This window comes from Seriola dumerili, unplaced genomic scaffold (genome assembly GCF_002260705.1).
Source record: "Seriola dumerili isolate Sdu_G_001 unplaced genomic scaffold, Sdu_1.0 BDQW01000242.1, whole genome shotgun sequence".
NCBI lineage: Eukaryota > Metazoa > Chordata > Actinopteri > Carangiformes > Carangidae > Seriola > Seriola dumerili.
The window spans coordinates 2,340,037-2,411,427 of record NW_019174497.1 but is presented as its reverse complement, the minus strand read 5'-3'; the positions used below and the strand labels follow the sequence as shown (position 1 = coordinate 2,411,427).

General features: G+C 39.0%; 5 protein-coding genes across 7 annotated transcripts in view; 4 read left to right on the top strand and 1 right to left on the bottom strand.

Moving 5' to 3' along the window:
- The window catches only part of LOC111229722 (MICOS complex subunit Mic25-like), a 5,495-nt gene extending 2,633 nt beyond the window's left edge, over window positions 1-2,862 (top strand). For 2 of the 3 annotated variants that reach the window (XM_022756180.1, XM_022756179.1), the window contains exons 3-8: window positions 37-217; window positions 741-755; window positions 1,246-1,329; window positions 1,675-1,745; window positions 1,974-2,109; window positions 2,234-2,862. In XM_022756180.1, the coding sequence (XP_022611901.1) occupies window positions 37-217; window positions 741-755; window positions 1,246-1,329; window positions 1,675-1,745; window positions 1,974-2,109; window positions 2,234-2,257 (511 nt within the window). In that variant the 3' untranslated portion in view covers window positions 2,258-2,862. The remainder of the gene's footprint in view (window positions 1-36; window positions 218-740; window positions 756-1,245; window positions 1,330-1,674; window positions 1,746-1,973; window positions 2,110-2,233) is intronic. The other variant, XM_022756181.1, reaches the window with a different exon arrangement.
- A 14,879-nt stretch (window positions 2,863-17,741) lies between these two features.
- Window positions 17,742-25,657, top strand: LOC111229637 (neuroepithelial cell-transforming gene 1 protein-like). Its single transcript, XM_022756051.1, has 12 exons — window positions 17,742-18,018; window positions 19,669-19,735; window positions 19,996-20,055; window positions 20,744-20,851; window positions 20,956-21,123; window positions 21,221-21,283; window positions 21,368-21,464; window positions 21,542-21,618; window positions 22,386-22,643; window positions 22,888-23,058; window positions 23,178-23,364; window positions 24,576-25,657. The coding sequence occupies exons 1-12, from the start codon at window positions 17,873-17,875 to the stop codon at window positions 24,905-24,907; spliced, it is 1,734 nt and encodes a 577-aa protein (XP_022611772.1). The 5' UTR covers window positions 17,742-17,872; the 3' UTR covers window positions 24,908-25,657.
- Window positions 25,658-28,668: 3,011 nt separating this feature from the next.
- Window positions 28,669-34,135, bottom strand: LOC111229664 (ankyrin repeat and SOCS box protein 13-like). The gene is made up of 6 exons (XM_022756082.1): window positions 33,906-34,135; window positions 32,488-32,687; window positions 32,202-32,352; window positions 31,275-31,409; window positions 30,067-30,258; window positions 28,669-29,969 (listed from the first exon to the last, which is right to left on the bottom strand). Exons 1-6 carry the CDS (start codon window positions 33,946-33,948, stop codon window positions 29,821-29,823), a joined length of 870 nt encoding a protein of 289 aa, XP_022611803.1. The 5' UTR covers window positions 33,949-34,135; the 3' UTR covers window positions 28,669-29,820.
- A 3,415-nt stretch (window positions 34,136-37,550) lies between these two features.
- On the top strand, window positions 37,551-56,349 carry LOC111229767. Its single transcript, XM_022756237.1, has 20 exons — window positions 37,551-37,922; window positions 38,184-38,332; window positions 38,482-38,577; window positions 38,670-38,742; window positions 40,535-40,626; window positions 40,745-40,882; window positions 41,262-41,395; window positions 41,507-41,523; window positions 41,939-42,038; window positions 42,139-42,233; window positions 42,369-42,475; window positions 43,865-45,998; window positions 46,395-47,148; window positions 47,339-47,819; window positions 49,381-52,980; window positions 54,069-54,191; window positions 54,274-54,427; window positions 54,545-54,650; window positions 55,144-55,325; window positions 55,618-56,349. Exons 1-20 carry the CDS (start codon window positions 37,889-37,891, stop codon window positions 55,713-55,715), a joined length of 8,667 nt encoding a protein of 2,888 aa, XP_022611958.1. The 5' UTR covers window positions 37,551-37,888; the 3' UTR covers window positions 55,716-56,349.
- Window positions 56,350-61,086: 4,737 nt separating this feature from the next.
- Window positions 61,087-68,544, top strand: taf3 (TATA-box binding protein associated factor 3). The gene is made up of 7 exons (XM_022756435.1): window positions 61,087-61,422; window positions 61,903-62,145; window positions 62,767-64,589; window positions 64,671-64,753; window positions 65,508-65,778; window positions 66,084-66,190; window positions 67,636-68,544. Exons 1-7 carry the CDS (start codon window positions 61,257-61,259, stop codon window positions 67,748-67,750), a joined length of 2,808 nt encoding a protein of 935 aa, XP_022612156.1. The 5' UTR covers window positions 61,087-61,256; the 3' UTR covers window positions 67,751-68,544.
- The last annotated feature ends 2,847 nt before the right edge of the window (window positions 68,545-71,391 follow it).

Here is a 71,391-nt window from a genome sequence, read left to right as displayed (position 1 = left end):
TGTTTTAAAACGTGATGCGTGTGCACGTGTGTGAAGGCTGGAGGAGATGAGGGCTCAGGCTCAGGCAGAGGCCAAGGCGGCAGCCCAGGCTCAGGTGGACGAGCAGGTGAAGAAGACGCTGGAGGCGGAGAAAGCGGCGCACATGGAGAAGCTGACAGACGCCATCATGAAGGAGCGTATGAAGACAGAGGATGAGAAGCTCATGGTGCAGCTTTATGTAAGCAGAAACAGACATGTGAGACCTTTGTGGACAGTACTGTGCAAAAGGTTTAGTCACCAAAAGTAATGTGAGGATGATTTCAAAAGTAATACCATGTTTTTATTTGTCAGATAACTAAATCAAACCAGTTCTCCTCAGTACACGTGTGCACAGTTCTTCAAGCTATTTGACAGGTTGTTGTTCCAAGTATCTTGGAGGACTTGTGTCGGTCCTTCTGTCTCTTCATGCGATCCCGGACTGACTCGGTGATGTTGAGATCAGGGCTCTGTGGAGGCCAGACCATCTGCTGCAGGACCCCTTGTACTTCTCGTCCCTGAAGACAGTTCTAGCTTTATGTTTGGAATTGTTGATGTCATGCTGCAGAATGAATTTGGGACCAATCAGACGCCTCCCTGATTGATCTTCTAGACTTCCTAAAAGCCGTGCACAGTACTGTATGTGTCAGGATCTCTTGTAAACATGACAGCCTTTCCTCGTCTTACTGTTTCTTTCTCTTTGTTGCCCTGCTGTCTTGTTTCAGTGGATGGAGCTGAAGGTAAGACGGGAGAGAACTCCTACTTGCATGACTTAATCCTTCATTTTCATTCTGCTCTAACCAGCTGCTGCACCTCTGTTTGTCTGCTCGCTGTGTCTTCAGATAAGACAGAAAGTCATTGTGGAACTTGGGCATAACAGCCCACAGAATATTATTTTGTTTTTATTTTTATGTAACCTTTATTTAACCCATTGAGGTTTGAAACCTCTTTTTAAAGGGAGGCCTTTTTCAGACAGGACAACACAACATCACAAATAAAACATCGGTCAAAACCAGGTGATGCAATTGTTAGTATTAAGAAAACGAAAACAGAGACACTAAGTAAAGGAATCATGTGGCATAGAGTTTACAATAGCCTTGAATTCAGTCGGGGATACCCAACTTTAATTTCCCTCTGCAGACGCTTCTGTATTATGAAATGGTAAGATGTAGTATTTGCTTGGATACATTGTTCTTCTGATGATGTTATGATTATTGTGAACTCACACAGGCTTATCAGTTGGAGGAGAAGGAGAAAGAGTTAAAGAAACGAGAAGTTCTCTACAAGAAACATGTTGCAAAACTTGAAACAAAGGTACGTGAAGCTTTTGATGCTTTTCCTTGTTTATTATAAGCTGCATGAATCAATTTTTACCACTAAGGGGCACCATGACTAAACAAAGTCACAGTTATACACTGTTATTGGATTATCAAGCTGTTCAGGCAGGTTAGCAAAAACTGTTTACTCTGACATTTAACCGAAACAAAGGAAAACGAGCTGTAAATGTCTGTTACTCGCCTCATAACAACGTAGTAGTGCTTATGTGTACCGTGTACAAGACAGTAATGTCTTGAATTATCATGAAAGATTTCCCAAGTCTGTTTCAGCAGTGATATTGTATCTGGATGCTAATGTGTGGTGTGTTTACCTCTTTGACAGTGTACCGAGTTTTACAAAGGGACTGCTGAGAGCTTCCAGAAGGGCAAAGAGGAGACACACAACCGTTTTGCGTAGGTCATTTACGTAAACACCTGTACTGTATCTGCAGATTTACTGTGGGATCAATGCTTCACAAGCATTTTTGAAACTTTTGTGTTGTGCTTAGTGAGGTCACAGAGTTCACTGACAAGCGCGCGCACATTATACATGAGATCAGGTAGTTTGAATGTTTCACCAGTTTAGTTGGTGTGAACGTGACGTTTTGATATTTGCATGGCTGTGTTTTTGTGCTCTCTCAGGCGTGTCAGTATCCGGCCAGTGTGTGGAGACCTGCAGAGTCAGATTTTAAAATGCTACAAGGAGAACACAGGAAAGACTCTGTCCTGCTCCAGTATTGCCTCGGCCTACATGCAGTGTGTGGACAACGCCAAGAAAGTACGACTCAACCTATAAAACGTTTTTCCTGCCTCTCCCACTGTCACATTTACCTTTTTTTATTCACTTTCTATTTACTTTACTATTCATCCTTGATTTGAACTGAATTTCTCTTCGTCTACAGAATAAAGTGAGCACTGGAGGTTAATGTGGACCACTTGATGAGGATGTCCGTACATCTGGCAGATTTACTGCTGAAGGGAAGAAAACAAACAGATGAGTTACATAGGACGGAGTTCACATGTATCTAGAAGAAGTGCCATATATCCTCAGACTGACTTTTCTGATGCAGGCCAGTAATCTGCCTGGTACAGGTGTCACAAAAACACACAGTTTAGCTTTAAGTAACACTTCATGTCTGCAACCTCTCGGGATCATCCTGAAACCAAATGTGCCAATACCACAACAATAACAGGAAGATATTTTCAAGCATCTGTTTTTGTTAATTACGCACAACATAACAAAGGAGATATAAGATTCAAGTTTGTCACAGATGGTTTTCATTTTGTCACCAGTTTGAGTCCAAGGAAGGTGTTTGTATGAGATATAAGCTGAATGTGAGCCTGGTTAATTAATATGTACGTGTGCCTTGACGTTAGGAGAGCTGATTATGAGATTGCAGATGGATGAGAGAACTGCAGAGTGTCTTACTTGTTAAAGGTTATTGAACTGTACATAAATTATTTCAGGGAGTTTTCACCTTCAACATATCTTCCTCAAAGTTTGGTGCATGCACAAACGCACACGAATCAATGGGTGTCAATAAATTCTTTTGTTCAATCACATAACGCCTTTCTTATTTCAGTTTGAGAAAATGAATGTGAGTGGTTGTTACCCTCTGCTGCATTTATATTAAGTAAAGGAATCCACAATTTAGTAGAAAGTCACTTTAAGAGGCTGAAATTTTAACTTGTTTTTTAACTGAAGGTTTATTTTGATGCTTTTACTTTTGTACTTTCACAGGTATGATTTTTACTGCAGGAGTCACATTTCTACACTGTGATTTTTGCTACTTTTATCTTCCTTTTATTTTAGTACTTCCTCCACCACTATCTATTCAGTCTGGGGACCACTGTGCAAATTACATATTTTGTTTATTTTTGAAGTGAAGTAAACACCTTTTTATAAAAAACAAACAATTCTTCAACCCCCTCTGGGACTTATTAAGGATATGAATTGAAAAAAAAATCAAAAGACATTTAATTCAAATTGTATTTAGGCCTGAAATAAGTTTCCTGTGCCCACGCTCCCAAAATGACCTTGATGTGCCGTCATTTATAAATGACTACGTCCCATTGGGATATATATTTTTTAATGATTTCTCACTGTAAAAAAAAATAATAATTTGATTTGATTTTTATTTCGGTCTATTAAAATATGATTTAAAAACAAACATGCAAAAGAAAGAAACAGTACTAATGAACCTCTACTGCAAACATTAATGCACAAATGATGGTATACAATATTGACTGAAAAGGTGTAGTAACATCTGCCGTTATCACCAACAACTCAACAACGATCATTCATGTGATGAAACACAGACCGAGTCTTCTCAGCGGTCATGTTAGAAATGTCCGCTGCTGAGATGCATCAGTCTGTCACTCATGGAACTAAACCAGCAGGGTTTTTGGTGTGAAACACGTGTGTGCATCACATTTCCTGCACTTCACTCCCCTCATTCCCCTCATGCCCTTCCTCACTGCCATCACTCTCACCTGGCTCTGTCTTCCTGATGCTCATCATTCCCGTCTCCCACTCTTACCACAACCTTGTTCTCATCGCTGCTGCTCTCGCTGTCCTCAGGAACAGGCACAGCCTTTCACCTTGCCATAAAACTAACAAACATTAACCTAAACTGACCGGTCTTGCTTACATCAAAACAATAGAAAGATCGATGGAGTCAATATGGAAATTTATATCCCTTAGTAGGACCATGTCAGTTATACCTGACATTGGAGGGTTTTTTTTTTTTTAAGTTTTTAGAAAGTGTTAGAAAACAGTTTGGGCAATCTAGGAATATTTTTTGTAAATTATTTTTGTATGTTTTACTTAACATTGTGCTACTCATGCATGTGACTCAGCATGTGCTCTTGTCTCCCTCACTTCCTTTTAGCAACAAATGTTATAAACATATTAAATAACCTTTGATTTCATTGGTTAGAGGGGATGTCATCACATATTTTGAGGATAATGTCATTGGTTAAGAGTTTGTATGTTAATTTATAACAGTTCTCCTTATTTATAAATGACAAAGTCCCATAGAGTGTTAGTGCACTGTTACCTTTTATTTCAAAAATAGTAAAAAAGTAAAAAAAACCAAAAACAAACAAACAGTAATTGTGGCATGTGCAAGGGTTTAGGCACCCTACTAAGTGAAGCGTTACCACAATACTTTTCTACATTTTGGTTTTGAAAATGGTCAGGAGGAAAGAAAAAAACGTTTCTGAAAATTTCTGAAAATAAAAATACAAGTCTGTTGAAACAAACAGAATCTAATCTTGTCCATTCCTGCCCCTGAATTTTTTTTTTTTTTTGAAAACAGTGCAGTTAAATTTAGGACCCGTATGAGTGTTTGTCTCGTGTGATTTTAGGTACACCATGTCCTACTTCATCTGAAGAGGAAGTGAGTGTTTGCATGTGTATGTGGTTGTGTGTGGCCGCACATAAATAGAGAAATGTGAATGGGAAACTCAAATTTTGGCAGTTTACATGTAAGAGATTAAAGAGTTGCCTGCTAGGTTGAGAAAGGAATTGATTGAGTATTGTGCGGTTGTTGTTGCTGGTTCTGGTAGCTCATAAAGTTTTGACATTTTGGAGGTGAAGTTACATGTGTCTGTCTGAACATTTAGCCTTTTTACTTTCAGTCTTTCTGTATTAAGTTGAGTAGTCCTGTTGATTTTAACTCACAGCTCTTGAATTAGGTAGTTTGTCCAAGCGTAAATTTTACAGATTTTATTTATTTGAAACTACTTTGGTTTATATCCACACCTCATCCGCTCAGTGCAGATGCAAAGGAAAGTAAAACAGAAGTGAAGCTATTGTCTGCGAATCTGATGTGGAGTTCTTTCATTTGCCGCAGAGGAAGCAGTGGCCAAACTCCTCATCTGTGGCTTTTTGTGTTTATGCACAAGAGTGGTGTGTTAACTATTATGTAACTGCATTAGAGTGCACCCATGCCTTTTGAAAATAGCACTGATTCACAAGTATTTCTGCTTTTGTTTGATGGAAAAAACATGGAAAATGGTTCTTTGTTTCCTGTTTTCCCAACTTCTCAAGAAACGCAGTGTTTGCTGGTTGTTACGGGTTACAGCCAAGGCTACTGACTTTTCAGTCGTGATCATTGGCTGACTGATGAATTGATTCATTCTTTATTTCCGTTGCCCCCAAGTGGCCAAAAACAATTATTCCATGTTTAATAACAACTAAAATGCTCATATTTTGGCTCCTTTAGTAAATTCTCCTCCATGTCCTTCTCCTGCTCTTTTCTTGCTCCAGTGGCCCTCTCTCCTCTCTGCAGCATATTCTCATGTCTGTGGTCATGGAGCAGATCACAGGTAGGATCATCTGACCCTCCAGATTATAGCCAGACACTCTCCATTTGTTCTGACTCTCACAGATTTCCTCTCCTCAAACTCCATGATGTTGAAGCGGCTCTGGGTGTCAGCCAGGGGCCTGTATGTCAGTCTCCTCCGAGTGGACCGGTGTCACCAGCAATGACTGGCTGCTGTCTGTCTGAGGATGCCTCCACCCCCACCTCTGGGCTCTATCTGTAACTGCTAAGGGTGGAGTTAAGTTCATTTAGGAAGTTGTGCTGAGTCTGTCCTGGGCCTGCACTGGACTGAAGGTAAGCAGCCGCCAAGAATTTTATCTGGCAACAAGTTAGAACACATGACCTGAGGTCGGACGCCTCCACCTTGTCTTAATTTGTCTTACATTGAAAAATCGTAGCATCCTTACTCTATTTGTAGTGCAGAGTGAGCAGAGGATGACATATCTGCAGTTCGGTTAGAGTGGATTTCTGACCCGAAAACCAGCATCAAAAGATTTCCTCCTTCTCCTTCAGTAAGAAATTGTTCAGAAGCAAAATCTGTAATTCTGTTCAGACGAAACAGACTTCAGTAACACATTCGTTGCATCTGACTCAGCATAATTTTGAATCAATACAACTTGACATTCAGCAGTCTCACAGTCGTAACAGCATTAATGAACTCTTTCTTCTGCTCGCACTATACAAAGGTTACTGTATGCATCAAGCTGAACGTACTTCCAGTAAAGGTTGACGACTTTAAAGGAACTGGCCTTTAAAGTTTTTACTGGAGGCATTTATGAAAATGCGAAACACTATTTGGATAAAAAAAAACAAAAAAAACAACACATGTAATGTAAAATGAGATTAAATGAGTATACTAACAAGATTTACAAAACTGTCAAAGTAGTTGCCTCATACCAGAAAGAAACACAACAAGAATAAGAATAGAGAATAATATCAAGTCCCATAGGATAGACAACACAGTAATTAATTTAACTAATATTTAATGGACTGTTTGTATCAAAACAAAATAATAGTTATGCTTAGTATGATGCCTGAAATAATAACTAGAAAAGCCTGTATTTTATATACATATATATATATATATATATATATAAGTATATGTATGTATTGGATGGATATATCCACACTAGCAGGAAATCATCACATCTAATATTGATGTTTAAAAGTGGTTTTCTGTTATTAATCTTTGTAGTGCCCTTGAAGAAACTAACTATGTTTTATATGAAATGTACATTTTCTCAAATCGTCACTGTTTTGATGTGAGCAGATCTTCATACTAGATGTTTCTGTCTTTGAAATGTCTGCAGTTTTCTGTGAGAGCTCTGAGCCTATTGTGTGGGCAAAAATGAAAGAAAAAGTAGCATTTAGATTTCTCTGAAGGACACTGGCCTTTGGAATTGAACGGTGAGTTAATGAATGTAAGTTGAGAGAGTGTGTTATGAAGGACAGAATAAAATAAAAACAACGAGAGAAGGAGGCGGGCGGCTTGTGTTTGTGCCCAGTTTCTCATTCCACAGAGAAAAGCCCGTCACTGTAACCTCATCACCCACTCAGTGTACTCAGAAATACCACAGAATAACTCATATTACACTTACATAAAGACTGGCTGGCATATTGTCTACACCAGCATCACATCACAGCTTACCATCAGATACAGGTTATAAAATTAAGGACGCATTGCGCCTTTGAAGTGAAACTATTCATCTCTTTTGCTGTTGGCGTGGGAGGCATGCATATGGTTTTGTTGAAAAAACAAAACAACTATGTGAAGCAGCAGGGCTGCATCTACGTTTTATTAATCATAACTTTGGCTTGTGAAACGTACAGATCCAAGCATCAGATCCTTCACAGTATCACCTGAGCTGTTACTGTACAGTATGTGGGTTCATATCTGTTGCATTTATCTACTTCTGGAAGGGATTCAGTTTGTCGTTACGCAATCCTGTCCTTTCTTTGGTGGTGCTATAGTGATTGTTACCAAGGATGCGTCTGAAGCCTGCAGACTACTCGAGTAGGACTGTTATATAACGTTGCTTGTGGTTCTTTTCATGTGTGTGTTTGCGTGTGTTTTCTCTTGTCACCTTGTTGCCTGTTGAACCCAACAGAGAGTGTGATGTCGGATCGGATATTATCTTAACAATGCCACAGGGCACAGGTCATGTATACATGTATACAGCACAAAGACATACAGTAACCGTGCATCTGTGTCTGTTTCTGCAACTTTACGTTTATTGGGTAGTTTTTTTTAATATACATTCCAAATAATGCATCAATTTTCCTTCAAAACATATTGTTGAGGGAATGAAATAGCATGTTATTGACACCCTCCTTACGCCCCTTCTCTAACCCATTTTTCCTTCGCTAATTTACATCCTACATTGCTGTCTCTCCTGCGTATTCATAGTAATATCTGGCTAAAATGCCATCATGGTAATGCAGATAACTCTGATAAAACCTGAAAAGAAAAACAAGCATAAGTGCCTTTTAAACTTGTAAGCCAAATCTGCTTTAAACCTGCAATAACTGGCTTTTTGGTCATTTGATAGGAGAAACCTGTTAGCAACCAGTTACTTATTTAGTCATTAAGCAGGCACTGAATAAAAGTATTATTCATTTTGAGTTGTTTTTCTGGCACTTGATGAATTTAACTCCAATATTCACTCTCTTTTAGCTCTGTTTTTGGTCTCTACCATCTCCTGAGTGAAATATCTGGCTCTTGTGTGTGCGGTGGCCATAAACGACACTATGAAAGCAGTGAGAGTGAATCAAAACAGTAAATAATGAGCTGAAACTCGCTATAAATCTCTGTAAAGTCGAGGGGAACTGCAGATTTAGGTGATAACCCTCTGTATGAACATTGATGTTATAAAAATCCAGCATATAAAGACTGGAAATAGGGAGAAAAACATGTATTAAATTGTAAAACAAAGACAGAGCCAGGCTAGTTGTTTCCCCCCGCTTTACTTTTTATGCTGATCTAAGCTAACAGGCTGCTGGCTGTGGATTCATATTTGCCATACTACACATGAGAGCAGTTTCAGTCTTCTCATCTAACGCTTTGCATGAAAGCAAATAAATGTCAAACTATTTCTATTGTTTATTCCACTTGGAGTCTTCAACTTCTTCTTGTACCAGAGTACAGATATCAGACTGTCTTGATATAGCTGTTTCGTCAGTGCAGACTGTGAGCATTTGACAGTTCAGCAGGCTGGGTCATGACAGCAAGATCTGCACTCAAACAGTCTCGATATAGCTCGTGTCTGTATGCGGGTTGTCAGAGTTACACAAACACAGAGAGAGAGAGATGAAGAAGGAGGAGGAGAAACAGAGTGAGTGAAGAGAGGTAATGTGTTTTCTGAGTCTTAAGAGCAGAGTTGTCCTCCAGTGAGGCAGCTGGTGAGGACTAGGGATCGTGGTCGATACGCGGATGGTCAGGATGTGGAGGCCGGCAGCGGGACTGTGGACATCCAGAGAGGCATTCCTTACGATGCTGCGGCTGTGGACTCGCACACAGCTGGAAAGATGCAGGAAAGTGGAAGAGAGGAGGGTAAACGGTGGGAGGTTAAAAGAGGAGACAGCGGGAGCAGGTGCACACAAACACTGCAGGGGGATGCTCCACGACTGACAGATGGATCGAAGTGTGTGCGGTGTTGTTGTTGTGATGAGGGAGGAGGGGTTTTGTGGTGAGATCAGGGTGAGAGGTTGGTGTGACTCAGCCCTCACAGCCACTTCCTTTGGCATAATCAGGATGGAGAGATGAAAGGAGGAGAGGGAGCTTACTCATTTTATGGTCAGCTGACTCACCATATAGGAACGGATTCTGGGAAGGGAAGTATGTGCCCGTTGATGGGGGCTGGGCATATGTATCCATGTGTATGAGACGTACGAAGGCTTGAGTCTTTGACAGAGGCACAGTTACTCCATTCCCCGTCACACCCGAGGAATGCAGGGTGAGATTCCTGCTCTGTGAGTGGTCCTACCCTCTCACCTGCCATCACCATGTGGATACAATTTCACCCTTCCTTTTCCCGCTTTTGCCGGGGAATTCCCCAGTTTGTGTGGTTTTACTCATGAAGGAAGTGGAGTTTGTATGAGGCTTGTTTTTCTGGTAATAATTGAACCCGTCAAGTCATGGCTTGTTTAACAAAACTATGTTCCTGTTTTCTCCACACACTATTTATTTTGCTCATTTGAAAGAGGTCTGGAGTCGAATCCAGCTCTGTTTGCGGGAAACCGAGGCAAAATACTGCTGTGTGGTTTTTACACAGAATTGTAGAGTTAGTCATGTGAAAACATGGAGGAAATAAATCTAGAGGATTATGCGGCTGAAGTGTGTAAATGGAGTAATTGCTTGTTTGTGTTGGCGAGAGCAGGGATGCTTTGTCATGCTGGGAGTGTAGTGTCTGTGTGTTTGTGTTAGTGAGAAAGATTGAGCACTGATGCAGCTGCTACTGTAGATTTTCTGTCCTGTATGGTCGTTTATCTTGTGAGAACTGGTTTCTACAGCTTGTAAAACACACGTCTCCCCTGTTTACATCCTTATTACTTACTGTTGATATAGATTATATTATAGTGCAGTGTATCTGCATGTGTGTGTGTGTGTGTGTGTGTGTGTGTGTGTGTGTGTGTGTGTGTGAGCTTATGTTGACTCATAGTTACAATAAAGACTCTGGCAAAGCAGTGGATGAACAGCTCACAGCAGAGAGAGAGAGAGAGAGAGAGAGAGAGAGGCAAAGGGGCTGTGCTCTCTGTGGCATCTCCATCTTATAACTCCACTGCTGCTCAGAGCGTTCACACACACACACACATACACACATACACACACACTCTCATATAGAGGCTACAGTTCCTACAGAGCGGTATGATACTTCAGCACAGTATGGGTCGGGACTGGCTTTCAATCAGAGCAAGAGTGAAAACGACTCCAGGGAGGAAATAATGCATCGTGTGGTAGGTGATGGATAATTTGCAACAGGTTAGTGTTTGTGTTTACCCCTGTATTTGTTTGTATGTATCATTACTATTTGCTTATCCAGTGTTTTAAGACAAAGGTGTTGTTTTACTTACAGTCCTACTATGTCACCACTTGTTAAACTGAATAATGTCATGGGGTGTTACAGAAAGTGACGTAGCAGTTTCACTTTCAGTCTATTTTTGAACTGCAGTCAGTCACTTGTAGCCATGCTGACTGACTGTTCTCCATCACGTCTTCAAACACTGGTTGTCAAGGTGTGTTTGGTTTTAAATGTGGCACAAAAAAAAGTGAACAACTCTGCCATGAACAAGATAGGCAAGTTTGTGTTGATGGTGGGAGGAATTTAATTAACACTCTTTCCAAAAGGAGCTCCAACAAATCAGAGTCTTCTCTTAGTCACTATGTGGTGATTTTGTACGCAGTGACACAAGAATTTGATGTACTCCTTCTCAGAGAAAACACTTTCCGCCTCTCACTCCTGTCTGTTCTCACAGACTAAATGTGATGCCACTTGGAGTCTGAGAGATTGGTTTTCAAGGCTAAACTTCCTTTACACTAAATCATCTCAGGTCTATGTGTGTCCATATTGCACTTTCTGTCTCTATTCCACTCTCTTTGCTCTCATATCTAAATGTTGCTTATGTGAATGTCAGGTGACCACACCTGGATGTTGTCCTACATCACTGCGGGTATATATATATAGCTACAGAACGCACTCTCTACAAACCTCATTCTGTCATTTAAATCTGATGAAGTCTTCCTTTGTCTGCACAGTCACGGATCTCAGTCAAGGCAGTAAAGGTCCAGAGTAATTACCGGCAGACTAGCAAGTCTCTGAAATCCCCTGGTTACTCATCTTCCAACATCAAATACAGTAACATTTATTTTATGTCTTATGCATTCATCCTCATTCATAACTATCTCTGTGTCGAGGCAGATGTATGTTTTCATTGTTCACCCATGTTTGTGTTTGCTGCCACTTCAAAATGAAAAACCCAGGAAATGTTTTTGCATGACTCATCTATCACAAGGTTGAGTGCTTAAAGTCTCAGTATATGACACAAATACAAGTTTTAGTGTTAAGATCAAAGGCTGTTTATGGACAAGGAGGTGGACTGATAAATCCGCAGTTCAGTATTTTATAGCTTGAGAAAGATGAGGCTGAGTTACCTCCATCTGGCCAAATGCCAAAGTCTTATTGGGTTTCTCATCTCAGCAAGATCCTGTATTCAGTTTCCTTTCTCTCTTATTGCCTTAAAGCAATAGTTCAGTATTTTTGTGGGAAATACCTTTATTTATTGTCTTGATGACAAGATCAATACCAGACAGAAGACAGAACCAGGCCTGCTGTTTTCCTCTATTTCCAGTCTTTATGCTAAGCTAAGCTAACTGTGCTGGCTGAAGCTTCAAGAAAGCCCATGAGTGTATTTTTGCTGCTTTGTCGTTAAAGTCATTTCGAAGCGTTAATGCTTCAAGTAATTGGTTTTAGTCTCCTCATGTTGAGGAGACTAAAACCGGCTGACTCGTGTTCCTCGCACATGCAGAACTTCAAAGTGATCAGACTCATTGGTCAGTACTTCATGAACCTTAATGTTAGTTCTGCTTTGGTCTGGTTCAACAAGCCTCCTCGTTCATGTCATGATGAACAGGAACCCTTTCCACCACATTCACCCTCTCCTCATTTCTTTGCCTAGGCGAGCACATGATTGCGCACATTCATGGGGTTATACCTTCCACCATTAATGATAATTGCTCTGCCTGCCCTATGTGTGAACTCACTTAAGCATGCTGAGGAGCATTCACTCCGATACGAACATGAAACTGCAACTGGAGACAGACCAGCCTCAGGATGAGCTCAGCGGGAATGATACATTACAGCCATCGTATCCTCCTCATCCATGAGTCTCCACTGACTTCCTGCTCCTCATAGCTGAGTGATCGCTGACTGACTCACTCTCGCTCTCAATTCTCGGATGGTTGGTGACACCAGACAAAAATATTGTAGAGACGAGGGGCAAATTGATGACTACAGTTTCTCTGGATGCCTCCTTGGGTCACCACTCTCATTTAGCTGTGGCTCAGTCATCCTCCCAGTTTGGTGATGCAGAGCATTTACCAGCAAACCCAGAGTTTAATTTCCTTCTCTCTCTTAACCCATCCAGTGTTGTTAATGCGTGATATGGCAAGATTGCACGACGACAAATCTTTTCCTTGAATGAAAGCATGTATTAATCAGTATCTTTTTGTCTCTGCATGTTGGATTTATATTTACTCTGATGAGATTTGGCCCATGAACATGGTAGGAAGGAAGGGGAAGAGGAGGTGTTATGAGCAGTGTGTCATATGATAAACATTCACCTCTTTCAGCTCCTGTTCCAATGAAGCCATCTGGGAACAAACATGATTCATAGCTCCTATGGTAGAAGCATTATTATTAAACCTGGTAGACCTGTTACCTTTATGTGCCACATTTACTGTCAACAATTTCACTGTTGTCTATAGCTCAAAACTGATTATTCAACCATAATGCATGTTGTTTTTTATGCACTTCTGTCACCTGCCTGCTGCTGTTTCTTTGCAATTCCTGTTGTGTCTGTCACAGCTTTATTCTTTTCATATAAGAGCAGTAATGTATAGACAACGCCCTGAAGCTTTTCTGACCAGTGTTTCATCTTATAGACAACCCTGAATGGAGGATGTTTCCTTGTAAGATGATGACTAATGTTGCCATGACATCAGCAGGGCAGCGTCCGGGTGTTCAACCTGCCTCTGCATCAGTTCATATTCAGTTTGGTCTTTTCTTCATCACCTTTTACTTTTAAAGGAATCAAAGAAATAGATTGATATTTTGACAAATACACTTATTTGCTTTCTTACTGTGAGTTAGATGAGAAGATCAATACCAGTCTCATCCGTACTGTGAACATGAAGCTACAGTCAGATAGCTTATCTTAGCATTAAGACTTGGAGTTGGGGGAAACAGATAGCCTGTCTGTGTCCAAAGTCAAAAAAATATCACTTACCAGCAGCTGTGAAGCCTAATTAATACAGAAATCAAACTGTATGTGAGAAGTTGTGGTTTTGGGGGGGTTATGTGCTGGACTATTTCCCGCCCAGGCACACTAACTTCTAGCACAACTTGTCATTTTTAAACTGAAGATATATCAGGTTAATCAGTGAACTTTAGAGGTGCTCGTAGGTGGTTTCTTTTTATCTTCAGACAGAGGCCTAGCTGTCCCCCGCCTCCAGTCTTTATGCTAAGATTAGCTAAACAGCCTCTGGTCATTTTTAAAATACAGACATGAGAGTGATATCAATCATCTTATCTAACTCTGCTTAAAAGTGAATACAGTATTCAGTATTTCCCAAAATGTCAAACTGATTCAGAGGAATCCTGATGTCCAACACCATGTCAGTCTTAAACTTGATATGACTGTTTTACTGTAATGATGTTTGTGATGATTTTGGTATCTAGCAGAGGACTCTGATCCAGGTGGGTGACGGACCAGAAACACCTGGGAGTTTCCACCAAGTTTTGCTTTCATTTCTTTCTTCTTTTTTTTTTCATTTTCAAAAATATCTCTTTGAAAATCATGAGGTTAAATCTCTTCCACTGCTGGGTCACTGGTTTGGCCCCGGCTTTCAGCGTAACCACACCCTCTGCTGCTCATCTGTAGAACGAGCCAAACACAGGGGAGGAGAGGATCAAATACAGGACAGCTTCCCTCTTCAGTCAACAACAACTTCTGACCTACATCTGCATCCACTTATCAACACAAGACTTACCATCCCTTATTATACCATATCAAGAATCTCATTTTGTGTCTCCAACACATCTTTGTACTGCTTATTTGTAGCCTAATGCACTGTCTATAACAATCAGAGGACTTGTTGAGTAAAGGACTGCACTCAGAAACTGATTTCATTTGGTGACATAGATGTTTGTACCCAGTCTCTAGCACCATATGAAATCAGTGTTCTGGGAGGTGGGCTATCAGCATGTACAGACTCTGTACATGAATGAATTGAAATACAGCATGTTCTCGTGATGCCTTAAAGTAGGTCACATTTGTATAAATAACTGTACTTTCCTGCTTCATTCACTAACTGGTCACAGCTGCTGTTGTGCTTTCTTTTTCTCCCTGCCTGTGTCTCCCATCGACTCAGGCATGTGTATTATCATGAATCCGCCTTTATTCATCAGTTGCATTTCCGTTAGCTGTGTTGTTTCATACATTTTGTAAGATTAACTGACACTGTTTAATTTTTCCTGAACAGTGAACAGAAGTGACACTTAAGAAATAATGGCAAACATTGTGTAATCAGGAGTCATACAGTCTGAGTCAGTAATGTCAGTTACACAATAATATCTTTCTTATGTTTTTTTTGTCTTATTTCAAAAGTTACATGCCTTTAAACCAACCTTTAAAGGCCCATTCTGTGTCTGAAGTCTGGTCCCAGCTCATTGCATGCACTTCATCCCATTACAGGGTTTTCTATATTTGTTTTGACTGAATGTGAAATGTACCATTTAGATTACATCAAAGGTAGTGGGTGTCGCAGCTACTGTATGCGGTATTAAGGAACCCTGTCAATTAAAAACTGAAAGAAGCCTTTATTTTGTGGCGATAAAAGTTGTAAAATTATCTTTACTGTGCTTAATAAATATCAACATTACAATAAACTTTTTATCACAATAAAGCTTTTGTCTCATTTAACCTCATTCAGTTGTTGAAAACTAAAATGTCTCTTGATGTTTCTCTCTCTTTGATGTTTTGATGTAAACAGTATATAAGAAATGTCTACAAGTTACAACATCTGTTGGGTTTAATAGATATTTTGTAAAAATATATCCAAGTTGACAAACCAGTCTCACCATGAGGTTCATTTAGTAGCCGCTCTGGAGCTTTCTAACATATCAAAGGATCTTCTTCAGCAGTTGTCATGGAATTGCAGATGTTCAAATTTCCATGTTTGTGAGTATTTAAAAGTGGAAGTTGATTGTTTACAACTGAAAGCTCCAGAACAACTACTAAATTGACCTTGTGGTAACATTGTTTTGTCAAATACTGTTTTTGTCCAAGTTTAAGAATGAACTTTCAGGTTCAACTTCTAAAGCGAACATGGACGAGAAGTATTTACCTGCTGAGGAAAGCTACTAAATGCACTTTGTTGTGATATTGTTTTGTCAACTATAGCCATTTGTTTGTGGGATTGTTTTCATTTATAAACTCACAATACTACATATGTTTTATTTGACTGAGAGCCATATGTATGAAGGTATAGTTCATGTGTTTTTACCCATACCCAGGAGCCGTTTCAAAGCACCCCCTCCACCCTGAAGACGCTACAGCGGTGATGTCATGCACCATATATCATGACATCGACAGGTGTGGTGATGATGTGCTCATGAAGGACAGAGCTGTGGGGTTCAAGGAGCATATCATGCCCTGTTTGACTGATGTATGGGTCTTGCTACAGAGGAAAGTCAAACAGGCCAGAAGGGTCTGAATAAAATCTAATCTTGATCCTTATATGGGGGTAAAAAAGATGATTTATTGCACAGTATGAGACTTCCCTTGGATGATTTATTATTCATGAACCGCACTCTGAAGCAAAGAAATTCAAAGACAGTGAGACAAAATTTCTGACAACATTGTTTTTATCAAATTTGACATGTATTGCTTTCGCTGAAATGAAAATAAGGTTCTCAGTTGTAAAGTATATATCAAATGCAATATGCATGAGATGAAAGAAAGTTTCAAACAAGCATCCTGATGTAATATTTATATGGTTATATTTATTTTTATTTATATTTGCATTCCTGTCTCTAAGTACAAACAAGTCCATGTATTCAAATGAGACATTTTACATGCTGTTATTATATTTTCTCTGTAATGTCAGAAAAGGTTCATTGTCTTTCTTGCTTTAGTCCTCCAGTCTGGCTCATGCACCCTGACAGTAAAGGCAAATAAGGGACCTTGGGCAAAAATAAGATGCTGGGACCTACAGATACGCCCCGCTAACACCAACTCTCTTTGCATTGTATACTGTATGTACTCTGTCACCTTCAAAGGCCTATCAACAACTGTGCAGAGCAGATTGCACATGACAGCTGAATTATGAGTATCAAAATCAGAATCAACTTCATTGCCAAAGTTGCTGAAGCTTGCTGAAGCTGAAAAATGTAAGTAAGAAGAAGATGCACATTCAGACATTCAGTTATATAGATAAGGAAACATATAAACATATTACTATCATGTGCAGGCAAGTAGGAATGAAAATAGATATGTATAAATAATATCTGGTCAACATAGTATTGTTCCTATACACGTTAAATCGTTACTGTATATTGTCTATATGGGGTAGTGGTGTGGTTCTTACTATTCTAAAGAACAAGGTAGTAGTGAGTGTTTATCAATACAAAGCCCATTAGAATTAATATTGTATGGGTAATATTGTAAACAATCTATATTCAGAGGTGGTGGCCATATATTGATGGATTGAGTCTATATGTACACGCATTATGTTTCACCTTAAGTCCCAGAAACCAAGTAATGCGCCTGGAATACAACACAGCTACACATTTGCAACATGTCTGTAAGTTACAGTTAATTTTATGTTTGTGAGCTCCTTCAGCACCATTTAAACTCTATGAGATATAACTAAAAAATAAATAAATAAATCCCAATTGAGTCCGTATGCCTATTAATTGGTATTAATTGTTTATTGTTGGTGTTGGCACTGTGCCCTCCATAATCTGTATTGAGATAAATCTGTGATGTGTAGGCCTAGATATAGGGGAAGATACACGTCTCCGTATTATGTTATTCATTATTATTACAGTTTATGTGTTATGTCCAGGTACCTCCCTGTGAATATACTCATGCAGAAGCTTAATAAAGAAATAATCGTAACAAAAATAAATCTGAATGAGAAGTGGAGAATAAGCCTCGTTTCCATTATTCTCCGCCTCATTCAACATCATTTTATAGAATTCTGACTGGCCCCTCCCATCTCGTGGTATGCAAGCTCTGAGCGCTCTGCTGATTGGTCCATTTCCAAGATTCCGCCATATTCAAACTTCCGCCGTGGTGTGTGTTCTGTTGTCATCGATCTCCTGCTTTCTTTGTACACATTGGGATCAGTTTTTACACGGCTGGTCGTCGTCCTTTGCTCACTTAGCTACAACTACGCCTCGATATAAGTGATTTCAAAACGAAGCCTCTCGCAAAATGGAAGAAAATGAAGAGGTTTGTGGAGGAACGATGGAAAATAAAAGGCAAAAGCTTCGCAGGATGTCATCGAGGACGTCCAATGCCAGTGTCATCAACGATGCAGAGCCCTCTCCACAAACACTCCGGAGAAACAACTCCAAAAAGTACGTGGATCATGTCTTAAAATACAAAAATCCTCCTTTATTTCATAGCTCTGTTGCAATATAATGTGGCTATTGCACTCTTTATTGTGGCTAATGGTACCTGGTTAATCAACGGTGACGGGCAGGACTGGTATTGTAACTGGCAAAGGATGCCTTCAGGTGCACCTCGGAAAACATAACATTAAACTTTTAAACGACGTGGTGAAGTATTGCAAACATCTCTTTAGTAATTAATTACTTGTCATAACTAATTGCAAGTAAATTAAAGAATGAAGGCAGATTTCAAGTTAGAATTGTTTTTAATCATTTATCAGTTGAGCATTTTTCTTGGATTAATTGATTAATCATTTCGTAGTTTCATTTTAGAGGTTGGAACCACTAAACGATCTGCTTGATCAATAATCAAAATACTTAGCCTAATTTTCAGCTGATCAACTATTCGACTGATCATTTCTGAACTAGAATCAATGGTAGTGTAAGTTAGACGCAACAATAAATTATATCAGCACACTATTAGTAGGGTATGCTAAATGTGTTTCTGCTGCTTTTCTGTTTTGAATAGCCAAAGGCAATTAGATAAAGTTATAATTTATTTCATTCAATTCTATCAGCCAATGCCATCTTCATCAGGTCAGTACTGTTTATACCTCCAATACAGGGCAGTTCTGAAACTCACTGACTTGCCTTTAGATACATATACTGTATGTGCATGATTTGACTTGCATTGCACCTCTACTTGTTCTTACAGGCTAAAATGCTAAAATGTTAAATGCTATAAGTATTGATATCTGCAGATATATTTGGTAAAGAGATTTGTATTGGCTTCAAATTCATGATTGCACAGTGTCAAATGGTTAGCTTGCAGTCATTACTCTGTTTACATGTTGACGTGTTTCTGTGTCCCCTACAAATCATTTCCCAACAGCATCTATTTTGTAGATAAATGCAACTTTACCAGTTATTTTCATTACTTTCTTGTATCCTTCACTCTCCACTTATTTTCAGCATAGCTTAAAGGCATGAGCACAAGAACTGGGTTGTGTGTAGCGGGGTGTGCAGCTGACCTTGGACTTGACATCACCCTCTGGGAGTCACATCCTAAGAAGAAGACATTGTAACTCTCTGTAGCTTCATTGTTTTGTCACCATAACTGACTTTTTCCTGCAGCAGCAGTGAGCAGTCAGACTCCTTATATGGTTTTAAATATTAATATCCCTCCGTCTTCATCCACAACACTTGACATATTTGAAACAGTGACTGGAACAGAAATGGGACACAAACGGCATCTGTCATATTAACAGCTGTAATGCATTCTCCATTAAAATGATAACTTTCTATCTCCATCTACTTCTGGATACATTTGATTGACCATTTTCATAAACCAGCTACCTAGAATGAATGAATTGAAATTCAGGTGAAGTTGTTTTGTGAGGTGCTTCAGCTGCCAATGTCTGCATATTAGATTCTGTCCATCTTGTCTATCAATAGAAGACAAGGAAACATCCTTTCCCAAAGTTTTTGTTACCAGACAGCCAGCTAATGGGGAGCAAAATTTAAAAACAGACATAAGTAAGCGAAGCTGTCAATGAAGTAGATATAAACTTATTTTCACTGTGCAAAGCCAAACGTGATTTGTCTCGTTTCTTGTAGACCTCCACTGCAGAGAGGAAGCTCCTTCACGTTTCTGACACCAGGGACTCCATGGGACTTCAGTCTAGTGAGTTAATGTTGAAAACCAAACGCTATCGTGTTACACTGCAGTGGTCACATCCTCACACTATTATCTGTTTGTTGAGCAAATGAAAATAAAACATGACTGTCATAAGCCATACATGTGACTTGTACATGAACTGCATCTCTGATACTTGGATTGTGTTTTATATGTAGGAATATTTCATAATGTTGCTGAAAATCTATTGTTTGAACTCTCAGTGCACCTGTGAAAGTATCAAGTGTGTCTTTCTTGTATTTCTGCAGAAGAGAAAGCGCAAAGAGAAGGAGGATGACACGGTCAGTCTGTCGAGCTTCGACCTCAAGGTGAGAGTCAGGACAGCCTCTTGTTTGTCCACTGGGTGCAGGTCTGCACCAGACCTGCTTTAATCGCTCAAACTTTAATCCTTTTACATGACTCAGGTTCTCAGCTACACAGGAAGCCATGAGCGCTCTCGTGTGTTATGTGCTCAGGATAATCTCTCAAACTGGCACAACCGGTGTGTGTCTGAGGATAATAATGATAATGGTGAAAGAAACTGTTGCTCAAGACGATCAGTCTTTTAGCGCTGTAATGGTTACAAATTCATGGTTCAGTTGAGTGCATTGAGTGGTTTAATACACTTATACAGCATCAACACTTGCATTTTGATATTAACATTAAACTTTAATAAAAGACGGCTATGATATTTAGGAGGATTGTAGGATTCCCTAATTTGAGAGGTTTCTCAGCAGGATAAATCACACTAAACAAAAGTATTTCTTTGCAATTATACAAACACTGTATATAATAATGTGTATATACTGTATGTATGTATAATTGCTGATTTTTTTTTTTTTTTTTTTGACACATGTTGAATAAAATAATTTAAAGGTAAATGTTTTAATCCCAATATCTGCTTGAGAGTCTTGTGTTAAACAATACCATATTATCCAAGATATTGTTGCAGCGCTACAGTATACACCTCAATACAATCAAGTGGAATTAAAGAGAGTTTATTTCTTTGATTCGCAGGAACCCAGTAACAAGCGTGTACGACCACTGGCCAAAGTTTCATCCCTTGTCAACTTGATATCTCCTTCAAAGAATGGGGCAGTGCGGCGCTTTGGCCAGACCATCCAGGTACAGGGCATTGTCTTTTCTGTGACACTCACTCTTCAAATTGACCATGTGGAAATTTAGATGAGTATAATTTGTTTGACTCTCAAATATTTCTTTTTTTCTAGTCAATGTCATTACGTGGTGATAGCAAGTCACCAGGGATGTCGCTCAAAGCCAGCAGCAAGGCAGCAGGTCCCACTCCCACTAAACGCAGAAACAGTACGCTGTGGTCAGAGACACTGGACGTACATCAGAAGAGCACGTTCTCCACCAAAGAGATCAAGAGACAAGAGGTTGTGTGCTTCAGTCTAGAGTGCGGTCATCTTAAGAGTACAGAGAGCAGAAAAACTAACTTCTCCTGCGGTGGTTTCTTTCTTCTTTCTTCTCCAGGCAATTTATGAGCTTTACAGAGGAGAGCAGGATCTCATTGAAGATCTCCAACTTGCACGAAAGGTTAGAAAATAAAATGTAATCATTTATTTAAAAAATCAAAACATTTACTCTTTCTTTGTTAACGGCTTCTTTGCTCATCTTCAGGCGTATCATGATCCGATGCTAAAGCTCTCTATAATGACAGAGGAGGAACTAGGTCACATATTTGGGGACCTGGATGCATACATCCCCTTACATGAAGGTAAGATATCACCAACCATTATTTGACTTTAATTCTAAAATGTGTTTCTGACCATGTGTGAACTATTTTCTCTGCAGACTTACTGATGAAACTGACCGAGGAAACAGGCCCTGATGGAACAGTAGCTCAGATCGGACAGATAGTAATAGACTGGGTACGTATGGTAGCAAACTAACATTCTGAGAATATAGTAAGAGGATGTTTACCTTTCACACATGGTTCCTACTGGGCCTTTTTAAGACCTTTTTGATAACATATAGAACACATAACACAGTTTAATACCTGTTTCACAGTTAAACTGGTCAAAGTATGATGGAAAACCAGTAGGGATTATACAGCCTAGAATTGTTTATTATTATATCCAGTTTTTCAGTTGTTTCTAGCAGTATATAGCAGTAATTCCTAATGCATAAAATGAAATTAATTATGCATTAATTTAATCGGACATGGATAAGCTGCAGAAAATGGATGGATGGACCCATTAAAAATTACAAATTAATTTAAGTTTTGGCTATAATTGACACATGCCCATTATGAGACGAGCCTTCGTAGCTACTGTAGCTAGCTAATAGATGTGACGGTGTTTGCATCAGGTTTGACGGTGCTGACTGAAACTTAACTAAAATGTATTGGTCCTGCAGCACAACCCACTGTCAAAAAATCACACTTAGTTTAGAGGTGCATAACATCTCCAGACAACCAGGAATGGCATACAGAAACATATTATAACATTTCTGTTTACGGTACATTCAAGAGAAAATATTCAAGATTTTAAAATAAAAAAATAAAAGACTTTTTTGGAAGATACCAAATTCATTATTTCTTAAGACTTGTCAAGACCTGCAGATACCTTGATACATAGTCTTCAAATACTGTAAGTTTTCAACAACAAAGTTGGAACCTGGTTTTGTATCTTCTCAGCTGCCTGGTCTGAATGCTTACAAAAACTACTGCAGCAACCAGCTTGCAGCGAAAGCCCTGCTTGACCAGAAAAAGCAGGACAGGCGGGTCCAGGACTTCCTGCAGCGCTGCCTGGAGTCGCCCTTCAGCAGGAAGCTTGACCTCTGGAGCTTCCTAGACATCCCACGATCACGCCTGGTGAAATACCCACTGCTGCTGCGAGAGATCCTGAGACACACTCCTCCTGATCACCCAGACGTAGCCAGTCTGGATCGAGCTGTATGATATCTACTTTCTACATATCTTTGCTATCTCAGATATGACTGTTGTTGCTTACATTCAGCTTTTAGATCTGATAAATCACCTGGCTATAGCAATTATGGTGTGCTATTATTATTATTATTATTATTATGGCTATAGCCTATAATAATACACCTTAATTTTATAGTTATAGAACATCTCTACGGTTATTGATTCTTGTGCATTTTCCCCAGTAGTCATAAGTCTTTCTTTAATTATCCAGATCACAATAATCCAGGAGATTCTGTCTGATATCAACGTGAGGAAAGGGGAGTCTGAGTGCCAGTATTATATAGACAAACTGGAGTACCTGGATGATAAGCAGCGGGACCCTCTCATAGACAACTGTAAGACCCTACTTTGTCATGGTGAGCTGCGGAACAAGAGTGGCTCGGTGAGAATTGGGATTACTTTCCATATTATTACCATCCACGTGCTATGAAATTACTATCAACAGGCAGTTTGTCTTGTATTAAAGTAAATTTCATTCCCTTTGAACATGTTTCTCTACAGAGGCTGCACGTGTTCCTTTTCTCTGAGCTGCTGGTTTTGACCCGACCGGTGACACGTAACGACAGGAGCTGCTTCCAGGTGTATCGACAGCCTATCCCGGTTCGGGACTTGGCTCTAGAGGACCTGCAGGATGGAGAGATCCGCATGGGGGGGTCATTCAGAGGGGCTTTCACCAACGCAGAGAAAGGTGGGTTGAGTTGTGTTGCACTCCATCTTGTGCTGAGGCATTTTCTCAGATTTGTGTCACCCTTTTTAATTTTTGATTGTTTCATCGATTTGATGGATTTGTTCCTTTTCTGTCTTTTGTATTGTTTTAAATTTGTTATCCCAATTTCCCAAAGGGACCACAATGGTGAAAAAGCTCTAGGCTTTAATGTGTTATCCTGACTTTTTCCCTTTATCTATGCACAGAAACTATCGTACAAAATCAATCAATCAATCAATCAATCAATCAATCTTTTAGGTTTTGCTCCATTGGTCAGACAAAATAAATTGAAGATGCTACTTTGTGCTCTGGGAATTTATTTTGTGCTGACTTTGTATGGACTAAGATTAAGAGAAAACAGAGTAATCACAACAAATAATCATTAGTTGCAGCCCTTTTGTGGAAGTAGGGTTTCATTATTGTTTGGTTTCACCCATTCTGTTGAATCTTCCAAGCTTTTCTGAATCACCTGGTTACACTGGGAACATGCCCTGAGCTGTAAGGGAGGGGTTGGTTGTGGCTCCAGTGTTCAATAGTGGAATTAAGCTTAACTTGAATCTTCTCTATGCTGCAACTTTAGATTTTGCTGTTGCACAAGCAGGCCTACGCCAACATGAAAACAGAACAGTTAGTGGTTATAAAATTTCACAGAGAAGTAAATAGACACCGTATTTACTCCCGTCACTGCAGCTGAACCGCTGTTTTTAGTATATTTGTACTTTATGGAATGCCATTAAAACTTGATTTTGTCTAGACTTTGCGGCCTTAAAGGACCAGTGTGTAGGATTTAGGGGGCTTTATTTGCAGAAATGGAACATAACATTTATACTTATGCTTTCATTAGTGTATAATCACTTGAAAGTGAGAGTCATTGTGTTTTTGCTAGCTTAAAATTATTTCATCTGTTGCATGTTGCACTGCCATATTTCTACAGTAGCCCAGAACAGACAAACCAAACACTGGCTCTAGAGAGGGCCTTGTGTGTTTATGTTGCCTGAAGGCCACTGTAGGTTGTCCTACATGCTTGGAAAGGGAGGGGTTAGGGGAGGAGTATTCGGTTGGTTGCAATCTGTAACCTCACCACTAGATGCCAATGAATCCTACACACTGGTCCTTTTAAAGAGATCTTTTTTTTTTCTTTTTTTTTTTAAATCTTTTTTGACTGTCTTTCTTTGCTTTCTGTGTCTCTCCAGTGAAGAACGTTTTCCGTGTGAGCTCTCTGGATCCATCCCATGGCCAGTCCCACACCTTGCATGTCAATGATGTCTACCACAAACAGCAGTGGCTCAACTGCCTACGCACTGCGATGGCCCAGCAACAGGAGGCTCCACCTAGAGTTCAGCAGGGAGAAGCTGTCAGAGCCAAACGGCGCTCTTCTGCTCGCTCAGCCACCGTCTATGATGAAGAGACAGACGAGAACTGTCCGCCTGTCTCTGGCCCTAAACTCAGGCCTCAGACACTCTCCAAAACCAGACTGGACCAGAAGTTACAAGGCTCAGTAAAGAGGAAGGAGACTGGAGTGTAGACATTTAACCTGACCTGATGGTTCTCAAATGGGTTCCTCTCAGACAGGCGCATGTATTCAACATGCCCCTTGTTCGTCACGTCATTGAATTTTCATGCAACCACTGATTTTGCGCTCTTGCTTCATCTCTGTAGCTGCACTGAAAAAGCCTTTCCAATCATTTCCGTCCAAATGTATATCAAATTTTAGTCTTAAAACGTGTAATTAGTTTACATAAAAAGTTATGTGCTAGTGTGACTGAAATAGATGTTTACACCAGCTTAATGTGTGTGGAATTAGGGTTTTCTGTGTCTACCTGAGCTAAAACAACCTAATACCACTTGTAGTTTTTTTTGTTTTGTTTCATCAATCATTTCAGTGTCACACATTTAAACTTTCCTTTTTTTTTTTTTTTTGCTGTAATCAAAATGTCAGAGCAGCTATAGTGTAAGCAGCATGTGTGCAGTTGTCTGTTGTAAGTGTTATGTGTGCAAAGATAAGGGACCAAGAAGAAGAAATTGTGATGGCCTCAGCTGTACAGGAAGCCGTTGAGTTCGAACAGCTAAAAATGTTGTGAGATTAGATACAAGATAATGACCAGAACCCTGACCATAGATAAGATAAGGTAAAACATTTCTTGGGAAAAAAATCAGACAAATCTACATGTATTCATTTGTGTTCAGTGGAAAATTGTTAATCATTGAAAAATAAAACACTTGTTTGTACTTTAAGAGTCCTGAGTGTGACTCACTGTGAGGTTATTGTTGTTGTTACAACACGTCTTCAGTTGTACTTTGACCCCTTTGTCACTTCCTTTTACTGTTGACAGAGCTGTTTGACATTATGTCGCAACATTTATAGGGCAAACAGAAGCTGAGCTAAAAACTGAACTTGACTCCTTTCAGACAGACTAGCTGTTAAAAATGATATATCTGTAATGTAGTTGTGTACATTTTCACTTGAAAATGATACAGTTGTAAAAAAAAAAAAAAGTCATCATTGCATTTTTTATTAGATCCATTTGAATCATCAAGTCACTTTTACTGGTAAATTATTTTCAGTTTAGAAGCACATTTGACTCCCATCTTCTACCTTCTCTCTGTCATCAGATGTTAATGACTGCATGGCGAGGCTTGTTGATGAATGGGCTTGATCGGCCCGCTAATCAGTTGTTTTGGCCTGAAAGGGTTCATTTTTACCTACATGTAAATGTCAATTTTTGTGTAATTAAATTATAGCTAAATATCAGTTGTAATGCCAGTGTTTGTCTGGTGTTTATACTCACTGTAAAACCGCTGATTATCCACTTTGGTGTATTAGAGTGACTGTCTAGTATTTTATCACTTGCTTATGATGAAGAAAATCTGTACAGAAAACAAAGGGGCCCCTTGCAAAGTGTCAGCTGTTGAACCTGCAGTATTTATAGCTCATGGTATGCCGCCAACACTAACAGCTTCGCTACAGCCTTGCTGAACATCTTCTTCAAAATGTAGTTTTCTGCTGAAATAGGACACTGTTGAATGTGTGGCTCATATGACCTGATCATGGCAGAAAGTCCATGCAGTCTTTCTGGTAGGGTTATAAACGCAACAGTTCAAGTAAAACTAATAGTTACGCAGCTACACTCCCTGGTATTTGTCTCCACCATGCTCCCACCATGGCCCTTCATGCTTTTTCTTGGTTGTGTGGTTCATGGTTCCCCATCACAACCCCAATGCCCAGTTCCTACACATGACAAGATCAAGGAAGTGAAATTATTTTTCATCAGAAAAGAGAAGAAAAAGTTTTTTACTATTATTTGGTTAACTTTGTAGTGTTACACATAGTTTACAAAAGTCCTGCAACAGTTTCTGCTGTTGGAAATGTGTGTTGTGTTCTATAAGTCATCTGGAGGAGTATTTTTTTATCATTCATACATTTGCATTAGTACTTAATTTTGTTGTCTGAAGTTAATCATTAATGCAACAGTTAATGTTTTCACAAATAGAGTGAAGGTCTCACAAATCTGAAGCTGTGTTTTTACACAGATACTGGAGTCTACTTGTTCACCATGTCCAGATTTGACAATTATAAATGTAACTTAAGGAGTTTTCAGGCCACAGCTGGTCTATTGGTGTCAGGATGGAGAAAAACACTGAAGTAGCCCTGTTTGTTTTCATAAATAAAAAAAAAGCTTGAACTAGAATACCCAACACCCTTTCAAAACAACAGGAGGTAATGAAAAGGGGAATGGGTCAGTACTTCAACTCATGGTGTATTGGTAGAAACTGATATTACAGGTTGTTGTAGTCGGGCGTGTCGGACAGGAAGTAGCAGCTCAGGCTAGCTGCTGTGATGATGGCAGGGGGCTTAAATACTAAATATTAATACTGAAATATTACACTTAAATTTGTCCTTATCCCTAATGCACTTTTTTCGTGCACTTCTTGTTTACTCTTTGCTTTTGCTTGAGCTGTTGGCAGGATTTATAGTGATGGGTCATACTCTCTGCAGGAGCAAATATTAAATTTTATACACAGGACATACTTTACCCCAAACTTTGCCAATAAAATCTATAACTTTGTCTCCCCAACTCTGTTTCATGTGTAAATCAGGGACAAGGACACTGATGCAACAAGGACTGTAAGAAAATACAGGCTTATTGGTCTGAGGTATATGAAATATGAAAAAAAAAATTGCTTTGTCTCCTCTTATATATTTGTTATACTGTAAAACACTCATAGGTTTATCCTGAACCTGACTGCTTACTGAACCTTCTCATTTACTTGGCAAAGGAATAAATTCTTGTTTCATGGTCACCTCTAAATGTGGCTAACTCAGATAGCTTGTCTGCTGCCACTGGAGAAACTAACATATGATTTACTAACAAATCTGCAGGACGGCTTCTTTACCATCACTTCTTTACCTGTGCTCATGTCATTCACAATCAACTGTCAATTTTTGTAGCAGCGGCTCATGTTGGGACATGCTGACTGAGTCAGACTGAATAAATACATTTTCGTTCTGTGCTTCATTTTCATTACAGATTGTCTGCCAATTGCTCTCATCTAATCTTCGGTAGTACTTTTCCTCTCTGCCTACCCTGATGTGCTAGGTGTTGGTTCTGTGATAACCTCGTTTTTTTTTCTTCCCTGTTTTTCTATTCTCTGCCCACTCTCTGTATGCCTGCCTGCTTTGTAAAGAGACTCTAGCTGTGATGCCTGTTAAAAGGGTTGTTGTACAGATTCCTTGCTGCAAATTCACCAGTATTGATAGACCAAAAGGTTTTGGTTAAGTTTTTTTTCACCCAGTCCTGTTCAGAAAATTGTCACTTGCTGTAAACATGTAGTCCCTTCAGGAGATTAATGCAAGAACTGGGCTTGGATAACTGTTCACCGACTACAACTGCTCAATCTTTCTTTAGCGATGTACCAACCATCTCGCCACTATCTAAAATGTTGAGGGACTGATGACTTGGCAAGGTTACCCAGATTTAAAGTCATAATGTAATGATTTGCTTTTTTACCTAAACTGTGCCTTTAATTTGTTAATTGATTTGCTAGTGCATCTTTGTGTCCTGGAGGTCTCACATTTTTGTTCCAAAGCTCCCTAACTAACATTTTCCCTTTCATTTTAAATGTATACAATACAGTTTTTGGATGTTTTTTTCCTAATGTTTCCAATTATTTAAATGCAGTATGAATTAATTAATTAGCAGAAAACTAACCAATTTTTAATTCTGAAGTTGTAAATTAAATTACACTAAAAGACACAACACAGAAAAAATGTTTTGGTCTATTTATTTACACAAATTTAATAGAGGTAGAACCATCTGTATTATTTACAAATTTACATTAAAAATATATAGTCACAGAATATATACAAATAAATACAAATCCTATTCAAAACACTTCATGTACCATCGAAGATATTGTATTACAGGATCTATGATGAAATCACACTTACATTCACACTTACTTGGTCATCATAAGCAAGCCAAGAAAGAAAAAAAGAAAAAACAAATACTGACATTAACTCTGACTCAAACGACTACAAGTTATGTGAAATGTTCCGTCGTGTTGCCAAAGCCTCTGAGAATTGACGGTGTTCAAGGTGTGTTCAGTCATTGCTGCTGCTGCTGCTGCTGATGCTTCTGCTCTGTTTGAAAGCGGGCTGGGCTATGCTGGAAATTATGTGAGGTGACTGGACTTTGTAAATTTGTAATGTACTACTTAGTGGTTAAGTTATAGTCCGTCCTGCTGTCACAAATGCAAATAGGTAACAGGAAAGTCTCTGCTTGATGGCCAGTCTGTACACGCCCACACAATTCTGAGAGGAGATCTGATCAGCCAGAATAATTCGAATCACCTGTGCAGGTTTACCACTGGTGTGCATGGTCTTTACTCGCTAGTTGTTCTAGTCTTTCACCCTTCACCCTTCAAACCCTCTTAACTACCAAGGGCAGCCATTTTTCTACTACCTGCCAAGGATGAAACAGCAGAGTTGAAGAAAATGAGTGGCTTCTGGAGAGTGAGTAAATATTATCGGCCAGAAAACACGTCTCCAGTCAGATGCTAGTGATACTCTGTGTCTGTTGAATGTATAAGAGAGCAGTTGTTTGCTAATGGGTTAGCAATAATACCTGCTAAGCTAATGATATATCTGGGCTGTCTTTCTGTTCCCTAATGGTCAAAAATCTATTAATGTAGCACAACGTGAATGAGCAAATTAAGCCCTTTTCAGTTTGCTTGGATCAACAGCCTGAGTATTTAAGCTAATGAAATCTCTGTGCACCCTACTAGTCTGGCAGTGTTCAGATTTTTCATCAGTGCTGTACCTCCTCCAACTTCAACATCCTATCATAAGACTTTTCTGAGAGATATCCACAGAGTCAGCAGGCATAACAGGTCTAGATTTAACCATCTTAGAGCTGCATTTCAAGTTTCTTGTAGTGATTAAATTTCAATAACTGGAGGTGGCATATAAGAAAGAAAACTAATGATGCGATTAGGTAAAGCCAGCTGGGAAACAACTTCACGTGCTCTTGTTCCGAGAGCCCTCCTAACAGCCACTCTGCTGATCTGCTGTAGACTGAGGGGAGTATCTAAAAAACACAAAACAACAGAGGTTATAATTCACTGATGCTCTTAGATGATCTACAAACAAACAGTGACGGGATGCACACTTCGTACACAACTTACTCTCATAGAACTCAAGGCAGAGGTAACAGGGAGATCCCAGACTGGTGTACTGGATGGGTTTTTTGTTCAGGTTATCCCTGGCATACACATTCCCCCCAAATTCCACAAGTAGCTCAACCAAGTCAAGGTTCTTTGTTTTGGCTGCATGATGAAGGGCAGTCTCATGTAGCTTGGCAGCATTAACATTTGCCCCTTAGGGAAAGAGAGACAGAACTACATGAGTGAGAGAAGTAGCTCTTTTGTCTGCAGCGTTTGTGTTTATAGATTAATTTTAAATTCCATAATAACTTTATAAAGGAATATCATTAGCAGTACACATGGAAACCAACTAGCTGTTACTCAAGCAATACTTAACCAGCTGAGTACAAAACTACAGTGTGAATGCAGCAGGCTCATTGTGCAGCAGTGAGCAGGCTCTCAGTTTGTCTGACTGTGGCCTGTAACTGTCAAATCAACTAAGAGACGCAATGAGCAAAAAAAACATATTGACAATTTGCAGAGGAGCAAGGAGATCTATAGATGTAATGTTATTCTTAGCATTAATTGTTAAGTTGGTAGTTACAGCATTAAAACCACTTTAGGCCATTGGTGAAGTCAAAATTTCACAGCTTCGTCTATGTGACTTGGTCCATGTTAATGACTGCTTCAACCACTGGATAACAAAACGCAGACAACAAACGTGCTGCTTCACTTCACTCTCTTAAAGTGTATCACTCTGCCAGTCTAAGCAATTAGTAACACTGTAGGCAAGGTGTACAATTATATACTGTATATACTATCTACACATAAATAAGGATATTTCAAGTTGTAAAATTGATATAATGACCAGTAATAATATAAATCATCTCGATTAACATTAGTGGAATAAAGCGATTTACAAAGTAAATCTTTATAAAATGCAATCTCATTTTACAGTAATATCGATACTGTGATATGGAGACTGAACAATTGAGTTTGTAGGGGTAATGAGCTAGTTACTGTAACATCACGATTTACCTTAAATGTTGTCGTTTCTCAGATTCTCAGATCTCAAAGCATTTTTTAAAAATGTTGCTGACTGATTAATCAATACCAAAAATATTCTTTACTTGCAGTTCTAACAACCAAAAAATCTCTTAAAAAGTATTCATATCCAGGTTGTGACCCAAAAATATTGTTACATTTAATTTTACCTATTTCTGGTTTGCAGTAGATTGACATGGACTCACCTGAATTGAGCAGGACTTTAGCGCAGTCATAGTGTTGCCTGGCACAGGCTACGTGAAGCGGTGTCCCATAGTGGCAGTCATGGGCCTCCATGAAAGCTCCTTGATCAATCATGAGCTGAACACAATCCGAATTACCTATTTTGAGAGACAGGCAAATTTTTTTCTATTTAGAACTAAATTAAATACTCTGCAGCATATCGTCTTTCCAAGCACAGCTGGGGAAAAAAAACCCGGGAAGCAAGAAGGCACTCATTTCCTGTGCAATTGAAAAGTGGCTGTAAAACATTTGTGGTTTTGTCCTTCGCAGAGGACGGGAGCTGGTGTACAGCTTGAATAGATTTTGGCTGAAGTTGCACTATATAGCTTTCTCCTTATCAGTCATTACTGTTTTCAGATCAATAATGCAATCGTCCCAGTAGGTTTCAGTGAATATTACCAGCAAGGCTATGATCCCACAGTCTTACTGGTAATTGTGTCATTGTTTTTTTGTTTTTTTTTATTGCTACATCTTGAAAGGCTTTTAAATACACTACGTCTGGGAGAAACTGTCTAAGTTTGCTATGAAAAGAGACATGTTCAAATGTTTTCCAACTGTTTACGAAGTGGGTAAAATTAGATTTGTGCGCAACATTTCCCTCCCCAGCTTCTTACATATAGTCTATGCTCCCAGCACTATTTAATGATGAGGAACATTTTGTAGTTAAGGCCTGCCTTAATTATTCTAATTTATTTGAGAACATTATAACCTGTGTTCACTCTTTCCACAAACATAACTTGTTCTCCCAGATTTTTGTCCTGTACTAACACAGTACAAACACTGTGTGGAACTCAGTCTGGAAATGTGAGACCAGTGAAGAAAAGACACACAATGCACAGATACATAGCTCTACACATATTCCTATCAGTATGTTCTATCTGAAGACGCACCTCCCATGCATGCCTCATGAAGAGGTGAGAATGTAAACAGTGGAGGGTTAACTGTTGCTCCATACTCCAACAGTAGCTTAACACATTCAAGGCTACCAGCTGCACAGGCGTCACACAGTGGAGTGCTACCATCGATGTTACGAGCATCCACCTGTAGGACATAGAGGCATAATGAAGTCACACATACACCATATGTCAATCATGTGCCAATGACGAAAGCCATTAACTTGCCTTGATCCTCTTGTGAAATGATCTTGTTGTCGAAACGGTTCTGACATTGGCTTACCTGCGCACCAGCGTCCAGCAGCAGTCTGACACACTGGGTCTGTCCCTGTATACACGCCTCGTGCAGCGGGGTGATGGAGTCAACAGCCACGATGTTAACTGCTGCCCCTCCCTCAATCAGTTGCTGCAGCTGGAGGGCTCTGCCCTGTGCAGCGGCCTCGTGCACTGCTGACCGGTCTGTCCAGAATCCAAGACCATGAGCTGCAAATATGTGAAACCAAACAAAGACTGAGCCTGTCTATTCATGATGTTTACATTTTGTGGGTGTTGACTTATGATTTATACCTAATCTCTTCAAGTTCATTTAGTCAATCCAATTGTGCAAATGTGCTGAAATATTGTTTCTTTTTTGTTTAGCCTCAACCACAGTGAGATTTTCATACAATTCCTTATAAAACATGAAAAAAGTATTTATGTAGGTCAGTAATTTTACTAGTGTAGTAAAATAACTGCAGTTCAAAGACTAAATTATGATGTGCTTTATTTCAGTATCTACTATAATATGCACATTAAGCAACTGTGGTTTAAATCACCCAGGTTTGTAAGCTTGACATGTTTTACAAATCATGACCATCCTACTCATTAAATGGTACAGAAAGGGTCACAGTAAAGATAGCATGTATAGTACGATCAAAGGCTGAAACTAACAATTATTTTCATGCATGCTGCTTATTTTCTCGATGAATTGCTTTGTCTATAAAATAAAATAAAAAACATAAAAATTCCAATTGCAATATCTTAGAGCATATGGTGACATCTTCAAATGTCGTTTTGTCCAACCAACAGTCAAATACCCAAAAAATATTCAATTTGCTATAACATAAAAACTGAAACCACCAAATATTTAAATATAAAAAGACTTAAACGATTGATCGATTATAAAAAAAATAGTTGCCAATTAAATGTCTTTCGATTGAATAGCCAATTAATTGACTAATCATTGCAGGTCTGGTATGATCCAAGCCATCATAATAGTACAATAGTATATTGGATTGTATTACATTGTAATGCGTATGTTATAAGGTCCACTGACTTGTACATTCACAGGGTCGATGCTTTGCGACATAAATCCCTATTGAAGTATTTCACATTTGCTGTCACAGAGAAAAGCTGAGTCTAAGATTGTTGTCCATTCACTGATTTTAATTGCACAGCATGCACTTTAGTGTCCGGTGGCCTCACTAACGAGCTTACAGCTTGCTGCCATGCTCTCAAATTAACAACCACTTTAAGGAAGCATGCTAACTGACGGGGACCTAGCTATACGTCCGACCGATACGAAAAGATAGTCAACATGAAATTAAAACTAGTGACAGCTGGTTTTATCGCAGCTACCAAATCCATCCGACCCTTCGCTCAGTTAAAGCAGTTAAACGGTTGTCTTGGGTTACTGTTGGTCACCAACTGTAAGCTCCTTACCGATTTCTCCATACAAGGACGGTCTGGCCCGAGTGATCTCCATTTCATGTTACCGTTTCCTTCTCCGTGAACCACGTAGATTCAGCCAAACATGTAATTCATTTTCGAGCAAAGGAATACAAACTGAAAGGTCTGCATTGTTATAAAGAACACACCGGGCAGCCGTCTGCTCTGTCAGAGTAGTTGAAGTGCAGTCCAAATAAACAATGGTGTGGAATCCTGGGAAATGTAGGCGACTGACCTACAAAGGAGGCGACCATTGAATCATCTACAGAGTTAAAGAAAATAGCACACAAACAAATACTTAAAAACAATGCTAAAGAAATGATTTATATGTTTATTTGTTGACTTAATTAGCTGCATATTTCCTCCAAGTTTCCAGAGTGTGGAGTTAGCTAGCTCGCTAATACCAATATAAATAACTAGCTAGCTTGTTTTGTGTTTTTAAAAGCTAACATGTCTATCTTTAGCTATTGTGACACTCACTAAGACATAAGATGCTGTGACCATGACTATTAAGAGAGCTATTTATTTATTATATATTAATTAGCACATGCAATGCTTGCCTACATTTCTTATGGCAAATTCAGCAACATCGCAATCACTTATTCCTTTTTACATTTGGCAAACATTTGTTATACGTTCAGTGTGGAGAAGGAAAAGTTGTTATCCTCGAATTCCAATGTTATCACATATTGAAAATTATCCCACACCACAAAAGGTGTTAAGACTTTTTGATCAACTATGTATTTATTGCAATTTTGATTTGAATGTTTCAATAGTATGTAGGCTACACAAACTAATCACATTTTAAAGATTGCATAACACACATAGTTATGAAAGACACTGGATTGTATGTGTCATTTCATGTCAGTAGTGTCAGTTAAAAGTCATTTGGATTTAGTTGCAAAGAAAAACACCAAAAATCCCCATATCATTGGAGTGGCCAACCCTCAATAGTTCCTTGCTTGCTGCAGTTAAATATGTTTTGTTGTAGACTAAAATGGCTAAGCAACTCCTGGAGTTCCCCTTGGTAAAACATAATGTTTAAGCAGGTGCATGCTGCCTTGTTGTCTTACATATCTGGGGTGTATGAGCTGAGATTTTGCAAGTTGCTTGCAAGTTGCACATTACTTTGCCCCAACTGAATATAGTGAAACAGCAATAACCTCTCTAACCAATTACAACCAATTGTAACACATCTGATCTGTATTCAAACAAGGTTTTTATGCATTTTTGTTTGGACCAAGATGTTAAAGTACACCTAATTCTTCTTTGAAGTCATCTTCATAGCAAGCATCAACACTGAAGATGTGTGACTATAGTTGCTATATTGCCATTGATATTTCCTGTTGTTGTACATCTGGTAATTCTAAATGCCCAGCAACATAATAATGCTGCTTATATTTGTTTGTGTTACATGTCTTGCAAATTAACTAACAAAAGTTTCCAGTCAGACTTTGTAGTTGTCTAGGGTCTATACCACAACCCATGTGCAAGTAAATACGAAATATTTCTGGTCTGACAGGGGCATCAGACCCCCCCCCCCCAGCACACACACACACACACACCACACACACACACACACACACTCATATATATATATATATCTATATATATATAGATATATATAGATATATATATGTCGTAATCCTTCCCTTTGGCTAATTGTTAGAGAATGCAGAAACAGTGAAACAGTTGGAGCTTGTGAGATCTTTTAGGTTCCATCAACACACTGTTATCGGTGAACAAATGCTGTTGTAACCACTTAACATCAATCAGTAAAATTTGGTCAGAATTCAGTATTATGGCATTATGTTTTGTGTTAATCTCACAGGCAGTTTCCGAAATTGTATGTCATGCACAAACAACCAAAACAACTTGAGTTGTATTTGCTCATATTTCATTGGTGCATATTTCATTGTGGTTACATACTAAATGAAAAATGCATAAATAAGATTCTCAGCCACAACTCTTGCAGAGTTAGTGTATTTTAACATGCAGAGATATGTGGCAAATATCAACCGTGTTTGAGCTGAGGTGATTCTGGCCCGAGGAGGCAGTTGTGTTGCTTGGGAACAGCAGAGCGTCAACCTTTTCACAACAGGTTAAGATGAGGCGCTGCAAGATGTGCATTCTCGCAACCCCCTTTGGCCCTGCAGTGAAAAGCCTTATTGGCTAGTGGGAGGCCGCTTTAACTGTTCCCCCCTGTATTCCAGTGGCCATATTTCAGCTAAATTTGATAACTATATCCAGCTTGCAGTACCACAATACTCCTTCATATATACACATTAATACAATATTCTTGTTAGTTTTTTAGATGGTTGCAGACATTTTCTGGTTCTGCTTATAGTCAATTTAAATTGGTCCACCAACTCTTCAGAGAAATGTTGGGTCATTTCAGTATGCTCTGATGGCTTTGTTATTTGCCGCTGGCAGGCACATTACCAACAAATCCTTCAAATGAAACAACAAAATACATTGTCAATCCATGCCCTCTAGAACGACACATTTTTTTTGATCTGACGCCCCTATCAACAGGACAATGTGAGTTGTCTTTTCCTTATATAATCATGATGTAATAATGCTATGTTGAAGGTTCGGTAGGGGAAACACTGCGGTTCGAGTTAAAATGACTACTTTGCTTAAGTTACGGGAGTGTTGTTGTCACGATTGCAATAATAAACCCTTGGTTAAGATTATAGAATAATCATACTCATGATTTTTTCTTAAATGTTGAGTGCTGGTTGGAAAAGGGAAATGAAAAGTGGCATTGACACTACTTTTAGCGAACAATCCCACAATGCTGTGCTGTATTTTAAAGATGTGAAAATTACTGTTGCTCAACAACAGCTGTCAGAAATTATACAAAATGATGGTAAATAAATGTCAGAAATCTTAATTTACAGCTAACTAATGAGTAAACTACTGAGTATCCATTTTATAGGGAGAAATAAATGAGTTAAACAGCCATGGTTTGCTTAGTTTGGTGGTGAGAGCCCAAAGACTCAACCATACAAGCAATGTATGGGACCAGAAAGCTAGAGGTGGAAGTGGTTTAAAACTGCTGGATTGCTTGGGGGTTAATTGATTCACAGCTGCTTGGGCACAAGGTCATTACCAAAAATATTCTTTAATCATGCTTTAAATGCTCATTTACCTCAAAAATAAGCACTTTGAACCATTTGACAGTGACAGGACAGCCATTGCTCAATTTTCTGTCAGAAATACTGATTTATTCACACAAGTGGAAATAAAACTTGGACCCAAAGATGGTGCTGTCACTATGTTAGTGCTGGCAAAACTGTTCAACGGATCATTCTGAGAAGATGAATTTCATGGCATATATGTAACTGATCCTTACGTCCTCTGTCTGTACAGTTTTATTGAAACACACTGAATTGTAGAATACAGTGTAAGCCTCCAAAACCGGACACAGGTTTTACCACGTTTGGGTAAAAACGTTAACAGTGTCAAATTGTTTATCAATCATTCATTTTTCAAGAGAAAGCGGATGCAGACAGGAGAAGTGAAAACCGCAGGCTCAAACTAACCTCGCCATAGCTTTAACAACTGCCTCGCCACCACCAGTTTGGTGTCAGACTTTCAAGATGGATGCTTTCGTCTCGATAGGTTTCTGTTTCTTTTTCGAAACGGACCTTACATGCGCTGATCACCCATGAATGGTTGCACGTTGGAGACTCGTTCACTATTAAACGGATTTCTTAGCTGTGAAGCGATAAAATTGGATTTTAGTGGATATATTTGGTCCTACACGTTTGCACTGTCGTCTATTTTGTAACTTCCTGGTTGTCGTATTAATATGTCTGTCGAAACTGCGGCTAAAGCTCGAGTGACTTTGAAAGGATTTTTGGACACAAGATACATGGGACTTTATAATTCCGTTGTAATGTTTAAAACCAGAGACAATTATTTTCAACGAAGGGCAAAGGGAGAGCGACAGATTTCGTAAGAGTTCAGCAATGGAAAGTGGAAATGGTGGTGCCTCGAGTAAAGGTGACGAGCCTTTTCTTCCTTTAACTTTAACTTTAACAAGAAATGTGGCGTGGATATTTATTTCCCCACATATACCTATCATATAGACACATTATTTTTATATGAGCCGACGAAAAATGACGAGTAGAGTATGTCGTCTCTCACAGGACAAATAGTCCTAAGCTTGTGAAACTTTTTTCTAGTAAGCTAAACGCAGTGTGCTCTATTTTCGCTATGTCGCTTATGTATTGTGCTCATACTTGTGTTTTTGTCCACTTTTAGGTGTTTCAGAGCCTGTTTCAGACACTTCTCACGTCTTTCTAAACAGTATTTTGGCTCCACTTCAAAGTGCGTACTTATATGAAGAGTCAAAGCAGTCTTTCAAGTACAAGTCCGCTGTCTTGGTAAAGAATCCAGTTCTGGAAGAAAAGGTCTGTTTACATCTTATTCACTTATAACAGAAAACTTTCCAAAGAGTAAAGAAGACATGAAAAAACATCAACTTCTCTTAAATGAAGTGGAAGGAAAATGGCATTCGATAGCTTTTCATTAAACGGATTTTTATTTCTCTTTACACCAGTATAATGCCTTCCGAGCAAAGAGAAGAGAAGCAGGATATTCAGAGGAGGATTTGAAGGAAACCTATGGCTTTTTACTGTTTGACGATGTCAACAAGGTACAGACAAAATACACTGCAACACCTGAGACAATACATGTTTCTACAAATCTTCCAGTCATGCTGACATTGTTATTTTTACTCGTTTGAAGGCTCATGCAGTCCGAGAGACTGGTGTTCTCACAGGAAATGGTACATGTACAACTCTGGGGGATCCTTGGAAGGGTAAATTATTATTGTTATACTTCCTCAAACAGTCACTATGTCTAACAGTGGTGAGCTCACCAGAACAGTTAAATATGTGGGCTACAGCTACAATTGCTGTAACATAACTTAAATATACTTACTGGTTACATGGTGAAAAAAATGTAAGTAACTACATTAAACCTTTCTCATTTATTTAAAGTCTTTTATTAAGTTATTACCTTGATGGCCACATCCAGGACATTGTCCATAGCATGCACACTGTCTGTAGTGAAGTATCTGTTGTGCAGGGCCGGTTAAGCAATAGTCCATGTTGAGTGCCTGGTGCTCCTCTGCCTTACAAAAGTGAAAGCAAGTTAAAGTGCTTTATGAATGTATAGAAATGAAAGTGGAAGACTTTGCTGTGAAACAGAAACTATCGTGAAGTTCAGGATATGGAGGGTGTTGGAGGCAGACGGACAGTGTTTTCATTTAACTGTTAAACTACACACTGCAACACTAATCTCACTTAATTGTAACATTCACATTTGCTATATGCTATATATTTTGCCTTATAACTTCAAGTTAGAAATGTTGCTTCTCAAAATTTTCTGTATTAGGCTTCTACCTGCTCTAGGCTGTGATAAGTGTAGGAGATATCAGGTATAAACATTAGTCAAAGTCCTTTTATATGTAGCTGTTTTTCAGTGGACAGTAGTATGAAATTACACTGAAATGGAGCACAAAAACAAGAGCTCCACTGTGTCACAAGTAATTAAAGGTAGCAGTGTTGCATGAGGATAATCTGTGTTCTATTTAACATCCATTCCTCTTTTGATCTGTTCTAGTTTTTTTTTTTTTTTTTTTTTTTTTTTTTTATATATACAGGTTACAAATTTAATTTAGCAGATTTCCTTTTATACCTTCTTATAACAAACACATGGATTCCTAACATTAGACTACTAACTTTCTTTATGGATCAAAGAGACATTTGGGAATGTTATACTGGCATTGTATTATAGGATTTGTCATTATTTTCCTCACTTTTGACAGCAGACTGCCGGTGAGGGAGTACAAAACCCACCAAACCTGCCAAACCAGTCATTGGCCGTTTGTTTTACCTCCTATGTTCAGATTTGTAACTTGTTGTTTTAAAACTTAACCGAATGTCAGTCTTTGTCAATTGTCATTTTTCAGTGCATTTTAATTATTTAAATTTACTTGTTATATTTTAATAACCTGGGATCTGAAGTCCTAATCATAGTTACTTGATTGCACTTTTTTGTCTCACTTAAGAAAAGAAACTATGTTGTAAGACATGTACAGGCCTATAAAAGCAGCCTTCAGTATGGAAACAGAAATGCACAACCCATATCTTTCAGCTGGCTGATGTCAAACTCCTGTCAATCAAGCGAACAAGGTCCAAAATATCCCTCTTTTTAAGCCTTAATTAAAAAAGAAAAAAACATTTTATTTTATTTTTAAATCCCCACCAACACACATTATAAGAAGTGAAAGTAACTTAGTATAATGAATTGGGAGGCAAAATCATTAGTAGTTACTTTTATTGAACTTCAGTTATATTCTAGGACACATTGTAACTTTGTTGTGAGTTCATGTTCAGTCACAGTGTGTCCTTGACAACTGTGAAACATTCATCTTTCAAGGTGTGGCTGTGCTGCTATAGGAGTGTCAGTTGTTTGGAAAGCCACTTCAAAGTTATTAGTTAAACATTGTAGTTTTTTATGATGTCCTCGAATCTTAACAATTTACCCTCCCTGTGTTAATCTCTACCTTAATACATATTAAGTGAAAATTTTCTGTGTTTACTCAGGTGTTTACATATCAATGTACTCTGACTGTTTGGATCTGAATCGCTGGTATCATGGGAAATCTGGATACATTGCCATCATCAGGCTGACAAAGGTATTGAAAAATGGGAACTGTGAAATGGTTGTGTGGAGAAATGTGGTAATTGAGTTTTCTTTCATAGAAAACATATTATATTATGAATTTAATCATTGTCCTTTGTGGTTACCACCAGGGGAGAGTTAAAAAGGTTTTAGAGAACTACACTCAGAATTACACAGCACCCACTGAAGGGTTTGACTGCCATGTGTCAGAACAGCTGCCCTCGGTGTCTGCCCAAACCAGCTCCTTTCTTGCTTTTGAGAGAACCCAGGTAAGAGATAGCATGTGTCATGTGCCAGCAATTTTAATTTTGTGGATTTACTTAATTTGTTAATTGATTTGATTGCAACAACAATGGTCACTGTGCAGATATTTTTCACTGCTTCAGTCCTCACTTTATATAGAACTATAACTGTACAGAAATGTCAATGCATGCAAATAACACTGTAACACACTATACTGATTTAATCAAATCATTGCACCTTTCACTAGTATTGTATCGGTCCTCAGGTGTTGTGGTAGTGGCATCTATGGTTCTTTCTTATCTGACTGTGTGTAGATGCATAATTGAGCACAGTATTGTTGTGCACCTTAATACATGACATTATGTTAAGAAGGAAGCTCATGTACCTCTTGTTTTGGTCTTGCAGTATTACATGTATGAGCTGTTAGGTGATGGAAGCAATGAAACGGCTCAGTCTCCCAGTGCTGCCTGTCCTTTTGCTATTGTATCGTTTTCATATACGGACACCAAATCAACACTTGTAGTACAACAGGAGGCAAGGTACTGCAACACATGCACTATCCTGAGAATTATAGTATCTTTCTGATTTAATACAATTTAATACAATATTTAAGTTATATTGATTCATTGTTTTCTAATTTTTATTTTCAGTGAGGAGGACAAACAGGGTAAGTAACACATAGCAAACCTATCAGTGTTTCTCCATATACTTTGCTGTCAAAAAGATGCCACAAAAACAGCCCACATTTGCCTCTCTTTGAAAAATATGTAATCAAACCTTACACATAGCTATCCTGTCATGAAAGAATATTACACCTAGCACAATTTTAAATAATGGCAGTAATTTATTTGTCAGTTATTGGTATGTGAACATACACTGACTGGCCACTGTTGGGTACACCTACACAATCTATTGCAATCCAATAAGACAGCTCCGTCACATACTCTATCTTTATGAAATTTATAATTATATAAATTTAATTTCACTTTACAGGTGTACCTAATAAAGTGGTTACTGAAAATAGACCAATGAACATGCAAATAACTTTTTAATAGTTGTTGAATTTGATGACTTTATTTCAGATTATCATTACTTACCCTGGAGGGGTCAGCTTCAAATAGCCAACCAGCTCTATAATGTTGCTCTGAGATCTACAGCAGGGGCCTTGATTCCTACAAAACTGTAAGTTAAATGTGCACATAGAAAATACATACTGTATTATTGACTTGAATCATTTAGTTATATAATTTATATTCAATGTTTTGTCTTCTTTCCATCTAAGGCCACCAGTGGTCAAAGTTGACAGAGCCATTTGCATGTCAGATCTCACACAGCTGTTGCCGAGGACTGTCTTTGAAACGTGCTTCTCTGGTGAAGGTGTGTTGTCAAGATGTCAGAAAAATATCTTTATTATCCAAGAGTAACATTTTCAAGGAATGTTACAACATAATTCCTGGATTTAGTGAATGTATAGGAAAAATTTTTGATTTTTTTTTTTTTGCTGTCTTTCAGTCTTTCTGGATGGCCTATACTGCAGTCTGTGTGAGCTGATTACTTCTGAGGCGGAAGAAAGCAGCTCACTCTCTCTTCTTCTGCAGCAGATCAAGGAGAAAGATCTTGTGAGTGTGTTTATTACAACCTTTTAGAGATTATGAGGGTTAGTCATTCCTTCCATAAAAACAAAAACAATGACAAATCATGATTAATCAGAGCCCAAAATGGTGTCTTAAAATTGTATAAACAGTTTGGCTATCCATCACAAACCTTAAGTATGAAAACAGAGAACCAAGCAAACCTGTCCATTTTCACAGCAGTTACGAGCAAATGATTTTGGTGTTTTTCTTTTATCAAAGAATGATAAAAGACATCATTTTATCATTATGAAGTAAATGTTGATTCCACAGTGTAATGGCTATAGAATAATGACACCATCTGGGTTTAGATTGGTTCCCTATAAGCCTGGCTTTCACTTTCACTTTGAGGAGAGCTCCTGGACTTGAGAGGGTTCAAAACCGACATTCAGTTGGTATTATTTCTACTAAATCATTAACAAAACATGCCTACTTCTTAATACAACGGAGGGTTTTACTCTTCCTTTGTCATTGCACCAAGATCGGGTTTTCTAGTTCAGATTGACATTCTTACGATTGTTTCTTGTTTTGGAAGTGGTAGCCATGTTGCTAACACTACTGCTAGCAGTCAGTTTCCTGGCAGTGACCCTTCTAAAATGAGCAGTGGTGAAACGTATTATATTCTTTGGGACAGCGGCGCCAATATTAATACCACTTGGAAATGTTAGGGGGGAAAGTTGTCTACTGTCATTTTAATTGAATGTTAAAGTTGTCATTTGTTACTTTTCTGGCAATTCACTAGTCAATCACAGAATAGTCTCAGGTATGGAAATGTCCTATGCATTACAACAGTTGGTCTCCTATTTACATCATTTTGCATTGCATAATAAAATGTGGTGGGTTTGACTTGATATGTAACATTTAAAAAATGACAAACCCATTTCTGCACAGGCTCTCCCTGTTCCACTGAATGATGGTGGTTTTCTTATCCTGTTGCACTCCTCCCATTTCCTCACATTTGATGGTAAGATATAAAAATGATGACAGCGTATGATATTATCAGTCTCATTACGAAATTACAGAATTCTATCTTTGTTAACAGCCATAATTCAGTTTTACCAACATATCTTTATGTTTCTTTTAGACAATGGATCAAATGCAACTGAGGTCCTGCAGGGCATGTTCTTCCACAGGCTCACGGGTGATACAAAGAGGTGATTTCAGCATGCATTTACAAGTGTTTACAACCTTATGTTTCTCACGTGCCTTAAAAGATTTGGCAATTGCCCCACTCAATGACACTTGTAGTTTGTGTTGATTAGTAGTAATGGCATTCAAGGAAACAAAAGAGGAGATTAAACAAATATTCTTTCTTGATTTATCACAGGTACAAAATGTGGACAGAGAAAAGCAACTATGTCACCTGAAATTCTCCAGGTTCTACCAGTACTATGTTATGCAGAGGGTGAAGCTGAGAAGACGCCCTTTGACCCAAGTGAAGAACTCTGTGAAGTGTTGGTGCAGCATATGCAGAGTTACGCAGCATTAATAAATCCTGGGTTGGCATTAAGTCCCTCAAGGGAAGTAAGCATCTTTCCAGATCAGTATGATGTGCCGGATGCACACAAACACCTCTACTCATCCCCTGAGTGGACTAACAGAGCATGGCAGAGCTTCAAGTCATACATGAGCAATCCAGTCTCCTTTCAACTACCACTGTCCAAGTCTTCAGAAATCCTGGCAGCTGGACAAGAAGAGCGAAGAGAAGATCTTGATGATGATGTCTACATCTGTCTGTCATCTCCTGAGGAGGCACTTGCCAATCCTGTTGACATGGGGTCAGAAGACCAGTTGACTGACCAGAAATTTCCTGTAAATGTTGAGACATCCGTTGACAGTGGTATAACAAGTGTTGAAGCACAGGTTGACTTCACAGCTGATGTTCCAGCAGATGATTTGCAAGCCAGAGATGAAACCAAAGACAATGATAAATCTGGCCTGTCTGTACTAGACAAAACTGATGACACAGGGGCAGGAAATCTCCTGACCCCCCCTACATCAGATGACCTTTCAGCAGAGCTGATTGTCAGTATCACTTCAGCAGAGCAAACTCTCACTGATGAGAGTTTAAGTGTGATCAGTACTGTGTCAGCAACAAAGCAAAATGACTTTCAGCTTTCTGGTTTTTCAGCAGCTAAATTGCAAACAGCAGGAGCTAACGCTCTGCATGATGACACTGTCAAAATCAAAATTAAAGATTGCCCTGAGGTCACCAATTTCACAAAAACAAAAGGGAGGAAACTACATAGGGGACCTTCCAAAGGTTTGAAAAAAGCATCTAAAGCTAGTGTTGAGACTCTCAGTTTGCAGACTGTCAAAATACCAGGGGAGGATGACACCTTCCCAAATCAGAAGGATGACCAGGCCAAGGAATCATCAGGCCACTCAAAGCTAATCAATCCTTTGAAAGTTGATTGGAGAAAATTACCAAGGCGAAAACGCAAATTTGGAAAACTGTCATCTAGAAATAAGAAAGTGAGATCTGCTACTGTTGCTTTAGCAGTAGCAGATGAAAAAAAATCAGCTCCTGGACAGCAGAGCTTGGAGGGCAATATTTTAATGGAACTTGAAGTTTGTCCTTTGAGAAAGAAAACTGAGCGCTGGGACTTAAAGCCGGTTATCAGCGTATGTGGAAGGATCTTGGTTCCTTTTGGCTCTGTAGATTTTGCTGCTCAGATTAAGCTTTTAAAGGATAAACATCAGTGTACAAAAGATCAACAGCACCCTGAAGAAATGTTGGTTGATAACTCTGTGAATGCTCATGACAAAGATGAAATGGAGCAAGACTCTAGCACTGCCCCAGAGACAGCAGTGGACGAAACAGAGGCCACAAAATCCAAGGATGGAGGGAACCATCTTCAAAATGTTGTCGGCAGTATTAATACTGAACATCGACTTCTGAGACAATCACACGACGGTTCATTGCCTTTGAATCCAGAGAGTAGTCAGCATTCTTCAAAGAATAATGGCACAGACAATCCCCCCTCAGAAGCAGTTAAAGAAAAGCACACTGATACCTGTTCCCAAGCAAAGTGTGCAACAAAGGGAGAATTTCTGTTGAGTAAACTAAAATCAGTTCTTTTAAGGGGAAAGAGAAAAATTGATTTCCATGTGTCAGAAGGAACAACAACAGTTACTGCCCAGAACACTGAGCCTTGTCTCAAGAAGGGCAAAGGTGACTCTGATGCCGAGACATTGAAGGGTGATAATGCAGTTTCAAGTGTACAGGACACAAATGTGGGTGTGAACGAAGTTTCAAAGATGCAGTCAGTTGATCCTTTATTTGCATATGCCCTAGGCCTGACCCCTAAAGAGAAACCTAATAAGGCACAGAAAAGTGAAGGTCAGGATTCTCAACTAAGGAAAGACTCATCAGAGACACAAGAACAAACTATTCTAGACAAACAACCTCAAATCATACAAAAGCCTCCATCAATTTTCCCAAGAAGGGGTAGGATTAAAACACTCAAAAAGCATCAAGGCATCTCTGCAGAATATATTAAAAAGAAATGTAAGTCATATTTTAAAATTATTGGAATGCATTTTTGTGTATAATGAGTAAAATCCTTCCAGTATTGTGCATGACATTAAAACTAACTGACCCTTTTCTTGGCTATTACCTCTGCAACTGTCCTTAGCATGCTATCACTGCACTTTGCCAAGTGTTTGCTAATTCTGAGTTTGCCTTTCCTCTTCTCTTGCTTGTGCTGCATTTTTGCCAGTCCTATCCATCTGCACCTAAAGAAGGCATAACAAATGGATTCCTTTGTTTGAAACAATGGCATAGTTTACATGTTGGTTACAAATTCTTAATAGTAATATATATTATTATTATTATTATATATTATTATTATATTTTTATTTTCATGCAGTTTCTCTTTTTTTCTCCTCTGTTTTGTCTTCACAGGGTGGTTGCATTTTCAAACCCCAGCTTGTTTTACCACTGAAAATCTCAAAAGCAAAGAGTGTACTAGGGATAATTCTGTCAGGAAGACTGTTAAGGAAAAAATGAACAGTACTTGCTCATCTACAGATGCTTTGAACTTACTTGCTGACTTGGCACTCGGTGCCAGTAATGACCAGGTTCCACCACAACCAGACCCAGCACTTGAGAGAAAACCTGAGACAAGTTTGAAGAAGTGTGGCCTTACAAAAGATGTTGCCAGTGCTGAACAAGACTCAGTTCTTCATGCTCTGCTTAGACAGCCTGCTGCTAAACCCATTCAACTTTTTGAGTCTCCTTTACCAAGCAATCTTGTGGGAGAAAGTGAATTAGTTGGTTTAATATCTAAAGAACATGCCTATTCATTGCCCCCGTCTTCCCCTCTGCTGTTGGGTTTGCCAGGTACACCTTTCCAGGTATCCCCTTTAAGTGGTTCTACCAGACTGCTGCACCCTCAACAGCAGTTGTATGGCGATGGAATTCAAACACTACAACCCTCTGTTTGTCAAGAAGACAGAGATGAACGAAACCACAGGACTCCAGAATACCTGAAAAAACATATGGTGCGCAGGAGAAAGTTCAGACACTCCCGCACATTTGTTAACAAGGGTGCATCTGTCCAAGTCACAAGGCAATGGAATGAAAACTATGACTTTAATCGAGACAGCAAGTTTTCAAGTGACGTAAAGGACAGAGCAATCGTTCGAGCCTTGCATGGGTATGTATATTGTGTCATTCATTGTCATTTATGCAAAGAATCTCAGCATATAAGATAAAAATGTTTCTTTACACATACTGTCAATTCTATACTTGTTGTATCTAGTTGACGTGTCGCCAATATGCAGTTGACTTTTAGTTTAGATGAAGTTATTTCACTAAAACATCTAATTTTTGTACACCTTCTATAGCCCGTGGGATTTCTCCACTCAGGACACCACTGAGGAGGTACGGCTCATTGTCCACATGTGGATAGGTCTGTTTTATAGCCGGTCAACAGCCAGATTCTTTCACGTGGACTCGAACTTTGCATATTCAGAAGAGAGTGATTCTTTGGAAATGTCCAGTAAAATGTTAGCAGCAGCACCAGCTCACCCTGAAGGGCCAGCCAAGGGAAATTCATGTGGTACTTTACCGAGTTTAACAGATACTCAAGACCCCTCAATTTCAAAAGCCCTGGACCTCAGCAAAAAAGATGTCTTGGACTCTGTCTTGGACCAAGGATCTGTAATTTTGGACTTGTCAATGAGAAACGGTGGTGGAGAGATTGTCACTTCAGATCCACAAGTCAACAAAGAACAGACTTCTGTGTCCGGTGAACAGACAGAAGCAAGTGAAACATCGAACGCACTCAAGTCATCCGTGGGACCACAGGAGGCAGACACATTCCAGGTTTGAGTCTAAAGTTACTGTTAAACTGAAGGTACACTATTACACAATTGATGTTTTTGTCATGATTTTCAGTTGGTACGCAGGATATAAAATTATCTAAGTACAAGTTTTGTGTGCTTGTAATGTAATAATAAGGCATACAATCATTGGAGTAATTAACCATAATACCTATAAAAGAGCTATTGAAGGTAATAGACTGAATTGGAAGGAACAATCTGCAGTTTTCCAACAGGGTGCTATGGCATTTGAATGGGAGTCACAAACTCTCATTACGACTGATTCACTTTCTGCAGATCACCTCAGACCTTCTCAAAACTGTTATCTCTACAGCGGAAACTTTGAACAGAACTCGCTCGGTCCTCATGTCTGATCTCAGAGTTCATGTAACTATCCCATTTAGGCCATTTATAGACTGTGAAATGCTGTTTGGCACACAAACACCAACAAAACAGGTGGTACCTTCAACTTTGTTAAACATGGCAGCCATTTAGAGGACTCTTTCATTCTCCAGGTGCAACCCCAACACATCAGCGTACAGCTTGGACTTGAATCCTCACACCTGCAAGGCTGTGCTGTTCTATCACCTGCATAAGCCTTAGCTCCTTCTCCACTAGAGGTGACAGTCGATATACCGATTACCCACCAGTTTCAGTAGCTAGGGTTCTGTTCGACCAGCCATGCAACTTTGCCTGATCACCATCTAACCATGTACCAGACCCTTTATCCATTTTTCTGTGGGACTGGAGATACAGAAGAGTGTCAAACTTGTTTGGGCTGAGGCAGGACCCCTATGGGGACAAGCCCCTCTATTAGGTCATCTTGGGTAGACTTCCTTCAATGCTTGGCTTTAAGAAGGATCCCCATTTTTCCTGTTCCAGATAAGGTGGCTATGTCCTGTTTTGGCATTATTGTAAGGGTGCTCAGATCACTCTTTTTCTGACCAATTTGCAATGTGAGACCCTGCCAGAAACTATTGTCCCTAATAACACAGCTGCAAGTGCACAGAGACATGCACAGTCCTGGCACAGCAGAAACAGATTATCTGCAGTTGAAGTAGGGTGAGCCCCCCCAACCTTCTCTAATGAGCATTCTAAGAATATTTATTATTATACAATTATTCTCCCAGTGGTTCGCAATGTATAAACCATATACAAGAAAAAGTGTTTGTTTGTTATTTTCCAAGAGCCCATTCGGTGTCCATCATGCCCATACTTGTTCTGCGCTCTGGTAATGTGGATGTTCCCAGATGGATTGCATATATCATATATCATGCACATGTACTGTATGATTGCTACAGGGATTTTGCCAACTGAAAGGGAGGGCATTCATACATCCCGTTTATTGTATTAGGGAGTATGTGATAAGGTACCAACATTTCACCCAATGCAGTTTTCTTGGGTTTGGCATGTGTAGATTGATCCATTGCAAAAAGATCTTGAAAATCATGGCAAAATTTAGTTCTAAATTAGCCAAGAGAAACAGTGGTCACAGCTTTCACTGAATGAGCAACAGTGTTTATAACATGTAATTCTTATATTGTGTCTACTCTTTCTTTTTCCAGTGTTATAAAACATCAGTACACCCCACAGAGAATATCAATGATGTGAACAATGTCAGAAGCATCAAGGAAAATGAGAAAACTTGTAGTCCTTCGCAAAAAGCTGGCTGCTTGGAACATACTGATATACCATCTTTTAAAGGGGATGGATCATTCATTCCTCGACAAGAAGAGACGGAAAGTGTATCCATTCGGACAGAAAATGTTTGGCCTGCTTCAGGAATTGGCCACATGTCACATGGATGCAACAAAAAGAAGATACATATGAAAGATGGCATCGAAAATTCAGAAATGACAGAGATGAGTTTGGTTCAAAAACATGAAATTGATTCATCTGAATCCATGAGAGACAAAGGGGGAGAGTCAAACAAAGAAGCAGATGAAGTGGTTCATATAGATGAGCATGAAGAAATTGAATCCAAAGAAAACTTGGAAATGAAAGAAAACCCTTGCCAAGAAGACGGTATAGAACCTTCTTCAGAAGTGATTGATACAGGTGATGATTCTACAAAGAAAGAACCAGGTGTCATTGGCAATGGAAATTGTTTTGAAAATGAGAAGCAGTTATCAAGGGAGGAACCTAAAGCAGTCTCACCAAGCAAGGCTGAAAATGTTAATGAAGAAGTGGACTGTCGTACAGAAGATAACTTTGGAAAAGACAATGGACTTGATGAGAAAGACAGTTGCGTTCCAGCTGAAGCAGTTGACAGTGATTTGAGTGAAGACCCATCACCTATGATGTGTGACGGCCCTGATTCAGTAAAGAAGGATTGCATTACAGATTGTAGTTGCCAAGCACCATTTGATGAGCAACCACCTCAAGCAGACAATGAAGAGGATGCCTGCAATGATTTGCAGTTGAGAAAGCTGCCTGTAAATGGGAGTACAATGACAGATGAACATCCCATTTCAGAAAAAGCTCCTAACACTCCATCTGAAATGGATGTTGTTTGCAATCAACCTGCAGAAAATGATATTTGTTTGGCAGATAAGGTACATTATCAGACAGCAACATTACCCATATCTGATGAGAGGACTGGTTCATTAGATGGGTCTGGTCTAGCTGGGTCTATCCCCCAGTCCAAAGATGGTTTGGAAACAGGAAGCCAAAACATGGAAATGGCAATCTCTGATTTTGGTCCAAGTAGTGATGAAACAAAATCAGTTGTGGAAATGGAAAACGATGATAACACAACTCAAGAAGAACCATTTCATCACCTGTTTCATTCACCTCAGAGTGAGGTTCTGAAAAAATGTGAACCAGAAGAGGCATTGACTAAAGAAACAGATCTTGAAATTAACAGAACAAATGAGGGATTGGAAAAAAGTCATAGTGGGGTTGTAATTCCATTTATTGGACTAGACATCTCAGGAGAGGATATAGTACAACCACAAATCTCACATGAACAAAGCAAGGTTGAAGAAGTTGTTCAAGGCAAGAAAGATATACCATTTATCAGTGAAACTATGCACTCTGACTTGCCCACAGAGGTATGCAATACATCTGAAACATACAGTAAAAAGCAGGGACTGTCTTTTAGCAAAATATCACTTCTTGATGTAAGTGAAACCAACCAGCCAGTAGTCTTAGGAAGTGAGTCTGATGACAGGTGCCCTACACCAACTTTGGATGAGAAGCCATACGAGTGCATACCTTGCCCTAGAAGCAGTACTTCTGCTTTTAGTAGTAGTGAAACCTGCAAAAACATGACTCAAAGACGCCTTAGCAGAAGCTCAACGCCAATGATGGACGAGATGCCTCTTGAACGAAAACGTTGTCAGTCTATAATTAACAGTGATCCTAACCCTCATTATGGTCTTCATCCTGATCTCGAACTAAGAACTCTAAGAGTTCTACAAAGTATAGACAAGTTCCTCTTCAAGTCAAACCACACCGACAAGTCCTGCCAGATTGAAACGGCTGATATAAAAAACCATCTTGATCAAACTCCTAACCTTAACAGCAAGCACATCCCCACTTGCTCAGCCCCAAGCCACATGTCAGTTGACTTTAAGGACAAGATGATAAGCAATTCAAAGCCAGAGGTCGTGTCAGCCTCTACATCACATAAACTGCACAAAGAATCATCTGATCACTGTCTTATATCACCTTTCAAGAGTAAATTAGAGGAAGTACTTGGTGTTAAGTTGCAGCTAAAGAAAGCAGACTCACCACTTCCACAAGACTATTTTGAAAGAGCAGATGAATTACAACAAACCTCTAGAGGGCAAGACTATTGTCATTCCTACACATCTGTTCCAGCTACTGAGTGTTTTCAAACCATTACAGCTAATATTGGCCAAGACAGGCATAAAACAACACCACAGTCCAGTCTAAATCATGAACCCCGTTCAAACAGTCAGCGTCCTGTCATGGCTGTAAAACCTTCTAAGAGTGATGAGAGTCAAGCATATTTTATCTCTAAAGATGGACCAATTGAATATGCTCCCAAAAATAGAGAGACTAAACCCCCTGTAGTCACATACACCACATGCACTACCACGCCCTTGGAGAAGAAGACAGAACATTTCAAGGGAAATTCTAGACTAAATGATGTAAAGCAGGAGTCCTGTGAGTTTTCCTCTAGAAGTAGTTTATTGTCAAATGTTATTGACAAAAAATCTAACTTGGATAAAGCTAAATTTGCCCTTTTAGATCCTTCAAATCAGTACCAAGGAAAGGACATCAAGATTTCGTCATCATCTCTATCCATGCAGTCATTTGAATCAGCAAAAAGTGATGGACACCAAGGTTTCTTGGCATGCAGTACACTTGAGAAAGTTGTGCAAACAACTAGAGAGAACATTAAGATTGATCAGAAAGACTGCTCAGAAGCATCAACATCATTTGTGGATCACAAAGATAGTAGCATAATAGATGACAGTCTCATGGGACCTCAAAGCTCACTCACATGTACAATCTATAACACCAGTCGGAAGAGATCATGTTCTTTTCTGGAGCAGGTTTCTCAGAGGTGCCTTCAAGATGATATCACTCAAGTGTCAATGGAACAGGAGTGCCTCATCTTCTCAGAACAAATGAAACAGCTTTTGAAAAGGAGTAAGAGAGGACCCATCTGCCATCAGGACTCACATGACAAACTGACATTGGATTGTGCTAGTCCTGTCACTGTGCACTTTTCCAGTCTAGAGGAGCAGGAGGATTCACTGGAAATGTTGGATGCACCGTCGCTTATTGGACAAAAAATCAAGGTAGATGTGTCCGACAGGAAAGGTATGGCAGACTCTGGAGAGGAAGAAAAGACTTTGCATCCTCAAAAGTTATCTCCAGGAACAGGTAACATGAAGGAACATGCTGGAGTTTCTGGTGCGACTGCAGAATGTGCAAGGTTGTATGAAGCAATTATGGATGACATTTGTGCTGTCAAAAAGGTCCCATCTAGACCTAAGCACTTCAGAATGGACAGAGGTTACGAAAAGACTGAACCAAGTAACCATTTTGATTTCTGTGATCAAATGAAGAGAGAGATGGATGAGAGCTTTCGAAGTAATCTGAATTCAGTGGTGAAGAAATCTTGCAAAACAAAGTACAGATTCTACATATTAGTGACGTCAGATGATGCCCTCTTTGAGGAAACCAAGGTAAGACAAGTTTTCAACAAACTTCTAATGCAAAATTTCTGTTAACTATAATTTTCAGTCATGCATTCCTGTAACCATTTAAGTGATATGCCAAAATTTATTTTTTTGACAGAGCAATATTCATTCCCTGTACAAAAGGTGCCAATCGCAAGTTGTTGTTTACTCCTTAATGGAGGTGGGAGATTGTGGTCAGTTTGGATTCATGGCATGGGAAAATGATAATCTGCAGAACAATTAATTTCTCTGCTCTTCCACAGTAATATTTTCATGAGTTGGTGCTTGATTTGGGCTCACATCAAATTTCCAACATTTAAGAAGAATGTGGCTTCTTTTCTAGGTCCAGAATAAATAGTTGTTAAGTTAAATAGAATACAGGACTAACACCATGCTCTAATGTGCATGTTTACTTATTTGACAGGATTGTGCATGCAGATTGAGAGAAGACAGTGTGTTGAGTCATAGTTTGGTGAAAACATGAGTGGAACTGGGTAATGTAGTTAATACATGAGCAACAGGAGTAGGTTGAGAAGTTTCTGTGGTTGTTTTGAACTTTTTACACCTTGAAATCTTCTCAGTGTTGAATTTCATTATCCCCTTTTTACACACGCTGTTCAAGGTAGGAATGTTGTGCCTTATTTCTGCCTCTTGTTCCGGCAATAAGCCGGCAGCGGAGGTAGTCACAGAGCCGGACCAAGGTCTGGGTAAAAGGGAGAGCCAGCATGGCAGGCAAGATGCAGATGCTTTTATGTTACACACCACGCCAGTGATCCACAAACTCACTGCATGACCTAAGACAGACATTTCAGTACATAAGCTTGCAACTTAATATAGTTTGTATTATTCAATATAATGTCTTACTTATTGTACCATTAATTGTGGTGTTATCAAGAGGTAAGCAGCCACTGAGTAGACTTTAAGATCATATCAAAGGAACGGATGGAAAGGATGTCATACAGTGTCTCAATAAGCCCTCTGCATATTTGCTGTCCCGAAATATATGATTTTCAAAATTTGGTCAAAGTAGTGTAAAACTTACTAGTGAAAAATTGGCTTTTAAGGCTTTGTAATTTCTCCTTTATTTCCAAAAGGCACAGTTAGAGGCAGAGGGCCATACTGCTGTACAGCCATCTGAATTCTTCCTCACTGAGGGTAGTTCTTCGTCCCTACTCATCATCCTCAGGAATGAAGACATTGCAGAGCACATTTGTGAGGTAACGGATCAGCCACTGTAATACAATAGGCATTTTGCAATGGTTTATCATGAATTAATGACTCTGCTCTCTGTTGTCTCAGGTCCCACATTTGCTCGAGCTGAAAAAGTCACCAGGTGTGCAGTTTGCTGGAATTGATGAACCAGATGATGTTGTGAATCTCACCCATCAGGAGCTCTTCATGCGTGGTGGTTTTATAATGTTTGACAGAGCAGCACTGGAGCCCCTTAGTGTCTGTATGTTGACTTTTTATTGTGTGACACCTTGTTATGTGAGCATCTTATAATTCATGCAAGTGTTATTCATGATCTAAACTTTATGTGATTTGTTTTTTGTTTGTTTTTTTTATTTAGGCGACCTGAAAAAATTCTCAGAAATCTTGCAAGAGCTAAGAAGAACGGGGAAATGGAAATGGATGCTACACTACAGAGACAGTCGCCGACTGAAAGAAAATGCAAGGTAGGTAATACTCATTGTTTTTGTATTGAGCCAGCCAGTGCAAGTCAAAAACTTTGTTGTTGGATACACCCTGTGGTAGGAGAGACTTGTCTCCTAATAACCACAGCTGGGGCAATTCTGGCAGTGGCTTATGCTACCAATCTCCAATACTTTTCAGAGCAGTCCCATATTAAATAAAAGAAAGTATCTGCTTTGTTTTTACACTTACAAAAGTAGTTATCAATGAAAATTATTTTTTTAAGTTTGACTGGTGTATAGTAATACCTGTGAATAATTGTCCTGTTTAAATTTACCCATCACATGACCATTACCATTGCCAACTAGCATCAGCCACGTTTTTCTATATGTCCTCTTCTATATTTGATTTCAGATTCCCATTTACTTTACAGTGTGTTTGACATAATTTTGCAAAAAAACTGCGCACTTTGTAAAAGCCGGTCTCTTGAAATCTTATCTGTTTGTCTGAATATTATTTTTCTCCTCCCATATTCAGGTTGAGTGCAGAGGCAAAAGAGAAGAAGCACTTCTTAAACTCTTGTCAAGAAACTGGAATACTGGAGGTCTTGCCTTACCATGAGTGTGACCTCATGTCAAGAGATCAACCTGACTATCTCACATGTTTGGTTCGCTTGCAGGTCCAGAATATATCTTCCCGTTACCCTATTTTTATAACTGGTGAGATCCTAATGCACTAATATATTTACCTTGACATTCAGTGAGTCACATGACATTGTGGTTTTATTTTGACATCTTTGTTTGCCAGGTTTTATAAACATCTCTAACATTATATTAAGAGTGAACACTTTCAGTGTTTCAGTGCCACAAAACCGACCATGTTTATACACATAACATAAAACATAAAAATAAAATAAAATCCCCAAAGGAGTTTTTGCATGTGTCAGAGTTAACTTGTATTTTTGTTTTCTTGTAGTACAAAAGGTATAATGTGTTTTTCTTGTTATTACAGATATGGCAACAGACAGCGCATTTGGGAGAAATGGAATTTTAACAATGACTTTGAACTCTTTCCTGACAAATTCTCCAAGCGAAACATTTACAGTCTGACCTCAAAAAGTCCCATGGATGACTTCAAGTACACAGATTTCAAAAACTCACTGGATGTGAGGAAAAAACAAGAAAAACCAACACGAGTAATGTTGATTTCAAACATACTACATTTATTATTATACTTAATATCATAATTTATTATCTTACTTAATTTGAAAACTCATTTATCATTCAGTTAATGGATAGAGTGACAATAATGCCAAAATACTGGCAAGTGTGCTGTACATACTGTATAGACTTTGTATTGTATTTTTGCTGTAAATTATATTGTAAACTTGTTAAATAGTGTGATTTTTATGTGGTATATATTTTGTGTTTAGCTGATAACTCTGACTTTATACAACTGCAGCACAATCATTACTAGTGTTTGTTTGATGATGATGTTTTTGGGGTCAAAAGATTCACAAATATTTTTTTTTAAACTTTGTTGCTGTGCTTTGTCCAGGCCTTGCAACAAAGCTTGTGTTACATATTTAAAATTACTACTATACACTATTAAGGTTGCTGACAGTGATTCTTAACTCTTGTTGGAGCACAACAATTAAACATTATTACTAAATGCTGAATATGTTTAGTTTTGTAGGCATAATTCTGTGCAACACAGCTGAGAATAAAGAGATGTCTTACAATATTTTGCTTTAAAAGAATCAATGCTGGATGCTGGAATTTGCACTCTGGTCCTGGCCACTCACAGCACACTATGTGTTCACACTTTCAGCATCCTTGCTGCAAGACCCACAACATTGTAAAAGAAATTGTCTCAGATGACTAAAGAACTATCTTTACTCAACCAAATAAAATTAAAATAGAAATCTGGATTTAGCTTTGGCAAGGAAGCTCAAATTCAGCTTTATCAGAATAAAATGCCTCAAAATTTTGGTTTCTCTACACAGTGGCATTTCTTTTGTTATGGATTTGCTCCTGTACTTCATCCAAGTGCTGTCAAAAGTTAAAACTATCAGTGGAAGAGAATGAAAACTGAAATGTGCAAGGTTTAAACGTGATTTAGCTTTTAGTCAACGGAATAAATTTTATTTTATTTTGAGAATGTGCTCATACGGCGTGTTCTTCACAGGAGACAACCACTCACACCCTACTCCTACGCTGTCAGTCATGTTTACTGCATTTCTGAACAGCTCAGTTTGAACCTGGCAGTGGCCTAACAATGGCTACATTACATAAAGATGAGGCTGAAGATTCTTCACCAGAGCAACCATGGCTTTATCTCAAGTCCATGTTTGAAGTTTTGTGGCTGACACAGTGTTAGTGGTTGTGTTAATGAGAACTCTTGCTCTCAGTACTGACGAGGTTTCGTGTTTATTTTGCCCGCCCTCCGTCTCCGCAATTTGACAGGATTGGTTCCTTAGTCATATGATGAATGAAACTCTGGCTGTCTGAATCTGTTTTTGAGACACTGTCATTGGTTCTCAGTAGTTCCAAGGTGGAAATACTTATGTTTAATGCTTATTTCACTCATGATATGTCTTGTATTATATAAAAAAATCTAAGTGTCTATCGTACCTTCAAAATATGATGGAAAGCCATGGATTTGAAAGTCCTGGACAGGATTCATCCAGTGTTACAGTTAGAATATAGATTTTAATATTTAATTGTTTTCAGGTTGTCTGTCTGTCCGTCCGTCCCATTCTTGTGAACATGATATCTTAGTAACAGCTTGAGGGAATTTCTTAAAATTTGGCACAAACATTCACTCGGACTTGAGCATGAACTGATTAGACCTGATAGAAGGTCAAGGTGTCCTCACAAAACGTGGTTTTGGCCTTGTGAACGCCGCTTTATCTCAGTAACGCCTTGAAGAAATCCCTTCAAATTAGGCACAAAAGTCCATTTGGACTCGAGGATGAACAAATCAGATTCGGTGAAAGGTCAGGGTCACTGTCAGCCAGGAGAGGGCCTCAATGAGAACAATCTCTTTAAAAGGAATATCCTGGCCACTACTGCAGCCATACAGAACACAAAGGTTAAAAAATATTTCATGAATGAGGAAAAATTAGAAGAGCAGATATGATCATAAGGATGATGTGAAATTGATCAAAGTATTTCATTAAGAGGAATATACAAACGAACATGAATTTATATAAAATTTATTAAGATAAATTGGGTTCTGTAAACGGACTGATGAACACAATGCAGGGTCAAATATGTTTGAAGGGGTTCATTCACAGCTGACCAGCTGGTTGGGTTACTTAGACCCAGCTGCTGGTTTATTAATTTTCCCGCTCAGCCATTGTCGAACAGTGGGCAGGATTTTATGGTAGGTTAACATTAAGTGGCAGTAGCATTAGCTGCTAATTCTGGCCATCACGAATTTAATATTGTTATGAAAAGAAATACTGACAGTTCAGTTGCATTACCTTTCTGTGTTGCCTATTGAATCTGATCAACTATCTAATATTAAGATGGCATTAGAAAAAAAATCTCTCACTGGGTGCTGAATTGGCTGTTAAACATCAAACCTGATTCCTGATTAAATCAAAACTTTTCAATAGCTTTAGTGCTAAGTTTGACCTCCAAAAATCTAATGTCAAGGGAAAATGAAAAAAAGTCTGGTAACTAAGCTGCTAGCTACTAACTTTGGCCTCCACAAATCTAATGTTTAGATTAAATAAAAACTGTTATTAACATTTGGACAAGATTCTAATGAGAAAATAAGATGTAAAACACTGTTACATTAGCTGCTAATTTTGGCCATTAACTATACATAACTATATAACTATATTAACTATATCAACCATACTTTTCCTATTAAGAAGAAACCTTTTCAATACTTTTAGCTGCTATGTTTGGCTTCCATCTAATGTTAAGGGTGGATGAAAGAGTCATGGTAACATTAGCTGCTAATTCTGCCCAGTACAATTTCAATATACAGTATATGTGAAAACAGTGGCAGTTACTTTACCTGCCAGCAGTGCCCACTAAAAAGTTATGGTAAGGTCAAATGTCAATAACTGCTAACTTTGGACACCACAAATATAATGCTTAGATAAAATATAATTAACATTAGCTGTTGATTTTAGTGACCATGTATCAATCTAATATGATGATGAAAAAAAATCTAAATCTTTCAATAACAAAAAAGGCCTCATAGCTGCAAGTCAATGAATTAAAGTGCTAAAACTTTAATTGCTTATTTTTGGGAAGTGATGTAAATGTATAATTGCCTACAAATATAAAAAATGCAGTGTTGATATTTTATATTAATTAGCTGACAGGATAGGAAAAACTGCTGTGATGATTCAGATCAGTCCGATCAGTCAATCACTAACAGATTTCTAATAAAGATGTGTGTCAGTCTGATGAAGTTTTTAGACTGATAAGACTGATATATGTGGCTTTCAAAAGGCTGATGGACACGTTTGAGTGTAAAGTCTCTGAATGGAAACATTTTTCAAAAACATCGCTACCTCAGCTTCATGCAGAATGCAGGGAAAAGTGGACAGGAAGCTTGACACACTTTGCCCCTACTGCTGGCATGAGCCTAATAACCATACAGTGCATTCAGAAAATATTCAGACCCTTCTCATTTCTTTTACGAATTACCCCAAATTCTGATTTTTACAAAATCAGAATTTTTTTAATTTTTGCAAACTGAAAACTGAAACTGGTATTGTATGTAGATTGATGAGGGGAAAATTAATTGAAACTATTTTAGCATAAGATTGGAACATAACAAAATTTGACTGAGTACTGCCTAAATGCACTGTATATCGAACTGATTGGTCTGTCAAATGGATATGGACCCTCTTAGTATTCTTTCCTAACATGGTGCTTCCTGCAAGCCCATATCATTTCTTCAAACACTGTTGTTCTATTTACATTTGTTTTCCATGTTGTCAGAATTGATCATTATTCATCATTTAAATAAGACAAAAAACTGTATACTGTAACTGTTATAAAAAGGCAAACAAAAAAACTGTAAGCAAAATATAAAATCTAAGGGAGAAACAAGACAATTGAAACCAGTTGTTCTGTTTTGATTATGTGACATGATCAGGCTTTTTTCATTCTTGGATCCTTCTTTGCTTTCATTGTTCTTTTTTTTTTTTGTTCATTTCACTGACCAGGTTGGCTCAAATGAGGTTAAATGGTAAAACCCACCACTTGGGTCAAACCAACCCATACCCAGCAGTAGGGTTAAGGTTGGGTTATTTTTCAGCCCAGCAGTTTTTTGAGTGTAGCCCAGTATTTCAGAAATATGTTCCCCAAAAAATGATATAATTCTGTTAACTTGAATTGAAATTCTTCAAGAGGACATCAAAACAAAGACTTAAGGCCTCTGAAAGTTTTCTCAATTGCTTGTCACTGAAAATCATGAGGCTGGATTTTAAAAAAAAAAGTTGTAACAGGTCCTCATGCTCCATCTTGTGGCCCTGGTCTTGCAGAGGGACCCTGTTGCAAAATCTACTTTTAAGATTTTAAATGTTTTAGTTTGTATTGACTTAATTTGTTACAAAGTTGTCTTTTATCAATTGCTCAAATTGCTGTGTGTCAAGTATCACACTTAGAAAATATCAGCCATATTATTCCTTCATAGGAGTAGGGCTTTAACCAATATTCATTATTAATGTATGGATGACAATTATTTTCTTAAATAACTGAATGATTGTTCAGTTAATGTGAGAATAGTGTAATGCCTATAATACCATTATATCCTGAGGCCCAAGTTAACATATTAAAATTGCTTCTGTTGGTCTTGCCAACAATTAACAACATTCAAATTTTGAGTTTACTATTATTAAAAAAACAGACAAACAAGTAAATATTCTCATGTGGAGAGCTAGTCTCGGTGAATTTTCGACCATTTCTGCATAAAAAAATACTTAAGAGATTGATCAGTTATCACTTGTTGCCATGCCAGCTCTCGAGCACTGGTTGGTTTGTGAGAGCCAGAGGAAATACTGAAACCGCCATGTGTAATGAGGGTCTAAAGGAGCCCAATAACACTTTAACGCTGCGGGTCCCCTCGCGAGGTCAGACTGAGTGGTCTGAGTCACAAACCGTTGACCTTAAGTTTTCTCCAGTTTTAACGTGACTCAGCGGATGTGGAACGAAATCCGAAACCGATCGTCGGTGTATTCTGTTAAGTTCAGATGTGTTCCCGGGTAAATGAATAGCAACTCGTTAGGGACAAGTCTTTCCAGCCGTAACTACAGCGGACATTTTACCGGTTCAACAGAAAACCTGCCGCAGTCTACGCCACATGTAGCTACATTTAACGGTCGAACAGTTTTTCTGCGCATTATCAGGCGGTGATGAACTGTGTGAATACAACAGAACAGTGTAGGCTGACGCTGACCTTTGCGCATGTGCGATCTAGATTTCGGGGATGGGTCTATCGATGGAATCAAGATGGCGACTCTGGCAAAAGCGCCAATATATTTACTGAAGTAGATGTCCAAAATTAACCGCAGGAGCGGGTTTTTTCAAGCCCCTTGTGGGTTCCGTGAAACATGAAGACCGGGAACATGTTTTGGAAGAGGAATTGACTGGGAGTAATACCGTAACAAAGTCAGCGAGATGTGCGAGAGCTATGCCCGCTCGCTGCTGCGTGTGTCGGTGGCGCAGATCTGCCAGGCTCTGGGCTGGGATGCGGTTCAGCTCACTGCGTGCGACCTGCTGTCCGATGTGCTGCATCGATATATCCAGCAGTTGGCCAGGGTTTGCCATCGGTACTCTGAGCTCTGTAAGTGCTTCATTTATCACCCCGATTACTTTTAAACCCATAAGCCTGAAGTAGTCGTTGTTGTTGACTGGTTCTGTAGCTGGCGCCCCCTAGCAAAGGTTGATGTGTCAAAAAGTACAGTAGCTACAGAGCTAAGCAGCTTCCATGTGTTGTTTTACTATGGCTATGGTGCTTTCCAGTTGTGGTAAACACATTGTGAGTAGCTGCTACCACATGCATTAGTTAGTTGAATACTATATTATCTGTAAGTGAGTCAATATCAATGTAAAACCTGTTGAGCATTACTACTTGCTACTTGCTTTAGCTTGGATGTCAACATCAGTCAGGGCACCTCCTTGTATGTGCAGCACAAGCAGTAGTATGTAGTCAAACCTTTGTCCCAGGTTATTATCAGCCTTAATAATTAGTATCATTTAGTGAACAAGAAGCATGCAGAGTGTGTGCTGAGGTTTAATTGCTTGTTTTGATGCTACATTTCAGATGGAAGAACAGATCCAGTCCTGGATGATGTCAGCCAGGCCTTCAGGCTGCTGGGTGTGAGTCTGAGTGAACTGGAGGACTATGTCCACAACCTGGAGCCTGTGGCCTTCGCTCATCAAACACCACTCTTTCCTGTGAGCAAAAACAATGTCCTGCAATTTCCCCAGCCTGGAGCCAGGGATGCAGAGGAAAGAAAGGACCACATTCCAGATTACATGCCACCCTTGGTCTCTTTACAAGAAGGTCAGTAAATAAATGGCTATATTCACATGTCTCTGTTGTGTATTTGGTGTTTTCTATAGGTTAAGAGTTTGTTTGTGATCATCAACATGTTTTCAGCAAAACCATAGTCTATAGGCTTTACAGAATACAAATATCCATTCAGTTTCCCAGTATTTTGTAGATCAAGCTAAGACTTAATGTGGTCCAATACAACAGTCCTGCAATTTATCCTACGTTAAGGATCACTATAATATTCTCCTTTGGTTGTTTTCAATAGTTTGTCTCCTACATATATATCAATGAAGGTGGACCTAATATTAGAAACAACTCTCAGCATAATTCAATATAATTCAGTTGCAGCACAAACTACATCCTTCATAACCACCACAAAGTTTAATCAACAGCTGCCTAAAACAGTTTCAATAAAAACTGTACATTATAGCCTTGATGAAAGAAAATTTGTATTAGACTGCATTAGTTTCAGCTAACTTGGAAACTGAGCATATAAAACCATATATTTGGGTTGGGGCTAATCAGTTTGGATGGGCCTCTTTAATAACAAGGAGGTACTGTGTTTGTGAAAATTCTTGGAGATTAATTGAAAACGGTGCTCAACTCATTATTTGTCTCTTTTCACTGTAGAAGAGGAGGAGGAGGAGGTCCTTGCTGACATGGGCACCTCAGCTGAAGCTATGCAGGTGGCACTGGAAGAGGATGAGGAGGAAATTGAAGAAGATGAGACGGTCAATGATGAGAACCACCCACTGAAGAGGCACTTAGACAGCCCTGATGCAGCTGTTGGTATGATGCCTACCTCCAAGAGACCACGCATGTACCCAGGCCTCAGTCCAGAATGGGGGGTTGAGCCCAGGGAACCCCTTACTTCTCTCAACCCACAACGTGTTCCCCCGGGCATGCTGCCTTCTCACGATAGCCTTGACCCCCTGTCTCCTGAAACACCTCCTGGAGCCCTGCCTTCCTTCAGACCTCAGCCGGTAGTACCAAAACACTCTGATCAAAAGGGCCTCACCACTCCAGGAAGGAAGCCTAAGGTCTCATCTCCTGGCAGACAACGGACTAAGTCCCCTAAAGGGGTCATTCCTCTTCCAGTTGGTGGCAGTCCCATCCATTCTCCAAAACCGTCTAAGGAAAGGAAGAAATCTCCAGGCAGGACGAAGAGTCCTAAAAGCCCCAAGAGTCCAAAGATGGGTTCGGTCAAAGCATCTCAACCGCCGAGCAAGACAGATAGTGTACATAAGCTACCACTGTCTGCGCTGAGTGAGAGGATGGGCAAAGAGAATATCCATATGCGTCAGAACATAGAGGACAGGGAGTTAGCTGAGGGCCCCTTCAAGAAACTAGAGCCTGATAATACAGCTATCGATGACTCCATTGATGCTGTGATTGCCAGAGCATGTGCTGAGAGGGAGCCAGATCCTTTTGCTTTCTCATCTGGCTCTGATTCAGATAGCAATGGATTCTCCAGCCCCAGGAGACTGACCATTATGGAGCCATCTACGCCTAAAGTCCCAATTGGGGCCAGCAACTCTGTAAAAGACACATCAACACCACTTCACCTACAGGCACACGCAGGCCTAGGAAACTGGACTATGGATGATTCAATCAATGAGGTGATTCGAAAGGTCAACCAAGGGGGTCCTTCTGCACCCCCGCCAAACCAAGGAGAGTATGTCTCATCAGGATCAGCCTCACCACCTACTCCTGAACCTCTGCTCAAGGTGTTTGAGGAGAAGAATAAGATTGTGACATCTTTAGATGTCAAGAAAAAGCTGAAGAAGGAGCTCAAAACTAAAATGAAGAAGAAGGAGAAAGACAAGCCGAAAGACAAAGACCGGGAAAAGGACAAGGGCAAGATAAAAGAAAAGAATAAGGATAAGAACAGGGATAAAAACAAGGAGTTTTCCAAGGATGTTAAGATGCCGTGGAAGGAGTTTGGATTGAAGGATGATGAGCACTTTGTTCAGCGAGACTTTACCCTGCCTGAGGGCTCCATCAAGATTAAATCCAGAGATGGAGATGTCCCCAAGAAGGAGAAGGAAAAACACAAAGACAAAAAGAAAGATAAAGAAAAAAGTAAAAAGGATAAAGATAAGAGAGAGAAGGGTAAAGACAGAAACAAGGACGAGAGGCAGAAACAATCTGCGTTAGCCCCCTTTGCTCTGGGTGAAGTCCCACCACTGTTTAGCCCCGCTGCCTGCCTGCGCATACCCTCCATGCTTCCTCCTTTGGCCCCAATCCTCCAGGATAAAGAAATAAAGAGTAAAGAGAAGGACAAGAAGAAAGACAAGAAGGAGAAGAAGAAGAAGAAAGATAAGGAGAAGGATAAGGAGCGAGAGAAGGCCAAAGAAAAGGAGAGGGAGAAAGAAGAGAAGAGGAAAGAAAAGGAGCGGGAAAAGGAGAAACGGGAAAAGGAGAAAGAAAAAGAGAGAATTCGATTGGAGAAGGTAACTTTTTTGTTCTGGTTATCATTACGTGTCAGTGTGAGTTTGTCACTTAGATTTACCTTTTCCTTCCTGCTTCCTCAGGTAAAAGTAGAAACTCCAGCTGCTGTACCATCTCCAGTCATCCCCAGACTGACGCTCAGGGTGGGAGCAGGCCAGGACAAAATGTAAGCAGTGAACAAATGTTTCGAGTGATAATGTTATTTCTTCCATCACCTCTTTGCATGTTGCATGAGGTTCTCCTTTTCTTGCATTATTAAAAGCTGAAAGGCAGATTTACCATGACAGTACTGGCCTTGGGTTGTACATCTCAACTTTGGTTTAATCTGCAATGTGTCTGTTGCATTATTACAATATTATATTTATTATTGTTATTATTATTATTATTATTATTATTATTATTATTAAAGCAGTATTGAACACTGTCAAGTACCTAAAGCTTACAATTAATGTGTGGTCAGAATTATAGTCTTATTATAGGTTACTTATTTTCTTAGTTCCTGATTTAAATCAAAATGTTGCCACTTTTATACATTTTAATTATGCAAAGGTCTTGTGCATAACATTTGAAAACATTTGACTTCTTTGTTACATGAAAAAAACAGTTTTGTAGGAAAAACCATGTTTATATTACTCAAAGTATTTGAAAAAAAAGTATTGTTTTGGTATCTACTGAAACTCGGATATGGTATATTCCAAATGTGTAACGTGTGTTTAATCAGGTAAGTCCCACTGAAATTGAAATTGAAATCTAATTTTCAAGGGAATAATAAGACAAGACAATGAAGAAAAATAATATACACTAGAATATATTTTTAAAGAAACACGATACAAAGCAGAACTTTAATTAAAATTGAATGTAAATGATTGTGATATACTGTATGTTCATACTGACTTGTATTTGTCTCTGTCTATCACCAGTGTTATCAGCAAGGTGGTTCCAAATTCAGAGCCCAAGACGCCAGCACCCAAGGCCCCCGCTGCCAAGTCTGGACCCGGGAATCGCCCTCGGACGCCTCCACCTCCCCCAATACTCTCCCCAGTTGTACCTCCTCTGCCCCCACCTGCGCCTCCAGTTCCATTAGCTCCCGCCCCGTCATCTTTGCTCTCCCTGGCCCCTATGCTCTCTCCCGCTGCTTCCCTCAAACCACCAGTGCGCAGTGTAGTCACTGAGACTGTCAGTACTTACGTGGTGAGTGCTCGTACCCTAGACCTTTGTTGTCTGATGATTGGTGACTATGACAACAGTATTTACATAAAGGGTGGTTCATCTTCAAGCAAAAAAATATATGTATTTGTTGTGTGATTCAGCTTTAACAGGCTTTCTTTAGTCTATGTGACCAGTAAAGCAATTACACTTAAGACTTAAGGGACTACATGGTTATTCATAATCTTTTTTGCCCCTTTATGCACTAATCTGCAATGTTTCTGTAGTAACCACTGTGTCATTAAGCAGTGTGTTGGTAATGCTTTTTTTATTGTCTGTATCTACCCAAGATTCGAGATGAATGGGGAAACCAGATCTGGATTTGTCCTGGATGCAACAAACCTGATGATGGCAGTCCCATGATAGGATGTGATGATTGTGATGATTGGTATCATTGGTAAGAGACTTGTATCTTTTTTTTCTTTTCTGACCTATTAACCCACTTTGTGTGCGATATTGTGTTTTTATGTAACATTGTAGTTTTGCATAAGGGACAGTTTACTTGCAGTTGTTACCATTAATTACATCCTAAATTAACTTTTTTATGTTTGTCTGTTGGTGAAAGTCTGAGATGTAACGTACACAAAATTCACTTTTGTGTACATACCTCGGTTTTCTATTATGGAGTCACAGTTTCTACATTTTCTGTACAGCAGGGGAAACAAAAGTAAGACAGAATAAAACATTTTTATGAATTATTTTGAAAACTGAACTTTAAATGGCAGCTCACTGGCATAACTATAACAATTAGACAACTGAAATGTTGTAATGCTCCATCCTTATTACAAAAGACTGAAATGTGCATGTGTGCAAATGTAAAGTTGATGAAAAAGATGTCCATTAAGATGAGCTTGTCATATTCATCAATTGCATTTTTTTTTTTAAATATGCACTTCAACAGTTTTTACTTTATGTTATACTCAGTCAATACTCTATTCACTTTATTCTCAAGTTTGACACATTTTACTCTCTGTAGCCCTGGAGGATCAGCACTAAGTGTGCAGGGGTAGTGGATATTTCCTGGATGATGGCAGCTTGCCTTTCACGCTACTATGTAAAGAAACATTACAGTGTGGGTCAAGCTCTGTAACATACGAATTTCAGTGATGCTGTTGATGTCATTCAACATGTTTGGTCATTTTTATTCAGAGACTTAACATCATCAAACTTCAATTTATCAGGTTGCCAGTTGCCTTAGTGTCTGTTCCACTGTCATTGTGTCTTACTGAGAAACTGTAATACTGCGAAACGATAAATCTAAATGGTTTGTCCTCAGACAACAGCTGTCTCACTGCCAAAGCTGTACAGGTGGAACTCTTTCACTTCAGAAATGTTCCACACTTGTGAAAACATATACTTAATTTGACAGTACAAAGCTCGTTTGTATATTTATAAAATTCACACAATAATTAAAGTCACACAAACCAATACATACACATATTACAACAGAATATTTAAGAATAAAAAAAATAATACTTAACAGAAATGGTTGGGTAACTTGGCTTCCAAGTAATGCATGAAGCATGCCCATACTTTTTGGAATATTTGTTGGTGACTTTTAATGACTTACTCCAGCTTTTCCATGGCCAGGCAACTTGAAAGTCTCTTCAGCCTTTGATCAACACTCGGTGGTTCAGTTTTTTCCATTTAAGACCAAGTGTTAAGTAATAATTTCTTTGACAGGCCATACTAAACTGAAGAAAGTCTCATACCCAACTGAATGTCCTGCAGTGGTTTGTGACTAATACCTGTGGTGTTTCACCCCTAGTAGAAATGTAAAAATAGTTTCTTCCTCAGTATCTTTTCACTAAGCTGAACTCTCTTCTTCTCTTGTCTGCTCAGGCCTTGTGTTGGGATCCTTACAGCGCCTCCAGAGGACCAGCAGTGGTTCTGTGTTAAATGTTCCAGCAAGAAGAAGGACAAAAAACACAAGAAAAGGAAACACAAAGTGCATTGAGACTATGCAAAAAGCACATATTTTGGACTTTTTTGGACTAAAAGCCATCGCTGAACACTCGTGGCACTGCTGTAAAATAAAAAAGAAAGTTTAAAATTGTGGCTGATTCTAACTTCTAATGATTTTTTAAATGATGTCAGCCATGATGCATTGTGACTTGGTAAGAAAAAAGGCTTTAACCAGCACATATCCAGCCTTAGTTCTCATGTGAGCTCTGTGGTATTCCCTCATTCACCTGTAAATTGTTTGCTTGTTTTGGATGTCCAGTCGCACGAAATCATGAAAGTTATGTTTGTATAAGGAGACTATGACAACGACCACGACAGATGAGAGCTAACAACAAGGCAGAACCAGACAACAACTAATATCCATTGTCTTTATTTCTGTTTCCTTCACGTTACCACAAAAGGAACAACCTCAAAGTCAAACATTTCCCCAGTTTTCTGCAGTAACATTGAAATGTCATGTATATAATGATGATGACATCAGGCGTGTATAAATGTGTAAATACCAACTTCCAAGCCAAGTGCATTTTGTTCTTAGGATTCTCACTTGTTAAATCCATTTTCAGATATTGGTTTTTAACTCGAATTATTTTCTGTAATTTCTGTACATTTTTTAAATTTAAAGTTTGTATTTTTATTTTTTCTTCATATGGATTTGTCCTGGAGTTATACTGTAGCTGTGCTTGTAATGTAATTCATTTCGCTGATATTTCAATATTAAAGATGAACAGTCTGTGTACTCACAGACTTTAAGACGTAAATCTCATTAACATCAAAATTTTACTTAAATTTTATGTCGACCTCTTTTGTGCATCCTAATTTTATTTTCAACCCTGACAGACGTCTCTACATTCACTGCCCTTTTTTTTTTTCCAGTAGCTTGTTTGCATTTGCTTTACAAAAATAGATTGGAAATATTTTAACAAACTGAGTTGCAGATGTTGAATTTTCTTCCTGCTCATTTCAGACTTGATGATAAAATAATTTGTCATCAGTTGAATTTTCATAGCTGAGTGCAGTTGGTTACAGATCAAGTTCAGGATCCGTCCTTGCATCTGTGCAATGCATTAGCCTAGATTTGAGGCTATTCTGCTGACTTTTCATTCTACACTACACCCACATAAGACATGTGGGACAATGCCTGACAGCCACATTTCACAGGGTTGTCTTATCTAAAACATTGATAGTGGATTTTGAGAGGTGATTGAATGTTTCAACGTTTCTAAAAATGTCTCCTCAACCATTTGCAGCAGCTGTTTTTGCCCTTCCCTGAACAGCCACACGGTGTCATTCTTCATGCACCGTCACTGTGGCATGCTGCGTCTGACATGTTGAGAAAGCACAGCAGGCTCACAAAAACGTGTTTCACCACATTATGAATGTCAGAAATGTAACAGGTGCCTCTTAGTTGATGCATGTGGATTCCTTATCTTGCCAGCATGCCTTGAAGTGAAACCAGCTTGAGACGTGTTGCCCTTCATGAGGGAACCTATAGGTGGCTGGGACTGTAAATATGATTTACAGCCCCTCAGAAGCTATTAAGACTCAGATCTCTATTGAAAAGAATGGACTGTGACATAGTAAAACATGTTTCCCCCCAGTTATCAGTGGACTACTTTTATGACGCAGGTATTGCATGTTTGATCTAACTTGTTCCAGGATGAGTACTTACCTTTCACATGTATAGCAGAAGGTTTTATCACCACTCATCTGTAACTTCACATACTGAACTAGTGGTGGCTGACCTCAGAAGTCTAGTTGGTTGATATTGTAGCCACATCAGAAATGTATTTTGGTGCAAAAGAATTTAACGATTTATAAACAAGCAGTGCTTTAAAATCAATTCTTTGGCAGAGCAGTGGTGTACTGAATGAGCTGCAGCTGTCAGCTCTCAGGAAAGCCTGAGAGAAGCCCATTAAAGTTCATCTTACTAGGGTTAAAGCCATGGACTAGTTTTATCAACTCTCCACTTCCGTGTTTTTAAGGTGGTAATAGACTGACTGTGATATTTTCTTGTCTTGATTGATGTTAAAATGTAGATCTGAGCCCAGGGCTTCACTGGGATGACTTTCAATCTACTTGGGCACCAAAATCTAATATTTCATTTATCCTATTTTTTATTAAGGGAACTGTGGCATGCCCAATCATTGATTTGTTCAATGCCCTTATTTGGTGAGTACAGTCATAGTTTAGTAATAAATAGGATTAATCCTCATGCTCTCTTTAATTAGATATGCATGCTTAACCTGACTCATTCACTTCTGAAACTTGTGAAATGCTCCTTTTACTCCACCTCTCTCTTTCTGAGTGTATGTCATCCATATATAGCCTTTAATGGTAATCTGCTCAGTGTCTTCCAATAACACTAAATTAAAGAGGAAGTGGAAAAAATGATGTCTGGCCAGTGACAAGGGGAAGTAAAAGTACTTCTGTCCATGCAAAATAAGCTGACATTTCAATGTGGTGTAGCTTTTTATCATATGAGATGCATCCACTCATGCAAACCAACATGAACAGTCAGTTCACAGAATTAGAGAGGGAAATACAGTATATAAAATCTGCAGTAAAGCACTTCAGTGACAAATTATTTTGGAAATAAGTTGGGTTTTTAAGGAAAAGGTCCTCTTGTGGAAAAAGATGATAATTGTATGAATTAAACTGTCAAAAAGGTCAGAGCTCCACTGCAGTATCCTCTACTGAAGTGTCTAATGCAAACATGCTCCACTCGTGGCTGTGGGGGCCCTCGCCCTCCCTCTTCAATCACACATGCTGGTGTCAGGTCTCGTACAGTCAAAGCTTGTTGATAGCATCTGTTGGATCATAAATTTAACTGCGCAGTGGCAGTAAAGATAGAGCTCTGGCATGTCTGACATAAAAAAGATTAAATCTTGATTTCTTATGATGTAAAAATATTTCACTTGAATCTACAGTGCCTTTTAAACAGGATATGATGCTGCTATAATTCAACACATGCTGCTTATTTATATATAAACGGGTGATAATGTTTCAAATTCAAGTGCCAAATTAGTTATACTTCTTCAACGTGAAAACTCATGCAAACAGTGCTTAGCATTAGTACACGCTACAGAGCACAATGTGCACCGAGCCGTAACAGTTTCACTTTTAACCTACAAAAACACAGACAGAATTTGCTCAGTCCCAAGGGACCCGACAAGTGGTAAAAAGGGAAAGCTGATGGCTGCTTTCACTCAACATGAGACCACCTGCAGTGCTGTAAATATGTGCTGTTAGTTGACTTATTACACGACAAGCATGAGTGCTTTTATTTTTCAGCTGCAGCATGCGCTAAGATCTACTTACAGCCCTTTTTCCTTTCACTGTAGATGTGAACAGGATGTGGATGTAAAAGCAACGAATCTTTGCTGCATTCACTTCCAGCTTTCAGAATTTCACTGCATTATACATGTATTTCTTCCAGCATTCCTGTACCAATTTCATGTTAGTTTCAACTGTAAACCATTACTGCACGCAGTGTTATCATACTGTGCCTTTTTAGTGCTTCTACATGTTGGTGGATCAGAGCAGGAAGAAAGACCTTCAGTTAGTCTGTGCTCCGCATGACGCTTGTGGCACTGACAGACATACTAAGCAGCAACACATCATACAGAACTGGAT

Coding starts and splice junctions, on each gene's coding strand:
- LOC111229767 (XM_022756237.1), top strand. CDS start 37,889: ATGGAAAGTGGAAATGGTGGTGCCTCGAGTAAAG. Junction 42,476..43,864: donor AGATCAAGGAGAAAGATCTT/GTGAGTGTGTTT, acceptor GAAATTCTCCAG/GTTCTACCAGTACTATGTTA. Junction 54,651..55,143: donor CGACTGAAAGAAAATGCAAG/GTAGGTAATACT, acceptor TCCCATATTCAG/GTTGAGTGCAGAGGCAAAAG.
- LOC111229637 (XM_022756051.1), top strand. CDS start 17,873: ATGGAAGAAAATGAAGAGGTTTGTGGAGGAACGATGGAAAATAAAAGG. Junction 21,465..21,541: donor ATACATCCCCTTACATGAAG/GTAAGATATCAC, acceptor TTTTCTCTGCAG/ACTTACTGATGAAACTGACC. Junction 21,619..22,385: donor GACAGATAGTAATAGACTGG/GTACGTATGGTA, acceptor GTATCTTCTCAG/CTGCCTGGTCTGAATGCTTA.
- LOC111229664 (XM_022756082.1), bottom strand. CDS start 33,948: ATGGAGATCACTCGGGCCAGACCGTCCTTGTATGGAGAAATCG. Junction 32,688..33,905: donor GTCCTTGTATGGAGAAATCG/GTAAGGAGCTTA, acceptor ACATATTTGCAG/CTCATGGTCTTGGATTCTGG. Junction 29,970..30,066: donor CTGCCTTGAGTTCTATGAGA/GTAAGTTGTGTA, acceptor TGTGTTTTTTAG/ATACTCCCCTCAGTCTACAG.
- taf3 (XM_022756435.1), top strand. CDS start 61,257: ATGTGCGAGAGCTATGCCCGCTCGCTGCTGCGTGTGTCGGTGGCGCAG. Junction 62,146..62,766: donor CTTGGTCTCTTTACAAGAAG/GTCAGTAAATAA, acceptor TTTTCACTGTAG/AAGAGGAGGAGGAGGAGGTC. Junction 66,191..67,635: donor TGTGATGATTGGTATCATTG/GTAAGAGACTTG, acceptor TTGTCTGCTCAG/GCCTTGTGTTGGGATCCTTA.